This window comes from Protopterus annectens, chromosome 1.part1, assembly GCF_019279795.1.
Source record: "Protopterus annectens isolate FY-2018-M chromosome 1.part1, PAN1.0, whole genome shotgun sequence".
Lineage (NCBI taxonomy): Eukaryota > Metazoa > Chordata > Ceratodontiformes > Protopteridae > Protopterus > Protopterus annectens.
The window spans coordinates 1,533,958,918-1,534,031,006 of NC_056726.1; positions in this window are offsets into that span (position 1 = coordinate 1,533,958,918).

The following is a 72,089-nucleotide window of genomic DNA, read 5'->3' on the forward strand; positions in this document are numbered from 1 at the left end:
GTAAGGGCGCTGAACTATTTGGCACATGTCATTAGGATGCAGCGAGATCTTATTAAGGAATACGCTGCATCCCCAGTCCATTTCGGAGGAGGACAGAGTTCTGCACTCCACCCGTATGGCCACTCTTAGGTCAGTTACAAATACTTCTGCGGCTACTCTCCCATGCACGGAAGGCGCCGCTAGAGCTGCGGGACAGGACTGGTCACTGGGCGTCAGGCCTGGCTCCGTCACTGCGATTTTTCTGAGCCCTTCAAAGCGTCGTTGACGCCCCTTTGATGGTTCTGCTCTGTTTGGCAAGACCATTCGCGACGTTGACCCAGAGCGAAAGGACGGAAGACGCTGTCTGCCGTCGGAATCCGCTTCTCTGCACCCCAGAGGCCCTATTCTAGGAACCAAAAGGGTCAGAAGAAGATGTGGTTCCGGAAGTCGCAGCAGTCCCAGCCTGCTCCGGACAACCAGTCCTTCCGTGGCAGAGGAGGACAGGGAGGACGCCGCCCTAGAGGCAGAGGGGCTCCCAGAAACTTCGGGTCCAGGGAACCTTTCTCTGAACGGCCGCGCAGCAACCCTGAGGGTTGCCCGACTGCTCTACTCTGGAGGCAGTCGGGGGACGTTTTTCGGGGCACCTAGCGGCATGGGAGTCCATAACATCGGACCGCTGGGTTCTCCAAATCATATCCAGGGATATCGCATTCCTTTCCTGCACCTTGCAAAGTTGAAGTCCCGCGCAGACGTCCCACCCGGTCGGCGGGAGGCCGCTTTGGCAGAAATTGGCCATCTGGTAAAGAAAAGAGCCATCCAGCCCGTTCCCCTGACCAGATCGGATCAGGGTTCTACTCCAGATTCTTTTAGTGCCAAAAAGACGGGGAACTAAGACCAATCCTAGACCTCTCTCTCTTGAATCTGGCAGTCCCCAAAGAAAAATTCGGATGGTCACTCTACAATCTATTCTCCCCCTTCTGGGAGAAAATCACTGGATGTGCTCGATAGACCTCAAGGACGCGTACTACCACATCCTGATGGACAGGCGCTCCAGGAGGTTTCTCCGCTTCGGCTGGGAGCCAGTCACTACCAGTTCGGGTCCTTCCCTTTGGTCTCACCACAGCCCCAGGGTGTTCACCAAAGTATTAGCAGTGGTAGCGGCCCACCTGAGGCTTCAGGGGGTGCAGGTCTTTCCCTACCTGGACGACTGGCTTCTTACCGCCCCAACAAGGCATCTACTTCTATTGGGACGAGACTCCTTTCTCCATCTTGCTCCCTTTCTGGGCATCACAATAAATACAAAGAAATCCAACCTGGCGCCCACACAGCTCTTAGATTTTATAGGGGCCAGGCTAGACACAAGGAGTTTACGAGCCTTCCTCACTGCGGACAGAGTTCTAAATCTGCAGCTCCAGGTGCGGGCCATTCTCCATTCAAGTTCTGTTCCAGCGGAGTTGGTCCTGAGGGCTCTAGGGTCCATGGCATCGGCGATAGCACTTCTTCCTCTTGCCAGGCTCAATATGCGCATTCTACAGTGGACGCTCTTAGTACAGTGGTCATACCTTGCTCTGCCCATGCATCATCCCATAGCGATCAGCAAGGCTTGCAAGCGGTCCCTCTTGTGGTGGCTCCACTCCCCGGATCTCCACAAAGGCCGCCCATTTTGTGCTTCTCCCCCTCTCACCACGGTGACCACGGACGCCTCCCGCCTCGGGTGGGGGCACTTTTGGGCGGACCGTCCAAGGCACGTGGAGCGATTCAGAGACCTTACTGCATATCAATGTTCTAGAGATGAGAGCAGTGCTCTTAGCGTTGCTAGCACTTCAGGACTTTCTTCCCTTGGGAACAATTGCGATTCAATCGGACAACATGTCTGTTGTCTGGTACATCAACAAGCAAGGGGGAACAAGGTCTTACCCTCTTTGTCGAGAGGCCATGAGAGTTTGGGAATGGGCAATCTCCACCAATCGCTTTCTAATAGCAATGCACATTCCGGGTCGGTCCAACATCCTAGCGGACAAGCTCAGTCGCACCATTCTGACCCCTTACGAGTGGTCTCTCAATTGTCAAGTAGCGAACGCATATTCGCACGGTGGGGAACCCTTCATGCGATCTTTTGCTTCTCCCTCAAACACCAAGTGCGACAGTTTTTCGCTCTAATACCTCCTCCGGGAGGTACCCCAAGAGACGCTCTGGTGCATGCTTGGCCACCCGGTCTTCTGTATGCCTATCCACCCTTGCCTCTGATGCTCCAAGTTCTTCAGAAAGCCTCTCGGGTGGGTTGCAGAATGATTCTCATTGCTCCATTCTGGCCTCGACAGATCTGGTTCCCCTTCCTAAGGTCTCACTCGGTGAATCCTCCTTGGATTCTAGATCCCATCCCGGATCTGATATCCCATCCATCCTGCATTCCTCCTCCGAATCTGGACAACCTGAAGCTGACCGCTTGGCTGCTCCAGTTCCACTCTTGATAAGGACTCGGTATTTCATCACCGGTTAAGGCAATTTTGGTGGCGGCTCATAAACCATCCACTAGAAAGGTTTACCGAAGCAAGTGGAAACGTTTCTCTTTGTGGGCGGAGCGGCAAGGCCTGAATCCCTTCACGGTTCCTCTCCCTTTAGTGCTTGACTTTCTAACCACTCTCTTTAACGATGGTGCCAGCAGTTCCACAGTCAAAGTACAACTGGCGGCAATTTCTCACTATCACATTGGCCATGACTCTAATCCTCTTATGTCAGCCAAATTGTGTAAAATTTTTCTTAAAGGTACTTTTCTTCTCAGGCCCCTATAAAACAAGCAGTTCCTCCTTGGGACCTTTCTCTGGTCCTACAGGCCTTGACCGCCCCTCCTTTCGAGCCAGCGGCTACGGTGGATCTCAAATTCTTGTCCTACAAGACAGCCTTTTGGTAGCCATTACATCAGCCAAGAGAGTTTCTGAACTTCAAGCATTATCAGCTAAACCTCCTTACTTGGTATTTCATCCGGACCGTGTCTCCCTCAGGACCAACCCGTCCTTTCTTCCTAAAATCGCTTCTGAAGCAAACATCAATCAATCCATTAACCTCCCTGTTTTCTTCCTAAATATGAAAACAAAGGTGAATATAAGCTACATTCACTAGATGTTCACAGGCAACTTAGATTTTATCTGAACAGGACAGCTGGTCATAGGCAATCCGACCAGCTGTTTATTTCCTTTGCAAAATTCAATTTGGGCAAGCCAATCTCTAAAGTTTCTCTGTCCCGCTGGATTTCACAGTGCATTTTATTGGCTTATCAAGCTTCAGGAAGGCCGCACCGGAGGGTGTTCATGCCCATTCAACCCGGTCAGTATCTACCTCGGCAGCCTTCAAGGCTAGGATTCCTCTAGATGATATTTGTGCAGCAGCCACGTGGGCTTCATCTCATACGTTTATTTCCCACTATAAGTTGGATCTTGCATCTAGGGGTAGAGCATCCTTTGGCTCAGCGGTGCTCCGAATATCCTTCCATGATGGCCGCCCAAGATTCAGGTAGCTGGGGACTCTGTCCCACAGGTTGCAGACAAATGAATATCCTACTTCAGATTTAGAAGTTATGTACTCACCATAACGTTCCATCTGAGTAGGTGTATTCATTTGTCTGCAACCATCCCGCCCTCCTATCCCCCTGGCCTTTCAGTTTCCTGCATATTCTATGTTACCCTTTTTAGGGTGTTGTTGCTTTGGCAAACTCGATCTGAGGTCATGAGGGTAGAGCAGGGCATTATGGGTGAGGGGAGGAGCTGAGAGCTTGGATCCATAGCTGGAAAACCATGCCGGTTCGGATCCGATATCGGATCCATAACCCACAGGTTGCAGACAAATGAATACACCTACTCAGATGGAACGTTATGGTGAGTACATAACTTCTAATTTTGTATACCATCTTGGAGCATTGCAACATCCTTTATTAATGTTATCCAGTTCTCAGTCACCAGCATATTTATCTATAAATAGTCCATTACTAAAGTTTATGACTGTGATGAATAATCCAAAAAGAAGTGGTCCCATTACAGAGACTTTTTAGATTCCACTGTTAGCCCTCACCGGGCTAGACTGTTAATTTTCCTACACGGAGTCATTGTGTATTGTGGCTTAAGCAGAGTTTCACCCATGATTTATATATATGGCTTGAAATTTAATATTTTTAATCTGTCAGTTATTTCCTTATTTAGACTAAGTGTTGAATGCATTGGCATGGTCAAGATCTGCAGAAGGCATTGTCGTTCAGCAGGGTATGCTGTTAACATCTTTGGAGGTTTTCTTCTCGGGCCTCCACTGAAAATGGGCTTCTACCCAGTCGGACTTTCCCGGTAATCAAATGTCAGTAAATTAATAAATGAATAAATATGTCATTCAATAAATAAATATTTGAATAATGCTGCAAGATTCAAAAGGCAGATCTTTTTTCCAACAAACTTATACTATCCATGTCTAACAGAAGTATGATAACAGTATCTTTTTGCATAAACTCCATTATGACTTTTTTTTCCTAATTATGATGGTCTAAAATTGTGCAGAATGAATATGATCACGCTATTTCTGAAATTATGCCACTGCAGCCTGTCACAACTTGCCAGAGATGTGTCCACTCTTTAACATTTTGTGTGATATGAGTGAAAGGGGTTTAGTTAAGTTTTTTCTTGATTTTGTACAAGAAAACACAAAGCATGTTATCTGGTATATTTTCTAATTTAATCCAATGCAATATTTATCATGCCTGTAGTTTTATAACTGAGGTCTGCCCTTATACCTTTAACACTGTGACATATGTCATGGTGGTTCCTCTTCAGAAGATCGACTATTTTGAAAGTCAAACTTCCTATGGTTGAGACCATATGGTCGACTTTCCAAAAAGTCAAATAATTTGTATGGAGATTGTGGTACAGTGAGGATCGGGGAATTTACCCTTTTCCCCACTGTAGTCCAATCTTGGAGTTGGTAAATATAATTTGCAGGGGGTGTGGGGGTGCATGGAACATGCAGTATATTTTGTGGTTTTGTTGTTTTCAACTTTTCAGAAAATCAAACATATAGTCTTGACCATATGAAGTCTGACTTTCTGAAGATTTGATCTTGTGCTATAGATCCATTATGGCTTTCTTTTAGGTCTGCTTAATTTCTGTTTTCTACCAGTGCATTTACTATGTCCTGTGGCTGTGTGATCACTTCATTGTTTATTTATGGCATGCTACAGTCACAGATGATCTTTTTCTGATGCATTTAAGAAAAAGTATATAGTTTCATAGACAGTTACTGGCATGCAGTCAGGGAAACGACTGAGTAGCATAGTTCAGATTTCCAATTGTCTCAGAGCACTGTTGTTAAGTGGCTTGTTAAGAGTCACACTGTAGGCAGATGGAGCCTGAGGGATTTGAACCCTAGACCACAAGAAGTAGCTCTTCATCTTCTGCACTAACTGTCAGAGAACATATTTTATTAAACAAAGTAGATCACTGATCCCCAGTGACTTTCTTTAGCCTCATCCCAGGAGCATAGTCTGGTTAAGGACTTGCTGAGAATCACACAGGCAGAAAAAGGCTAATGGACTCAAAGCCTGGACCACAATATTTCACAGCCATTGCCCTCTGCATCAGTTCCTAGACCTAAAATATTGCTTTCAATATTTCAAGCCAAGCTGAGTTCACAATTAGATCTGAAAGCTCTGATAAAGAAAGTAAAGCCACCTTAACACAACATGTAATTCACAATCGCTAGGATATTCAACAATTTTCTCTATCCTTCCTGTTCATATACCTGCAAACAAGGGGGAGGTGCATTTTGTAAATGTTAATAATACTGCCGTTATATGCTGCTGTACTACATATCTATACAGATAGACAGATAGACGGATAGATAAATAGATATGTATCGATAGACGGATGATACATTCTTGCTCATTGATGCTAGATAGTTGCTGAAAAGGGTCAATAAAACAACCCACCCTCCCAGTTATCAAATAGCAATAAATAAATAAAAAAAACTAATAAATAAATACAGAAATCTATAGATAAATAAATAAACAAATAAATAAATAGTTTATATATTTAATGCTGACTTTTTTGACTTGGGTAATGTTTTTCCTCCACTACCCATCAAACCTGAGAAGGCCTGATCTGTATGTTCCACAGATGACAAAAGACAGTCACAGGGACTCTCATCCAGGCCACCACTGAGTTCTTTTCTATATTTTTTGAACCCTAGCCCCTTTCTCAATGGCTATCTTGCACAATCAGAGGTCATGGTTGCTTAATGGATATGTCATTGGTCTTGACTTCGGTATAATGGTGCTCATACTATGGGAACACAGCATGTATGCAGAAACACCATTAACATGGAACATGAAGTTTCGAGCTCCAGACAGACGTCAAAACTGACATTTTAACACATGTGAGGTGTAGTGCAATGATGTGTTTGGTTACAAAGGCATTTGGGGTAATGCCCAAGTCCATTTTCACCTGCACTTGTGATGCGTGCAATAATGGAGTCGTGATAACTACTAGACATACTGCTACACTGCATACTCTACACATATGTGTCATGTCACATTTCCTGCCATAAATCATTTCCTATTGAATGCCAGTCAATACTTATGCTTTGCATGCTATTTCTAACATTGTATGAATGTATGCATTGCAGTTACACATCTCATGTTATCTCACATTGCAGAACATCATGCAAACATGTAGTAGTGCTGCTTTTTAACATTATGTAGTAGGAAGCCATTAATTCCACTCGTGTTTGACTACACTTAGTGTATGTTGACGTGATATGTATATATATATATATATATATATATATATATATATCAGAACATATTAACTCCAAATTCTATACGTGTATGGTGACAGTACGTGTTTGCACATATTTGAACATCTTACCTCCACATTTCAGAGGTGTATGGTGACTGTACATGTGTGCATATATCTGAAGATTTTTACCTCAGAAACAAACAGTCTCCATGGCATCCCTCGAAGTCTCACAAACCCAGTATGTCAATATACTGAATCCAGCAACAAATAATGAGGAAACTTCTCTGTATGGAAGATAAGATTCCCTGGAGTTCCTTAGAGTTCAGGCACCTAATAAAAAACATACTGTCAATATCCCACCTAATAACAGGTGGTAGAAATACTTGGTTAAAAAAAATTTCCAAAGTAAAAATCCACTAATGAACGTAGGAAAGCACAAGTTACTTCAAGTCAAATCTTCTTTATTAAAAACACACAAACAAGTGATCAAAATAGTAGTTGAAAAACAGAATAAAATGTAGAAATTAACCACTCCATTTATATACCCATTTAAAACTTGTTTCTACCTCCACATAGATGTTCATAGGTTAGTACTAAGCTAACTGCCCTTGCGAGCCATTTTAAGCCTAGCCAATTATCCCTTGTGAGACTCAAACCCTGCACCTTGTGTTTGTAAGGCAAACACCTTAACCATTAGGCCACCCTCCCAACATTCCAGTGAAAAGGCAAACATAGTTGAAGATTCTTACCTTATGATGGTGACACAATGAAATAATGAAATTTAATGGCATTTTCTGAATTAAGGCACATCTACATGTGTGATTATAGGTTCATAGGTTCATAAGTGGTTACTGGGCTATTGACCCAAAGGTCTTTATAAGCCTAGCCATGTGTGCTCAATGTAAAGGATGTTGCCTAAACTCAAGATCTTAGTTAGAAAAGACTGCTCATATCTAAGAGGGTCTTTGGTAAAATCCCCAGCAGGAATTTACAGTTTCCCATCCAGGTATTAAGGTTACACTTAAACAGGGTCATAGAGAGGCTTTGTTTGATGTGAACTGGTAGCCTATTCCAGAGGAGTGGCAAAATCCGAGTGACATACCTGTCTCTCCAGCAGAACCTATTTATGTCGCAGACCAGGTTACCTGGAGTGAGTGACCCTTGTCCCATTTGACTTGCAGATGTGCAGCATTTCCATTAAGTTTGGAGTGCAGATTGCTCTGTAGGCCAGGCACAAGTACCCTATAAGTAGTTTGTACGCTACTGAGTACAGTAACAGTGGCCTCAGTCTGTCAATGTTTTACATTATGGACGGTGCAGAGTGGTGCAGTGGTAGCATTGTCACCTCACAGCAAGAGGTTCTCCAGTTCGATTCTCAACTGGGGTGCCTTCTGTGTGGAGTCTGCATGTCTTCCCTGCATTCATGTGGGTTTTCTCCAGGTGCTCCGGTTTCTTCCCATGGTACAAAGACATGTGTCTGGAGTGTTTCTCCCTGGGCATCTGCTGAAAATTGGCTTTGTTCCAAGTCGGGCTTTCCTGGTAAATAAATCTGCTGAAGACCCTGAATTTTCTTGGTTAGAAATCTCTGAAGTCTCTCAAGTTACTGCAGGTACCTGATAAGGTACTACCAAAGGGAGCACTGTACTCAATTATTGGTCTGATGAGGGTCAAGTACAGGGGTGTTCTGACTTCTTTCACTTTTGAGGCAATGCCTTTGCTAATGATGTATGCAACATAGAATGTCTTCCTTACCACAGTAGACACATGGTGGTCAAAGTTTAGGCTACAGTCAGTTCAATGATTGCACCTAATTTATAGTCAACAGCAGACTTAGCCACAGCCCTTTTGCTTTGGCCCGAATGTCTGAGAAGTATATTCCAAACAACAGGGGGCCATCACTGACTCCTGTGGAACCCCACTGGTGACAGGTCTGCTGGTTGTGGTAAAGTACATTAGGGCTGATATTTTACTGTGAGAGCTAATCAATGGTGCCCTAATGTGGGATTGTGTTGAAGGCTTTGGTTAAGTCAAGGTAGGCTGCATGCACAGATTTACCTTTGTCTATAGCTCTGGTGACATTTTTGACGAAGTCCACCAGGTTTAACTGGCATGACATGCCTTTGACAAAACCAAACTGTGTCGTATCAAGAGTTTGGAGATCACCTATATCCTTATTTATAAGGTCCACGATGATTTGTTCCATGGCCTTACAGCTAAGGCTGGTTAAGCTTATGGGTCTGTAGTTCCCAGCGTCTGTTGCTGTACCCCCTTTATGAAAGGGGATGACGGTTGCTGTTTTCCATTCAGCAAGGACAAAACCAGTACTCATGCTGTGGTTGAAGAGAGTACCTAACGGAATTGATAACTCATGTTTTAGACCATTTAAAACACAACCTGGGATTCCATCCAGTCCCATATAGGTTGTGTTTTTGGTCTTGGAAAAAGCCTTAATGACTTGTTCTTTAGAGATGCAAGGTGTGGGAGATGTAGAGGGAATGCTTTGTCGAATGTTTGGAGGAGACAGAAGGTGAAATTTATTGCCAAATCTGTCAGCTAATAGGTTAGCTATTTTCACAGATTTAATGTGTGTGATGCCATCCACAGCTAGTTCAGCACTCATCTGGATCCTGCCTTTTAGGTTATGGATATAGATGAAGAATGCCTTATTATTATCCTTAGCTATGGTTGCTAATTTTTTTTTCGAAGTTGCCCTTAGAGGAGTTTACAAATTGTCATATTCGTTTGTTCAAGCAGAGGGGGGTGTTCTTCCAAATGCTGGGACTTCTCTTTTTTATTCTTAGACAGCAACTTCTTCCACTTGTATAGGTGTTTGTACAGGGCATTATTACAACCTTATTATAGTTGTCAATTCCATCTGTGGGAACAGGAGCTTGGAAATTATTTATGCCATCCCTTAAGAGGGTATAATTAGCTGTTATGACAGTTTTTAGCCTGCTTCCACCAAAGAGAGGTTCAGGTATTATAGCTACTTCAAATGTGACTGATTTGTGATCAGATTTAACCTGTGAGGGTTCTATACTTGTGATGGTGCAATGGTCACCCATGTTGATGAGGACCAGGTTGAAAATATTTGAGCACCTTGTGTGGTTGCATACTATTTGTTCCAGGGCATTAGTGTTAACAAAGTCCAGGAACCTTTGTGCATGTATTTTGGCACTCCTATAAGTTTAACAGTCAATGCAGGGATAGTTAAAATTACCCATGACTAGAGTGTTTGGTTGTAATTTGATTGAAATCAAGTAGTTCCAAATAAACAGTGTGGGTATCTTGGTTCATTGAAGGGGGCTTATAGCTAACAATGACTTGAAGGGGGGGTCTTACCTACAGTTAGTTGAACTTGGAGTAACTTCATGGAATTTTTCTGTTTAACTAGTTTAGAGGTGCATTTATCTTTGATGAAGATAGATATCCCTCCTCCTTTAGATCTCACACATTTTGTGGACTGAAAGAGTGGAAGGCATTGTAGCCTTCTTAGCCTAGGAGACTCTGTGCGGCCCTGAACCATGTTTCTGTGACTGCATAGATGCCAACATCCTCCAGGGAGATGAGTGCTTCTGGATTATGTAGTTTCTGATTTAAACTGCTAGTGTTTAGCACCTTTAATTTATTTGTGAGTGATATTTTCACATCAGAAATTTTGTTCTTAGCCAGTAACCAAAAGCCTAGAGGTGACAGGTGAAGACCATCTCTGGCAAAGCAGCAGTAACCAAAAGCCTAGAGGTGACAGGTGAAGACCATCTCTGGCAAAGCAGTGTGGTCTATCAACCATGTCATCCCAGACTGACAGAAACTGGATCACCTTAGAATAACACCAGAAACTAAGCCAATTATTGAAGTCAATCATTTTTTGTTGATATTGTGGTATCATTCAAGGCAAGGGTAGAATACTGCTTAGGGCTATGGACATACATGCCTGGGACACACATTTATAGAGCTCAATCATGTCTCTCTTCATATAGTTCAGTAAGGTACATCTCAGGCCATTCACACCAACTTGGACTATGACGGAGTCATAGCGGTACTTCTTGTTGAGAGACATGAGTGCTTGTGTGAGCTGACGGATTCTGGCACCTGATAGACAGCTGACTGTAACCTTCTCCTTATCCAATCTGGTGAGTGAGACATCTTGTGTGTCTCACAATGCAGTCACCTATGACTAAAAAGTTTGATTTAGATGTGCCCTTTTGGAACTTATTTGGTGAGACACTGGCACCTGTGTTTTTATGTGTTTTGAGTGCTGTAGGTGCTGTATTAGGTGTAGCATGTTTGTGTTTGGAAGGTCTCTGGTGTTCATGTAGGTTTCTGGTGAGTACCTCCACGTATGATGGTTTATGTGTTGAACACATGGTTTGCGTAGGAGATATAGTATTTGAGCTGACAAACTGTTTAGTGTTACTGTTCTGTGCACGAGAGAACAAGGATTCCAAATTCTTAGTTTAGATGCAGATTAATGTCATTATTTATTTATCGTTTAATGCACCATGGTTTTCACATAAGTGATCACTCACAGCACCATGGTTTTCACATAAGTGATCACTCACACTAGGGTTTACAGAGCACCTGTCTTTTGATGTAAAGACAAATATATTCCAGAACATCCGGGAAAGTTGAGAGTTATACATATGAATACACTGCATACATGTGTCAAAATACATTATTGAATATTAATCTGACATTGCAAAGGTTCTGTATGCATATCTTCAGTTAGTTAGTTACACATAGAGATGGTGCCATTATCATCGCAGTTAATGCTGGATCTGTTTACAAAGCCAGATCATGCTCAAATGGGAACCTAGGATGACTAATGAACCAGGCCCATACAACTAAATTGATATCCAATTACTTGGCTGTGTCTCCTTAATTACCATGAAACACTCTACACTCCTGTCCCTTTGCATACTATATATATATTTGTTTTACATTTGCAATGATTATAGAGATTGGATTTCATTTAAAGCTATTATTTGAAATCTTACATCAAAAACACTGACAACATTTGCTGAATAAAATAACTTAATGCTGAAAACAGATAGCATGAGCAACAGTAAACTTATCTAACCTTAAAACTGCATCTGGTATCCTATTAAATGATAATACACATGCTGGTGCTCATAGTCAAAAAGTATATAGTGAAACACTAATAAGCATCTATGTGAAAAGTGCAGGGATTCAAACAACAAATGTGAAATGCATTTGTTAACATCTTAGGACAGTCCACTGGATGCAAGTGTCTCTTTCTTTTTTTGGAAGCAGCCCAGGAGCAATGTTTGTTGAAGTGACTTGGTCAGAGTTACACAGTAGACAAATGAAGACTGATGGATTCAAACCCTGTAATACAGAAGCAGGCCATTACCTTACTCATTAGCACTGAGTAACAGACTGTTGTAACCCAACACAGTGCATTTCCCACCAGAATGCCTGCAAAAAAGAGGGCTTAATTAAAAATGACTTCACAGTTAAGATATTACATTAAACATTTAGATGTCATGCTGTCCAGTTTATTAACAGAGAAATAATAAATGACTGTCAGCCATCAGCAAAACAAGATGGCCATACGACAATACTCCTATTTACTACAACAGATTCCTTCCTTTACACTATAATTGATGTAGGTGCAGAAACCAAGTATTTATACACACACACACACACACGCACACACACACACACACACACACACACACACACACACACACACACACACACACACACAATCAAAACCCATCATTCACAACCACTTGCATGACTGTACACCTTAGATAATTCCTTGATAACAAGTGAATGAATGGCTCCCTAATGAATGCCAGCACTCTGACAAACAAAGGGCCAAAAACCTAGGAAAAGAGCAAATCTGGAAGATCATTGTCCTTTAAACTTCTGTTTTTGCAGGGAAACGAGCACTCCTTCACCCCTCCCCACATCCCCTGAACTTATATATTCCAAATCCGAGATTACCATACCACAGAGAAAAAAGAATATTCTAAGAAATGGCCATCTCAGACTTAATATATGTAAGTCTGTTTTTCAGCCAATTACTGTCTGGGTTTCAAGACCCGCTCTAGTGAGTCCTGACATTTCAAATGGTTATCAAATTAATAAATTCATTTTATGAATAATTTACCAGAAATGTATCTCAGCTCACTGTTGTCAAAACCATACAGTGGAACCAATTGTGCCCCTCTCCCAACCCTCTCAACTTCTTAGGTCAACAATCGGAGACAAGGGACCTAAAAATCAGTAACAACTTTCAAGTGTTTCTTTTATATAGTTAGAAAGTTCATAAAATAAAAAGCTTTGCATTAGCAAGCATTTTCTGAGGGATAAAAAGCCTGAAACATTGACTACAATCAATAATAATTTGACAAGTCACTTAACCAAACAGTTCTCCCTAAGAAATAGAAAAAAGGGATAGGTACTTTGTGAAAAAAAGGCAATAATAAATATGAAACTTTAATGAGTGGTATTACTGTAATCCCAGTGATTTACCTTAAGCAGTATATTTAGGATAATAGAGGATCATTTTACAGGAAGGAGAAATGGAGGTTTTCAACATAAGTAAATGGAAAAAAAACCTTGCAGATTCACCCTGCTGGAAATGGAAATGGAAGTTTTTTCATGTAGAAGTAACGTGCACACGTGCAGACACACATGAACCCACACATTTACACACACGTGTTTAAGCGCTGTCGCAAACACATCACATCACTACCCAGTCTCTAATAGCAACACTGTTTAATCCTAAATGCAAAAGATTGCTATACTCCACAGGGCAGCTAAATCTTCTTGGCAGTTTTGTTATTTCAGCAGCTTTGAAAAAGATCCATGCCGCTTCTCTCTTCTCTCTCTTTGGCTCAGTTGGAACCATTGAAAGAGGCTGTCTCTTGCTTCTTCACATTTTTTTTAATAGCCAGAAAAGCTGAGCAGATAGTTTTCCTTTTTTTATCTTGGCCAGACCAGGCCCCTTAGCCACCACTGGGCCACAGGCATAGCAGTCACACTGTATGCTACTGCTCTGGATGTAATATGAGCTGTGCTTACTTGCACATGCATGCAGGACCACGTATACCTGATTGTTCCACACTGAAGTGATGCATTTGATATCACACACGCATGTGCATGTGCATGTGGTTGCTCTGCGGTACCATGTATAACATGGGTATGTGCATTATACACATATATTTAATGCATAATTGATGTTATAATTAACAACACAGATGGTATATTTATATATGTATATATATGTATATTTCTATGGCATTACTGTATCAGATTATTTATTTATTTATCATTTGTGTACTGTGAAAGTCTGACTGGGACAGAGCCCATTTTCAGTGGAGGCCCAGGGAGAAAAGCTCCATAGGAAAATTACATGGTATTACACACACATTAGAACATTCAAATGAACAAAATCAGATTCATTGGATAGCACTGAGTATAATAGGTCATAATATGTGTTTGATATTAGATAGACATCATAAAAATCAGAAAATTGCAGCCTTGACTGCCATGAGGTATGCAATACAGTTATATACAAAACAGTCATATACAATAATCATGTTTCAGTTGTGAAGTAGTTTATATACAATCACTTTTTTTAACTTAGATGAAGAGAAGAGTTAGTAGAATCTAAGGATGGTGGATATGGTAGTGGTGGAAACATAGTGTTGTAACATTATATAATGCAAAGCCATATATAATATGTTACAGAGGAACCATTATTTGTGAGTCCCTCAATAGAGTGAAAAAGACAATGTCGGACTCAACCCGCAAGGGAAGAGAATGTGTCTGAAGAGGAAGGACCAGCTGCTGCTGAGGAACTTGAACTGGCTACACTGTACATGATCATTCTGTCTCGATAACACCCACCTGTTGTGCAGATGAGGGAAGCTGACAGTGAAGTTTTTAAAGGTTTGATGCAGGGCATGACACACCAATTGATGATATGGCCCACATCATGCATGAGTCATTCACAGAGATTGTGACCAAACACATTTGTGAACTTTGACCCTGAGATGAAGTGCCTACGACATATGAGTTAGGTCTATGTGGTCCTTCAGTGTTTATGTGGCCAGTATGTGACTGCCACATAGTTGTGCAGTACACATGTTATGACAGATATTTGTGCATCTCCTGTCATATGACTGTCATGCTCTCCATGTAATACATTGCTTTAGTATCACAAGATTGACTGTCATGCTCTCCCTTGCCTTGTGACCTGCTGGTCAACATACTACTTGCTTCTCCTTGCTTGTGGTCTACCTACCTTGTGTCTACTTAAACACATGTAACAGTGTTACTCCACTTGCTGAACACAATTTATGTGCTGGTCAGCACATTCTTATGGACAGAACCTGCCTTAGGTAAACTTTCACAGTAGATAAAAAGGTCCAGAACCCCCTGTAGCCCCCCCCCCCACACACACACACATACTGCCCATCACATCCTGGCGTACACATTGTCTAGATTACATTTAATTTTTGTCTTCCTTTTTCTCACAGTTTGTCATACTCTTCATTATTTTCCTGCACTCATTCATTCATTCATTCATTCATTCATTCATTCATTCATTCATTCAATCATGCATTCATTCATTCAATCATTCATTCCTTCAATCATGCATTCATTCATTCAATCATTCATTCCTTCAATCATGCATTCATTCATTCATTCATTCATTCATTCATTCATTCATTCAATCATTCATTCATTCATTCATTCATGCATTCATTCATTCATTCACTCATTCACTCATTCATTCATTCATTCATTCAATCATGCATTCATTCATTCATTCATTCATTCATTTATTCATTCATTCATTCATTCATTCATTCAATCATGCATTCATTCATTCAATCATTCATTCATTCAATCATGCATTCATTCATTCATTCATTCATTCATTCATTCATTCATTCATTCAGTCATTCACTCATTCATTCAATCATGCATTTAACATGGTCATTCCAACCAAAACTGCACTCTGATAACTGTGGATGAAACAACTGCATTAAGCCAGGGAACTGGGGGTCACAAGGCCTCCAAAAAACACGGGGGTTCTAGATGCTCAGAGGTACATTTTAGAGTTTTGAAACAATCTTTTTGTCCAGTGATGCCTTTAAACAAAAGCCATGATCAAAGAAAGAAATGTAGTCATACTCTTCAACTTTGTTTTTTTTTTCTGCATCCTTTCAGCACATCCTAACTAGCCAAGACAATACCATAATAACTGCAGTGGAAATAACTCCATTGATCTGTGACTCTAGAGGCTGATAAGCCGTCAGAAGCCATGATGTTTCTAGATGGTCTGAGACTGATTTTTGAGTTTTTAAGCAACCTTTTTTCACCAGTGATTTCTTGAACAAGAAACATGATCAAATGAAGAAATTTAGAATTACTCTTCAATATTCTTTCCTGCATTGTTTACCCACATCCAAGCTGTCCAGGACTAAACTGTAAGAACTGCAGTGGTAATAACTGTATTAACACAGTGGGCAGCGGAGGGGGGATGCTAAGCCTCTAGATGCCAGGAAGTTTCTAGCTACCTTAAGGATGCATTTTAGAGTTTTTTTTAAACAACCTTTTTATTCAAAGATGGCCTGCACAAAATCCATGATTAAGGATAGAGATTTAGTCTTAGTATGCAGCTTTGCTTTTTCTTGCATCCTTTCAAAACACCTTAACTGCCCAAAACTACTTTGTAATAATTAAATTATGCTGGGGGGTCTTGGGGCTGCTAGACATCTAAACACCATGGAGAATTAGATGCTCTGAGGTGCACTTTAGAGCATTTGTCCAACATTTTGATAAAATGATGGCCTGAAAAAATGCACAAAGATGACCAAACACAAACCCACAATAAACTGAGAAGACAAATGCCTATGAGGATACATATACCACATCTTGATATAGTGCATGCCCCCTTACCCACACCTCAAAATAGTCATTTTCTGTGTATCCCCTCCAGTGCTGAATTGTTCTAGTCATGTTTCAAGCTGCTGCTGTCATATTTATATGCGGTATTCATCCTCATCCACTGTTCCCAAAAGATACTCACCTTTGGTGTACCCTTCTGATGTCAAACTGGAGAAAAAATAATAATAAAAAAACAGAATATAACATATTTGCCATCAGGCATATATAAACAGCATGCATATTTGCTTTCCCCAAAAGATAGCCACTTATATAACCATCAGATGTTTGACTATGAGGACACTGAAAACTTATTTATATAATTATTGCAATAATGTTCCCAACTTGTTACTTCTTAAGACACTGCAGTGATCCTGTACAAGCTATAGTGACCCTCTGAGGTTTGAGAGGAATGTTAAAGAAAGAATGATAATGTTACCATCACACTGTACACAAGTACAGTGACCTTCTGCATATACCCTATGAACGTCACACTGTACACAAGTACAGCGACCTTCTGTGTGCACCCTATGACCATCACACTGTACACAAGTACATTGACCTTCTGTGTGCACCCTATGACCATCACACTGTACACAAGTACAGTGGCCTTCTGTGTGCACCCCATGACCATCACACTGTACACAGGTACAATGACCTTCTGTGTGCACCCTATGACCATCACACTGTGCGCAGGTACAGTGACCTTCTGTGTGTGCCCTATGACCATCACACTGTACACAGGTACAGTGACCTTCTGTGTGCACCCTATGACCATTACACTGTACACAGGTACCGTGATGACCTTCTGTGTGCACCCTATGACCATCACACTGTACATATGTACAGTGACCTTCTGTGTGCACCCTATGACCATCACACTGCACAAAAGTACAGTGACCTTCCGTGTGCACCCTATGACCATCACACTGTACATAAGTACAGTGACCTTCTGTGTGCACCCTATGACCATCACTGTGTACACAAGTACAGTGACCTTCTGTGTGCACCCTATGAGCAGAGCTGGATTTAGGCTATGTGAGGCTCATAGCAGAGGCAATTACTAAGCCCATGTCAAAAGCCGCTCATATAGCCACAGTGTGTGGGGGCCATCAGCCCCCTGATGTTCTGGAGGTCTGGATATTCTATAATGCCTTTATCCCTAATTTGTCGAGAGATGACTGTTAAACTGAGCAAGTGACAGCAGCTCCAGATACTGTCATACAGCCAACCCCCCCCCCCCACCAAGCAGTTGTAATCACTTCTATGTACAACTCAGACCTCTATCTGTGATGAAAAGAGGATAAATGTGCAATGTATTCACCATTGTTCCAAACAGTTGCAACACATTAAAATGTTGCATGTCACTTCAGATAATCAAATTAGTCCTGCAAAACCAAAATAGTAAGTAGACAGTAAAAGGTATCTAGTCGTTTTCTTTCACAGAAGAGAGCCATGACAATTATACCTCCTATGTCTACGCATATGAAGACAAGAAGGTCAGTTACATTCATTCTGCCAGACAAATAGCCACCCAACAGGTACAGCCACAGTTTACTATTGAAATTCTGAAACTGCATCAGTCGACTGGTCAGAATGTTGACCTGAAATGCTGAATTCGGAAATTTGAAACAACAGCCATGGTGAAAATGAATAAATCGGCATTCGTAGTTTGATGTATTCGACATAGGAGGAGGTAACGTCATTCACCCATAATATGCACATTAACGTACCATTACACTCTACAGTCAATGGTATGTTAATTGTACTATTTTTAATGGGGGGCTATGTCTCCATCCCCATGTGGATGGCTGCGCTCCTCATACCCCCTGCAAATTAAGTATACCAATTCTGAGATCGCACAACAGTGAGAAAATGGACAAATTCCGTGTTCCTCACTGAACAGAGATCTCCCTGCACAATGCCGAACTCAGGAACTCGAACTACACTACCCATTTGCTGTAGTGTAGTTGATGTATTTTAGTTCGACATTCTGCCCATTTGAAAAGTGCCTTTTGACCACATGCCGGTCGAACACAGACACTTTAGAAATCTAATAGTAAACCACAGCCACAATGTCTGATGGGTATATAATATTGTTTCACCTCCACAGTCCATATAAACAATTTGCTATTCATTAACGTATTCTAATTCAAGTTGCACCATGCAGATCACAAAGCCAGAAAAATATTGCTAGAAGTATCTGGTTGACCACTGCTCAGCATTAATGTAAAACATGTAATAGGTTCATAGGTTCATAGGTAGCTACTAGGCTATTGGCCCTCGGGCCTATATAAGCCTAACCAAAAAGGTACCCTGGTTTTTGCCACCCAAGAAAATTATTTTCCTGTGCCACTGTCGAGCAGAGCCACAGAAGTGATCCCCGGGATGAATTTCCTATCTTCCATCCAATCATCAAGATTTTTTTGAAGAGTGCTAATGAGGAGCTTTGTTTGATATATATAGGTAGTTTGTTCCAGAGTATGGGAAGTCTCTGGAACAGGAATCTAACCCCCAGCATGTTCGGTTTATTGTGGTGACAAGGTTTAGGTCCCTAAAGTGGGTAGCCCATAATGATGCCATTCCCCTCATCCCAACAGTATACACAAATCACAAAGCTAGAAATGTTGCACCAAATATCTGGTAGATCATTGCCAGCATTATAGAAAAACACTAATAATAATGATTCACACCTCACAATTCCCCTCAGCCAAATTGCCCAAATAAATCACAAAGCCAAAAATATTGCCCAAAATATTTGGTTGATCACTGCTTCAATACTGTAAAATTGGTCATACTACTTATCTCTCCATGCTATTCTCCTCATTCTGCCTCCCCACACAAACCGCAAAGCCAGAAAAACTGCAAAAATATTTGGTTGCTCACTGCCAGCAGCATTATTGTAGCTGTATTATAATAAATCCACTCATTTCAGTAATTTCACATTATTCCTTTCTATCCAGAATTCTACATTGCAGAATGCCCCTAACTTTCACCTCTGTAATGGTCATTAAATTGATCATTCTTATTAAAAATACAGTCTGTCAAGTGACTTCACACCTATATTTTTGCACTATGCTATGTCTCCTCCAGTGAGCTCACAATGTTTAAGCTGAGATGATGTGACTTGAACATCAAGTGAAGTGGAGCACTGCCCCCTTGGATGACCCAGTGTTCTGCAGGCACATTTTCTTCTGTTAGATGCACTTTTCAATGTATGTATTTATTTCCTTGTTAGAGAAAAAAAATCATTACTACAAATATAAACAAATAAATAAATAAATGAGTAGATAAGTAAATAAATAAATAATTAGAGCATGAGCAACCTCTACAGGTACTTTGCATAAAGCTGGCCCTACTCGTGGAGAAGCATTACTGATTACATTTGTTAGCATCAGCACTTACAGTATATGACACCATAAGGTATAGTTTCATGGCTGCAGCAGTGGTTTCCATTTATTTATGCTGTGATACTGTTTTACCAGTTACGCATGCCTCTTCTTCACATTTGTCTGGATGGTTAGCAGGGCCTTTGATGGCACTGCAACAACATATCCACCATGGATCATTGTCTGATTGAAGATCACATGTAAGGCACTTGTAGCACTAGCAGTAGGAATTTTGCCCATGCAATGGCAATGTTGCCAAGGTGTGGTCTGCTTCTGCAGTGCCTTTAACTGTGCAAACTACCCAATTGAGTCACATCTCACCTCCATTCTCATACAATTGTATCTACCTGTGACAGTGTCAATGGTTAACATGAAAATGTTTTCCTCCGTGTTTGGAGTGAATCTGTATGGTTGCTCACTTATACATCAGGAAAACACCTTACTGATTTGTTCCTTAGATGTTTCTGTGTGATACTGGCAAGATGAGCATTTACTTCAATTTTTTCTGCACCCCTATGGTGGTACTGCATGTATGCACATTGTCTAAATTTGCTGGTGTGTGCATCATTGCACTTTGACATATACCACACATATGAGCATTTATGCATTCCAGACAGTGCCATGTAGCAAGTACATGTTTTGCACATGTGATAGTGCGCAGGTGTGTGTGTGTGTGTGTGTGTGTGTGTGTGTGTGTGTGTATCTGGTGACCACTCTTGGGTTTTACTTTTACAATTTTTCACAGTTGAACACTATATATATATATATATATATATATATATATATATATATATATATATATATATATAGGTCTATTTGAAAACACTGACATGCCAAAACACCGACGACGAGAACACCGAGACCAGAAGATCAACAACTGAGATGACCGACAGTTTAAAAGTCCGACGCTGAGAACACCGACATGTTAAGGTAAGTGTGTGATAGTGACAGACTTTAGGGTTAGGGGCAGGTTAAGTGAGTTAGGGTTAGGGCGCGGGTTAGGTGAGTGTGTGATTGTGACGGACCTTAGGGTTAGGGTTTGGGTTAAGGTTAGTGCATAGATAATTGTATATGTAAGGTTTAGTATAGGTTTGGTTTTTGGTGTGCTTGTGTTGTGTGTGTGTTTTTCGGAAAAGGTATTTGTTTTGTTTTGTTGATTGTCAGGATTGGGGTTTGTCGGGCATGTGAAGTTTCATGCTTTTAAACTGTCGGTCATCTCAGTTGTCGATCTTCTGGTCTTGGTATTCTCGTCATCGGTGTTTTGGCATGTTGGTGTTTTGAAGTAGACCTATATATACATATAAATATATATATATATATATATATATATACACACACACACACACACACACACACACACACACACACACACACACACACACACACATATACACACATATCACCCTTAGAAATCTTGATCGCGAAAGGTCAACAAACTGAATATTAATACGTTATCATGCATGAGCTGAGAAAGAACCTCAGTGCTTGCAATTTTCACATAATAGAAATTCCCAAATAGTATTGTTTTTGCTTGGGGCCAAGCTCCCCTGCTCCCCCTTCTAATTACATATGCTAACTCTGATATTGCACAGTCCCCTGGAAATGAATTATTCCTCTGCCTAAGGTTTGTCAGTCTCACACACCTGTCAGTCTTCTGCATATATCGACCAAATGCAGTGGATTAAATAGGTATAGATAAACAAGCATTTAGACCAAATGAAGGACTTCCACTAAAAAACAAAAATGTAAAAAAATAAACATATATATATAGATCGCACTACACTGGGGAAAGGGCAAATACTTCAGTCTTCACTGTACTGCGATCCCACAGCCCACATCTCAACTTCCTGGATTTTTGCTCATTAGAGCGATCGATGATAAGAACTTTCATTCATATAATATAGACCCTATGCATGATATAAACAATTAAATGTGTGTGTGTTTGTGTGTGGGGGGGATGAGGCAATTGCATATGTAATAGCATAGATTTGGACATAATACACCAAAATAAGGCATTACACGAGCAAGTGTTTTTCATGTCAATGTCATACTATGTTGCAAATGCCCCACTGTCACTTTGTCATGTTACTTTGCATCTCTACACATCCCAGTCATTGAGGCCCTTCCAACTTGTACAGAAATGCTGTGCCACACCTTTGCAGTCTTAAAATGTGTAACAGTGTGCTTGCATGACTTTACCTATGCATAGATCAGTGTTTTTGTTGCAAGTTATGATGCTCATGTGCTTATGACATGTGTTGTGTACTGGACTTACACAACTTTGGGGCACATTTTATGTAAATCACACCCGATACAGACTCCTACTATTCTGAAGCAAAAGTCCTATTCAGTACTTTATCCATTTTTTTCAGGATGTGCTTTTACACACATGCAGATAGATATGTATGTCACATACCTGCAGTATTCCCCTTGGCTATTCTTCTCCTTCTCTGTTCACATGCTTCATGATGGTATTTGTGTGTACATGTGCTACACACTGGCAGTTATATTCTTATATCAACATCACTTGTTCCACATATTTACCACAATTTAGTGACATATGTGTGCATACAACTGTGATGTGTGACAATGTAGCAACATATGTGTGCATACATGTGTGATATGTGACAATATAGTGACATATGTGTGCATACATATGTGATGTGTGGCAATGTAGTGACATATTTGTGCATACAAGTGTGATGTGTGACAATATAATGTGTCCATACATGGGTGATGTGTGACAATGTAGTGACTTGTGTGCATACAAGTGTGATATGTGACAATGTATTGACATATGTGTTCATACATGTGTGATGTGTGGCTGCATATATTTGTTACTGTTCAATATGGTAAAAGTAATGCCATTTTCCATTGTCTACTTAGTCGCTACATGTTAGCTTTGTACCCTGCACTTATCAAACTATGCTTCTGTTATATTGTGACCTCATTGTGCATGCACATGGGACGTATGACCTTTTTGCATGTATGGCTAGTTTCACATAAGTGAGACCTCACAGTATTACTCTATATGTATCTTTTTCTAGGCACAGTATGCCAACACCAGCATAATACTGTACAGTGACACATTACTGTAAGAAAACACCATTGTAAATGTTGGGTACTTCACATTTGCTGTAATATAGCAATAATAATGCAAATATATACTTATGGTATACATGCATCTGGGCTGTTTAATACATAAAGATGGTCTGTGATCTTCTTACATTTTGTAGCATTTTGTTTCACTTGAATGTGCTCATGCAATGGTTACCCTCTGTTGTTCCAAATGCATTCTGTTGCTGCCTTACCAGAACACTGATATATACTTCCCTTACTGTTATTATCATTGAGGCTGGAATATGTCACTGGATCATTGACAGGTATAGCATGCACCATCTGTGCAAATGGTTATGGACATCTACATATGACATATCTACAGTTCCACGTGTCTTTTGCTTTGCTGCTATCATTCCTTGAAAGGCAGTGCTCTTAGTATCACGCCATCTGTCATTCCGGGTCTCCCAAACCCCCAAATCAGATGTGCACTGGAACAGTTTACAATATGAGAACAATACTGTTGTTTACTTTGGTGCATTATTTTGACATTTCTGGCATGGTGGCCCATGTACTGGTTGTAGCTCTACCTTTATTGTCCTTGTCAGAGCTGTCCCATGTCCCTTTCTGTATTATCTGCCAGCATACTTTGTATGCATCACCCTGTACCTGTGTTGTCTGCTGTCTATGTTTTGTGCTTCTTCTCAGTCCAATTATCCTCTGCCATTTAACAACTCACTAATCCTTCTTCAATCCATAAATGAAAAAAGGAACCAAGAAAAAAAATGAAAATAACCAGATCCCTCTCACCCTCCCTCTGACTTTACTTTCCCTTCCTTCCTATGTCATCCCTTTTTTACCCATGCCCCTCTGATTCTTTCCTTTCTCCCCCACACCTTGGGGTGAGTGTATTGTGTGTGTTATCCACACATGCCCAACTCCCCACAATAAGTTTTATATTAATGCTTAATGAGCTGCTGATGAGGAGGCATGATATGCCACATTTTTTCTTAACCTACTCTGTAGATTACACAGCATTCTGATATTCTACAAAGTGCAGGTCCATACATTCTCAGTATTTATTTATTTAACATTTGTTGACCGGGAAAGTCTGACTAGGACAGAGCCCATTTTCAGCGGAGGCCTGGGAAGAAACGCTCCAGACGCATGTTTTTAGAATTCTCAGTATACAGGTACTTACTTAATGTCCTGGTAAATATAAGTGTGGAACACTACCTGCATGTACTCTTCAGTGGGAGAGTTTATCACAGTTCTATAACAAACATATACACACTTCTCCAATATATGTCACATACGCTTGTGCTGTATTGAATAAATGTGACATTCCCTGTCAGATATACTCCTCTTATCTATAGTGCTACCTTGTGACCACTAATCTTATTATTTGGATGTTTTTATCTGCACTGCTTGCAACAATCTTCTGATGAACCCTTTCATTTATGGTGGAATGCACTTGCCTGTATTCTGTTTGCAGTTTATTTAGTCTATGGATTTGATTACATTGCTTGACAGATGCTGTCCACTTCATTCTGCAATTCTGCACTTTTTATTTTAATTTTTAATGTGTCCCATAGCTTTTCTAGTCATAACATACGCCTGTGAGAGTTGGTCTATAAGTAAGGCTGTGGACTGGAATATCTATGCATTTGAACTGGGGTGATGTAAAAACTTGTAAGAATTTTGTGGACTGCAAGAAGGCCAAATTAGTTAGTACTTAAGGAAATAAACCAGACTGGTTATTGTAGGAATTCAAAGTAAAACTAAAATTCAGATACTTTAGCCACATAACGTGAAGACAAGTTTCATAAAAGAGTACTGGTGAAACATTGAAGACCAAAGAAGAAGTGGGTGGCATCAGACAGAAATGAGAGACAGAATCACTGAAGTAATGAATATTAATTTTCAAAAACCTGAAGCAGTTGCTGAAAGAGGTATGTTGTACTAAAGTCCTTGAGTTCATGAAGAGGTGGAGTATCTACGTGGCTACACAATAACAGATGAGGTAAGCTGTAACATCATTATAAGGTACTGCAGGCCCCTTTGTCTCTCTCTCTCTCTCACACACACACACACACACACACACACACACACACACACACACACACACACACACACACACACACACACACACATACACAACACACACACACAGACACACACACACACACACTCACACACACGTGTGTGTGTGTGTGTGTGTGTGTGTGTGTGTGTGTGTGTGTGTGTGTGTGTTTGTGTTATTAGACCTGGTCCACTAACAACAATGACTAAGCAAATGTAGGCCTGTGGGTAAGTTCTATGCACCCAAACTCTCTAGGAGAAGGCCAGTGTCCTAAGTTCTGCCTCTGTTTTACTTGTTGGCTTATACAGCATGTCATTCTCTGTATGCCAATCAGTGGTACTATAGGAGGTCATGTTGCTGGTGAAGTACATAATTATACTTTAACTGCTACTATTATCATGTTAGGGACATCTTGGCTATTGCATATATTGTGAGCTAACAAGAGGCATTAAAATGCAGATGGCATGGTCTATTCTAGGGGCAATATTTTCGCATGCATTATGGACGTATGCTATCTGTCACTGGTATGGTTGTAGACGATACACATGGTGTATCTAGACTGACTAACAATGAGCCTTTTGTCCACATTGAGGAGTGAGTACATATTGTGCTGTACCTGCTCTCTTGATGTTGTTTGATTGAGGCAAAGAAACATATGCTGAGCTACCTGTACATGTTGCAGCTACTTTGGTGTGCATGTTTTGAGTATCTGTGTGTCTGGTACTGGTGGCTGGCTGTGGTTGCCTCACTACTGGTTGCATTTACCTGTTGTGGTATTTTGCCAGTGACAGCAGTATCTGTATCCATGGTAAGGATATCCACTTACACTTTCTTGCTTTATGATGCTTCCTATTTGTTGACTTTTTTGATAATCTGCATACGTCTGCAACCCTTTTCACCTGCTAATGATGGCAGTTCTGTTCACTGATAGGGAGGAGTTATGGAAGGTCTCTGCACAGCATCTGAACCACATGATGTAGGGTGGAGTTATGGAATGTCTCTGCACAGCATCTGAACAACGTGATGTAGCAGCTTCTAGAAGATGCTGCCAGTAGAATGGAATAGTGATTTTATAAGCCAGTGCATGGAGTTACAACTGAACTCCTCCAGGTTAACAATCATGTTTCATCTTTAATGTATTTTGCATGACAGGATTGGATAGAGAGTGCACTGCATGATGCTGTGCTATGTCACAGATGCCAATCAAGTAAAGGTGACACTTGTAGTCGATGTTCCTCATGTTGTTCTAAATGACCTTGACTGCCAACATACAGACATTGAAAATAGGTAGAGAAGAAGATACATCCTGCCAAGAATCTGGACATTTAATTGGCATAAAATATGAATACCAAATGACACATTACTCTTATGCTTCCAGTAGGGGTGTGGGATACTACTCAGAAACACATATTTAAAAGTCAGAGGGTGGCAAACGATGGAAAAATACAATCACATTATCTAAGAGACGGCACAAAATCTATAAACTCTAATGAAATGTATTGCAAAATTCCACCACACAAGGTAATTTATTTTTGCTTATGAAAAAGGAAGATGCAAGATGATGGCCTCTTTCTTTAAATTATTATTACCAATAGTATGTTCATCGTATAGGGTGGTTTCTGAGACAGCTTCAAAATATCACATGAGATAACAGGGATTGTGAGAATCATGTGAAGGGGAAAATTAGGCCTGGAAGTAGATGCATTCCTATGGTTTAACAAGGATAAGCAGACTTTGGGCAGAGAGGGGTCATGTGGGGCTTCCCATTCCACAAAGAAGAAGATGAACATGAAGATGAAGATGAAGATGAATCGGGTTAAAGTGTGATATTCCATTTGAGTCAGCCCTCCTGTGTTGTGCCTCTCAACATGTACATGAGATGTTTTATGTTTCTATTTTCTTGTTTGCTATTTACATACCTACCCTCCTCCCTGATCTACAACTGCCCTTCTTAATGCTCTTTGTAATGCATTAGTTGTTTGTTCCAAAATAAGGAATAAAAGGGACCACAAACCTCAAAAATATGCCATCTACTGCCTTCAGTCCTGTTCATTGTCCAGACCAATCTTCCAGGCATATTGTATCTGCCTTTTTCATGCTGATTCCTGTACAAATGGCTCTGTAGTCTCCTTATGTCATCATTAGAGCATGCTCAGTATGTGCCAGGTGTCTGCTCTCTGTCCTTTCAGTCATATTGCAACATTCCTATTTGTTATACTTGTGTATGTGCAAGTAAGTGTTTAAAGACTCAGGCACTCTACCCACATGTTGTCTCACCTAGAACACACTACACGCTGTGGTTTATATACATTGTGTTCCCATTTGCGCTAGTATGGAGTTTACTATACGTAAATATTACTAGTGTATTCTGATACACCAATATGGAGGTTGCAGAATGCATTATTGTCTCCAGTAAAATTCACATCAGGCAACATGAGGTAAACCATATTGGTCCTGCAGGCTGTATTACTGACTGTGCACAGTCTTAATTGCTCTGGACTGGAATGCAACAACTGACCCATCTGCTGCTATTCCCCCATCATTGTGTTGCCCTTTACATTGTGTTTGGCAATGCAATGTTACACATGTTGCAGCATTGTTAGCCTAACTATTTTCTGTATTCTTTGCCCTGTGTACATCCATATAACTGTAACTTAAAACACTAAAATTTGTCTGTGTGTGTATATTTGTATGAGTGTGCCTTTATGTTGTTAGTCTGTGTAGTAGAATTGATTATGTGTACATGTATTTGTGTGGATGCATATGTGTCTGGATAGGCATGTGTGCTTTTATATGTGTGCACTTGGTTGTGTTCTTGTGTACTCTGTGTATATCTGTGTGCATGTGTGTTGGTGTGCATTTTTCTGTACCTGTATGTGTGGTGTGTGTGTGTGTGTGTGTGTGTGTGTGTGTGTGTGTGTGTGTGTGTGTGTGTGTGTGTGTGTGTGTGTGTGTACATTTGTGTATGTGCAGTTGTGTGTGGGTGTGTGCTCACATGTGATCTGCTTCTTTCATTGTTACATAACAGAAACATGCTTGGGCTACACTTTCAGCTTCAGCATCCTTTCTGCAAGGTATGTTGCTTGTCATACTATTAACTAGATAAACCCAAGTGAAAAGTCAAGCAAGTCTAAAGCACAAACATTGCCTGTTACAATTCTAATGACAAATAGTTTAGCGGTCAGGTATAAAAGAACAACATGACAAAAATGCAAACATAATTTGTGAGCAATGTTGGTAAAATGTTACTATTATGGCAAGCTGGCTTCTTAAAAACTCGTATGCTTGAGATCCTAAATTTATATTAAAAATGCATACAGAACAGTGTTAATGCACATCACTGACAAATTAATCTTGTTATAGGCAATCTGCACTGCATGCTACTTTGATTTAGGGTTATCTTTAAGGATTTGGTGTTGGTTGTACTTGTCTGTACATGACTTGAATCCATGTCAGCTGAAAGAGTTAGTGATGCTTTATACTGCAACTAGGGTTCTGTGCTCAAGCAGGTGCAATTTACTACCTTAGTGGTTTCATCACTCAGTGGAATTTACCACCCCAGTGGCTACATGGATGTCCATCACTGGCTGACTTCTATAGTAAAGGTCATCTTCTTGATCTTATACATGAAGGGATGCAAACATATATAATGGCTGGTGTTCCAGTACTTTATTATGTCAAAATTATTATTTTTTTACTTACGCTTTGTTGATCAGGTTAATCCCATAGGCTATCAGCCTCTTTTCAGGGGAGACCCCAGGTGGTATTTTTACTACTAGGGGAAATTTGGCCAGGGTCTTGAGAGCTTCCCCTACTCTTTTCAATAGGTGTCATGAGATTTTTTTTTATAACCACTGGAGATGCTACCAAATAAAGCAGATGGGATCTCAGTAAAATACCTTATCCAATGGATGGCACACTGGCACACTGGCACACTCAGAGATTTTTTTTTATATCCACTGGAGATGCTACCAAATAAAGCAGATGGGATCTCAGTTAAATACCTTATCCAAAGGATGGCACACTGGCACACTCAGAAGTGAAGCCCACCCCATGGTATACTACTACAGTTTCAGCCATCCATTCACCTGGAGTAGGAATAAAACCCTTAGCCTTCTGATCTTTCAGCATCAAATATGAGGGAGCTACTTGATGAGCCACTGACACTGACATAATTTTTTTATGTATTTTGTTGTTTTTTACTACAAGTTTCCTTTTATTTTGTAGATGGTATTTTGGTGAAAAAGACCTAAATGAGATTGAAGTTGTTGATGAAAACAGCAAGTGCACTGAATGCAAAAAGATAAATTAAAAAAATTACATCAAGGATATTTAAGTTCAGTCACTTATAAGGAAGCAGAAGAAGCCCATACACTGCACTGCACACTTAAAATGCAGACGTAACACTGTTATGAGACATTTTGTGTCTCACTGATGCAGCACACTTTGCCTGGTTTTCTAGTTTTGGCAATTATACTAAGTAACCAACTTTCTCTATTTTGCAATAACTTTATATGTAGTCACACATATGCAGCACAAAACAGAAAACGAAGTTGTTTGGTGATGCATTTCTTTACTATAAAATGTATTTCGTTTTTATATGATTTCTATTGAAACTTTTTGTTTCTAATAGTGATTTATACTGCTTTCTTATTTTATTTTTCTTTTTTGGTCCTTTTTTCCCTTTGCAGTAGATTCATGCATTTATCATGTCTTTTGTTACAGAAGAATCTTCTTTTTCTTTCAGCTGTTCCCGTTAGGGGTCACCACAGCGGATCATCTGTTTCCATTTCTTCCTGTCCTCTGCATCTTGCTCTGTCACACCAACCAACTGCATGTCCTCTCTCACCACATCCATAAACCTTATCTTAGGCCTTCCTCTTTTCCTGTTACCTGGCAGCTTCATCCTTAGCATCCTTTTCCCAATATACCCAGTATCTCTCCTCAGCACATGTCCAAACCAACGCAATCTCGCCTCTCTGGCTTTGTCTCCAAACCGTCCAACCTGAGCTGACCCTCTAATATACTTATTCCTAATCCTGTCTACCCTCATCACACCCAGTGCAAATCTTAACATCTTTAACTCTGCCACATCCAGCTCTGACTCCTGCCTTTTTGTCAATGTCACCGTCTCCAACCCATACAACATAGCTGGTCTCACTACCCTCTAGCAGACCTTCCCTTTTACTCTTACTGGTACCCGTCTGTCACAAATCACTCCTAACACTCTTCTCCACCCATTCCACCCTGCCTGTACTCTCTTCTTCGCTTCTCTTCCACACTCATCATTACTCTGAACTGTTGATCCCAAGTACTTAAACTCATCCACCTTTACCAACTCTACTCCCTGCATCCTCACCATTCCTCTACCCTCCCTCTCATTTACACACATATATTCTGTTATAGCCCTGCTGACCTTCATTCCTCTCCTCTCTAAAGCATATCTCCACCTCTCCAGGGTCTCCTCAACCTGGTCCCTACTCTCACTACAGATCACAATGTCAACTGCAAACATCATAGTCCACGGGGCCTCCTGTCTGATCTCATCTGTCAACCTGTCCATCACCACTGCAAATAAGAAAGGGCTCAGAGCTGATCCTTGATGTAATCCCACCTCCACCTTAAATGTATCTGTCACTCCCACTGCAGTCCTCACCAATGTCACACTACCCTCATACATATCCTGTACCACTCTTACATACTTCTCTGCCACTCCCGACTTCCTCATACAATACCACAACTCCTCTCTAGGCACCCTGTCATATGCTTTTTCTAAGTCCACAAAGACACAATGCAACTCTTTCTGATGTTCTCTGTATTTCTCCAACAACACTCTCAGAGCAAACATTACATCTGTAGTGCTCTTTCCTGGCATGAAACCATACTGCTGATCACTAATCATCACCTCCCTTCTTAACCTAGCTTCCACTATTCTTTCCCATAACTTCAAGCTGTGACTGATGAATTTTATCCCTCTGTAGTTACTGCAGCTCTGTACATCACCCTTATTCTTAAAGATAGGTACCAAAACACTTTTTCTCCACTCCTCAGGCATCCTCTGACTTTCCAAAATTTCATTAAACAATCTGGTTAAAAATTTCACTGCCATTTCTCCTAAGCACCTCCATGCTTCCACTGGTATGTCATCTGGGCCAACAGCCTCTCCATTCTTCATCCTCTTCATAGCTGTCCTTACTTCCTCCTTGCTAATCTGTTTCACTTCCTGATTCACTATCCCCACATCATCCAACCTTCTCTCTCTCTCATTTTATTCATTCATCAGTCCCTCAAAGTACTCTTTCCATCTACTCAACACACTCTCCTTGCTTGTGAGTGTGTTTCCCTCACTATCCTTTATGACCCTTACCTGCTGCACATCTTTCCCAGCTCTGTCCCTCTGTCTAGCCAATCGGTAATGGTCCTTTTCTCCCTCGTTAGTGTCCAGTCTCTCATACAACTCTCCATATGCCTTATCCTTAACCTTCGCCACCTCTCTCTTTGCTATGCTCCTCATCTCCTTATACTCATGTCTACTTTCGTCATCTCTTTGATAATCCCACTTCTTCTTCACCAGCCTCTTCCTCTGTATACTCTCCTGTAGGCAAGACATCCCTCATTCCACCACCAGGTCTCCTTGTCTTCCTTCCTCTGTCCAGATGTCACACCAAGCACCTTTCTAGCAGTCTCCTTACTAGCTCTGCTGTAGTTACCCAGCTATTCGGTAACTCTTCACTGCCTCCCAGTGCCTGTCTTAACTCTTCTCTGAACTCCACCTCACAAATCACCCTTTTTTAACTTCCACCATTTAATCCTTGGCACTGCTTTCACACTCCTCCTCCTCTTCTTGATCACCAACGTCATCCTACAGACCACCATTCTATGCTGCTTAATTACACTTTCCCCTGTCATGACTTTACAGTCTCCAATCTCCTTCAGACTGGCCCTCCTACATAGGATATAATCCACCTTTGTGCCTCTTCCTCCACTCTTGTATGTCACCCTATGCTCCTCCCTCTTCTTAAAATACGTATTCACCACAGCCATGTCCATCCTTTTCACAAAATCCACAATCATCTGACCTTCTGCATTCCTCGCCTTAACACCATACTTACCCATCATCCCCTCTGTTCACTTCACCAACATGCCCATTGAAGTCTGCTCCAATCACTAGTTGCTCACCCTTGGGTACACTCACCACCATCCAACTCACTCCAAAATTTTTCTTTCTCATTCATCGTACACCCAACTTGTGGAGCATATGCACTAACAACATTCATCATTACACCATCAATTTCAAGCTTCATAAACATCACTCTATCAGACACTCTCTTCACCTCCAAAACACTCTTGGCATACTGTTCCTTTAGGATAACCCCTACCCCATTTCTCCTGCCACCCACACCATGATAGAACAATTTGAACCCACCTCCTATACACCTGGCCTTACTTCCCTTCCATCTGGTCTCTTGCACGCACAATATATCAACCTTCCTTCTCTCCATCATATCAGCTAGCTCTCTCCCTATACCAGTCATACTGCCAACATTCAAAGTTCCTACCCTCACTACTACATTCCTAACCTTCCTCCTCTCTTCCTGCCTTTGGGCATGCCTTCCCCCTCCTCTTCTCCTTCGGCCAACAGTAGCCCAATTTCTGCCAGCACCCTGTTGGCTAACAGTACTGGTGGCAGTCATTGTTAACCCGGGCCTCAACGGATCCGGTATGGAAATATGAAATGTTGTCCACATAAGTCATTTGGCAGAGGTTTTACGCCGGATGCCCTTCCTGACATAACCCTCCCCATTTATCTGGGCTTGGGACCGGCACAAAGAAATGCACTGGCTTGTGCATCCCCAGTGGCTGGGTTGCTTTTGTTACAGAAGAATCAAGGTAAGAAATAAAACAGCTACCGTACACTCCATCAGACTGTAACGATGTAAACCATAATCGAGCAAATCAGTTAAGGCGAAGATATAAATGACATAAGCCATAGAGAATGATGCATGCTTCCATGAGAGCAGGTGTAGTGAGGACAGGGAAAGTACTGAGCAATAATGTCTTAAAGGAGAAACAAATCAAGCACATGGGTGTCAGAAAGAATGGAGGCAGCCTCTAGGTGGGCACACCAGAAAAGCCATGAGGGCAGCAATCACAATCTGTTGTGCAACAAAATGTATGTTTGCATGCAGATTTACTTCCTAAAAATGAGTTTTGTGTTGATATACTAGACATATAAACAAATGATTGTGGCATTTGCCTAATTCCACAACACCAGCATAGAAATGTCAGAAGGCACAGCTAATATCCATTGTGTTCACAGAACTATAAACTGTCGCACAGAATCTAACCACAGGATAACATGATCTATCTGTGTTTTACCAAGGGAATTGCTCTTCCATTAACTAAATGTGAAACATTTTGTGAATTTTACCTTATACCTTCAAGCTCTGAACAAGACCCTATAGATGTTGTGAGTTTCTGTATTGTTTCTTTGTATTGGCAATATCCAGTACAGTGTTGCATTGTGTGTGCTATCTCATTCTGCAAGGTGATGCAGAATGAACAGAGAAGATGGATTTATGCAACTTATCAATGATATGATAGACATATAAACAAATGATTGTGGCATTTACCTAATTCCACAACACCAGCATAGAAATTCTCCCTATCTGCACCGTACAGCACTGTTGAAAGTCTATCTTCGAACACTCAAAATTTTGAACGTTTGGTCTCAACCATGTAACGTTCGAAATTTTGAGCGTTCAAAGATTTGTCAGGTACGCTTGATAACATATCTAAATAAGACTAAATTATTTTTTATGAGACCTATTGCTCCTACTGTTGTTGGAACTATCCGGGTATCCTTCCTCCACATTGACCTCTTTCTACCTTCATATCCTGGTATTTTGTGACTTTGCATCTTTCTGAATATAAGACTCTGTAATAAATGGTACTTTTGTCCTGTTTACATGGACTACTATATCTGTTTTTGACCTGTTAGTAATGGGTGATCCCATGTAATATAAACTTCATCATTCTCTATAATGTTTCATGGCTTATGTTTACAATGCTTCTCAGCCACTTTGATAGTATAATGTTTGCACAATCCCCAATGGAACAGTCTTGCCACATTATTATGCCTTTCAGTATCAGACCTTCTGCCATTAGTGATTAACACCTAGCAACAAAATGTATGACTGTTTCCAGTTCTGCTTTACAGAACCTGCATTTATCTGTTTCTCCCACATGTTCAATGGACTTTGTAAACCAATGTGTACACAGTCAACTATCCTGGGCTATTAATATTAACCTTTTATTTTTTGGTTTCAATTCACCTCTCCTTACCCACTCCTGCATCAGATCCTGATTGACATGAGGTTGTTCCAGGAGTTTTCTGTACTTACAACTATATTTATGCATTTTCCACATGTCTTGCCTTCTCATGTGATCCTTCACCTTATATTCATTCTTTTTTTTTTCTTTTTTTTTGGCACATTCACTTGCTGCCTGATTTTGTCTACTTCTGGTTTAGTTTCCATTCCCTCTTGACACCAATATGCTTCTGCTAAACTAAGCAGGAATCTTAGATTTGTTCTCTTCATGTTTCAATATTTTGACTATGTTTGTATCTGATGAGGACAGCAGAAATGTATGGAGTCCCACGATTGCAGATCTATATATGTAATCAATTTCAAGGAGGCCCATACCTCCTTCAGAACAAGGAATACATAATCTTGGTAAGAACTGATTTTATATATCATTTGACAAGGACAATGCATTTTTCTTGTGTTCCTGTCCAACTGATCCAGTACCTTTTGGGACAAGTCAGTTACTCCAAAACTGTAAGTTAGAACAGGAAGAGCAAATTGGTTTATAGCTTAGACTTTGTTCCTAGACATTAGTGCTGTTTTTAATATTAATTTAAGCCTTCTAAAGTATTCCTTACTGAGTTTTATTTGCATTTGTTCATGTTTTATTATTGATCCTTCATCAAATCCTAAATATTTATACAATCCCTTTTGCTCAAGTTCTTTTTATATCACATATCTGTCTCAAACCGATGTTTTCTTGGTGCTGCAGCTTTCCTGCTTTAAAGGTTGCTTTTGCACATTTATCAAGACCAAATGGCATTCTTATAACATCTGAGAAAGATTTAATCACTTGTAGCTGTGCTTTCAGCTCCTCATCTGATGAACTATATGTTTTTAATCATCCACAAAAAGGAGATGAGAAGTCCTTACACTTTGTTGTTTTTTGGAAGCCAAGTTGCAGCCATGGCCTAATCTGTTAAGCAGACAGCTTAATGTGTTACGGGCAAGACAAAAGAGCAGCTGTGACAGTCACCCTGGAATATCCCCCTTTGAATTTTTATCTCTGGGATAATAAGTTGTCCTTTATCATGGCTTAGCTGCAGGGTAGTTTGACCCTGTTCCATGGTCTCTGTAATACTGTTGATCAATGTAAAGTGTATCTTATACACTTGTAAGCAGTCCTTTATCCATGAATATGGGCTGCTGTCACATGCTTTTTTGTAATCTATCCATGCTATAGTTAGATTCTTCCCCTTTTTACAATTCTCCATTATGACTTTAACAACAAATGCTCTTTGTTCCACAAGACTTCCTTTTGTTACTCTTTTGTTCTATTGTCATGGTAGAATTTTCGTCAAAATGCCTATAAACTCTGTCTCCATCAATTTCAGTATACAGTTTGTATCATCAGAAGGAAGGTTATTGTCTATAGTTTTAGGATGGTTGACAGTTTAGAGAATATTATTTTTACTGTTGTTAACCAGGTTGGTGTCTGTGCAGGATGTCTATATAAGTAGTTCTTACTCAGGGCTAAATGGGGATTTCAATACCAGTTAAATTAACCATCACAAAAATGAAGTAGATCCTTCATAGGTGAATACTAGGCTAACTGCCCTTCAGGCCATTTTAAGGTTAGCCAATAACCCAAGGTCAGAATCAAACCCTATACCCTGTGTCTATGAGGTGAAACACTTAACCAGTATGCCAAATCCTCCTAAATCTTTGGCTACAGATATTAATACTTTTAGCCTGAAGTTAGGTACTGCATCTGGGCCTGGTGTATTCCATTTACGAACTTTTCTTAATTTTGTTTCAGTTGTCTGTCCACTACTTCATTCGTTTTCACATCCTGTACATTTGAACTTCTTACTGATTCTTTTACTTCTTCTCTCCATTCAGCATCGTTGTTATGTCCTACAGGGTCTTCATAGATATTTCACCAAAATGTGTCTATTACTTCTTTTTTGGTGGTGCTTCTATTCCTTTTGCTTTGCTTCCCAGTTCTCTTCAACACTTTTTTGTGTCATCAGTGAACTGATTATTTTGTACTATTTCTTTATATTTATCGCATATCTTCTAAGTTTTTCTGCCTGTGCTGATATCTTTAGTTTATTATTTGTAATAGCGTACAATAAATCCTGGTGTGTTCTAATACTTCATATTGATTTTAATATATATCTGTCTATGTATTTTTTGTTGATCTGTTCCCTCTTCTGTACTCTTCTAACAGTGACACTTCTTGTCTTAATTGCTTTATTGTTTTCTCTTTTCGATACTTCCATGATGGCATTTGATTTCTCCCCTTCCTTTCCCTCATTAGCCTGTCTTTTTGTGGTAAGACTTTATCTGTTATTAATTTAGCTGCACAGTAATATATCCTATTTACGTCTGTTATATCACATGAATTTGTGTTAACAGTCTTGATTACTTTGGTCTTTTGTTTTATCCAGCTTCTAACATTTTGTTTCTTATTGACTTTTTGTAATCTCTTTCTTTCATAAATCTTAATATATTTATCCATCACTATTAAATCAAGCAACCCTTCCCTTAGATCCTTTTCTTCTAAACTGGGGGCACATTCTTTATTCTCCATTTCCTGTGGGCATTCTACAGAAAGTTCCAGAACATCTTCATGTGACATATTTTCTTCAGCTGCTTCCTGCATCTTCCGTTGCCCTTTCGTATGCAAACTCACTGGTGTATCACTCCACGACATTGACTGTGTCAGAGTTCTAACATTTCTTACGTTGCCCTTTCGTATGCAAACTCACTGGTGTATCACTCCACAACATTGACTGTGTCAGAGTTCTAACATTTTCTGCTCATTTCTTGCTGTGCACCTCCAATTGAACTTTTGTACTGGTTTCCTACTAAAGGTTCCAGAGTATCTTCATGTAACAACTGATCAGATGCTTCCCGTTCCACCTGTTTCTCCTTAATTTGGGAACTCATTGTTCTATCATGCTGTAATGTTACCAGAGTTGGATTTTGTACACTAAATTCTGCTCTTGGCAGGTAATCCTTAACTTCAGTTTGTATTTCTTTAACTTCTCCATCCTACCATTAACTAAAACTCAGCTCTGTCTTCTCTGACCCAGTCCTTAACCTCTATCTCTACTCCAAATAATCAAGAGACACATGTATGTTCTCCCTCTGCACCAGATACTCCTTTCCATATGCTCAGAATATCACACGCCCCTTGCACCCTCAGACTGAATATCACATGCCCCGTGCACCCTCAGATTGCTCCACCACATATGTAAGTTGCCTTCTTCATATTCGTGTTGACTCACCAAAAAAACTTACAGCTTGTGACATGAAAGTGAAATGGAATCTCTGAGAGCCACCAGCAAACCTCAAAGGTCTTCATGTGGGGCATACCCTGACACACTCAAACTGATATCTATATCAACTGTTCAAAAATGGGAAGGAGAACTACGAATTCCATTAGCAAAGAAAGTGTTTTTCAGTGAAATTGCTTCATAGAATCAGCACTTATTGAGGCAGTGGTATTAGAGCTAGACGCAACACTGGGCAACCTAAGTAGTTGCCTAGGGCCTGTTTTGGCTTGTGGGGATCAATAAAAAAATAAAATTGTTTACCCTCCTTCAGAACGAGGAATATATAATCTTGGTATACACTTGTTTGTTTGTGTCTTTCGGCTTTTCCCGGTTAGGGGTCGCCACAGCGGAACTCCGGTCCGCTAATGATTGGTAGTTGATTTTTACGTGCCGAGTTACCAGCCCTGACGCACAACCTTCAATGAAGGTACACCCATTCACGCATGTCTCCACACAGAAGACGCTCTAGCTGTAAATCGAACCAGACAGCGTCTTACTGTGAGGCGACAATGCTACAACGCTACTGCAGCACCACCACCACGGTAGCACACTGATTTTTATAAACCATTTAGTGAGCATGAAGCATCCTTCTTGTTTTAATATCTAATCTATCCAACACTTTTTGGGGCCAGTCAATCACTCCAAAACTATATGTTAGAACAGGAAAAGCAAATTGATTTATAGCTTGGATCTTGTCCCTAAATGTCAACGCTGTTCTCAGGACTGATTTAAGTCTTCTAAAGTGCTCCTTACTGAGCTTTATTCACATTTGTTCATGTTTTATTGCTGATCCTTCATCAGTTCCCAAGTATTTCTACACTCCCTCTTGTTTTCCTGGTGCTACAGTTTTTCTTTTTTAAAGGTTGCTTTTGCACATTTATCAAGACCAAATGACATAGGTTCATAGGTTCATAGCTTCATACTAGGCTATTTGCCCTAGGGCATTTATAAGCCTAGCCAGAGTGCGTTTGGCTTTCGCCACTCATTTTAAATTAATTTTGCTATGCCCTTTTTCGAGGTTAGTATACTGTGCCTCTGTCTAACAGTGACACAGAAGTGATACCCGGGGTAAATCTACGATCTCCCATCCACTCATTAAGATTCCTCTTGAAGAGAGTCAATGAGGGACTCTGCCTAACCTGGACTGGGATTTTATTCCAGAGTGAAGGGAGCCTCTGGGTTATGAATCTGTCCCTCCAGCATGTCCTATTTATTTCAGTGTTGAGGTTCAAGTCTCTCGAGCGCGTAGCTCGATGGGATTTGGATTTTCTGAGGTGCAGCATGTCCATTAATTCCGGGTTGGACATGGCTTTATACGTCAGGCAGAGATCGCCTCTGAGCAGGCGATATGCCACTGAGTAGAGCTGGAGTTTCTTTAACCGGGCAGCATATGGCATCTGTTTGAGCCCTTTGATCCTCTTGGTGAGGTACTTTTGGGGTCTTTCCAGTTGCTGCAGGTGTCTGGTAAGGTACATCTCAAAAGGGGCATTGTACTCAATTATGGGCCTGATGAGGGATGAGTAAAGAGGCATGATGACCTCCCCTGATCTAGATGTGAATCCCTTCATGATTAGGTGGGCTATATAAAATGTTTTTCTAACCACTTTGACCACATGGTTGTCAAATGAGAGATTGCTATCAACTTGGGTCCCCAGGTCCCTAATTATTTCTTCTGTACTTAATGGATTACCACCTATGTGGTAATTTGTGGGCACTTTGTTTTTGCCAAAGGGGATGACTATACAATTTTAGGCATTTAGCTTGAGGCCATGGCTCTGGCACCAGTTGTCTGTTTCTATGAGGCCCTTTTGGAGGATGCTTGTGTCGGCTGGAGAGTCGATTATGGTGCCCAGTTTGCAGTCATCTGCGAACTTGGTCAGCCACAGTCCTTCCGTGTTGGCCTGTACCTCCGAGAAATATATACCGAACAAGACAGGTCCCAGGACTGAGCCTTGTGGGATGCCACTTGTAACTGGTTTGGAGTCTGACATGGCTCCAGCAATTCTAACCATGTGAGTTCTGTCCTTGAGCCAGTTTGCAACCCATCTAGTGACATAGGGGTTTATATTTAAGCTGGTGAGCTTATCTATAATGCCCGAGTGGGGTATTGTATCAAAGGTGTTTGCGAGGTCCAGGTAGGCTGTGTGGACCACCTTCCCCTCGTCAATGGCCTTGGTGACTGTTTCAAAGAAATTGACCAGGTTTAAGAGGCAGGATCTGCCCTTAACAACGCTAAACTGGGTAGGATCCAGTGTCTGTAGGTCCCCAATATCTTTATTTATGAGGTCCATGATGATCCTTTCCATAGCTTTGCAGACCAAGCTAGTCAGGCTTATGGGGCAATAGTTTCCAGGATCCGTTGAGGCACCACCTTTGTGGAGAGGGACCACTGTTGCTGTACACCACTCTTTGGGTACATATCCTATAGTAAGGCTGAGATTGAACAGTAGTTTTATGTTTGAGTTTAGCTCTTCTTGGAGTTCATGTAGGATGCAGCCTGGGACACCTTCTGGTCCCATTGATGCTGTGTTTTTTGCTTTGGAGAGGGCGGCTCTTACCTGAGCATCTGAGATGTCAGGAGGGCAGCACTCTGCTGGGATAGATATTTGCCCTTTTGGTGGTGAGGGGGTGGGAGAAGTTTGCTCTGAACCTGTCAGCTAGGATGTTGGCAATATCTGTGGGTTTGGTGTATTTTTTGTCATTTTGGACTAATTCTGAGCATATCTGGAGTTCCTAACATAACTAAAGAAAGCCTTGTGATTATCCTTAGTGTCCTGTGCAATTTTTCTCTCGAAGCTGGCCTTAGACGATTTTATGAGTGCCCATAGTTTTATGCTAATACTGATCAGAGATGCCTTCCCTTTTTGGGATTTTGCTTTATCATGTAGTAGCTTCGTCCTTCTATTGTATAGTTTGTTTATGGCTGGGGTCCACCAGACAGGACGTCTGCATTTGGAGGATTGGGTCTTGGTTTTATTTGGGATTGCATGATCCATGCATTCCTGAAGGTGTTCATAGAATGTGTTTATAAAGGATTCTGCGGTCTGGGCCATATTTTCCACAGGCCCGGGGGCTTGAAGGATTCCACCTCGGTTTTGAGGAGTGTGAAATTTGCTTTAGAGAAGTTTTTCACTCTGGTTTTCTGGGCAGGAGGTGGGGTCTGGATGTGAATATCCAGTGAGATTAGTTTATGGTCTGATCTTACCAGTGAGGGATACACTTCTGGTCTGGAGCATAGAGTCCCCATGTTGGTGATGATCAGGTCCAGTATGTTTTCCCCTCTTGTGGGAGTGGTAACAAGTTGTTCCATTGCATTTGAGTTTATAAATTCTAGGAACCTTTGTGCTAGGGTGTTGGAGCTAGAGTAATGCTCCCAGTCTATGTTTGGGTAGTTGAAGTCACCCAATATAATGGTGTTTGCAGAGTCCTTCGTATTTTCCAGTGTTCTCAGGAAGGCCAAGTGGGGTTCCTGGGTTTGGGAGGGTGATCTGTAGCAGGCTATAAACTGGAAGGCAGTTTTACCCACTGTTAGTTGCACATGGATAGTCTCGGATGCTTCATGCTGTGCCACCAACCTAGAGGTGTGGGTATCTTTGACGAATATTGATACTCCCCCTCCTTTTGTGGTTTGGTCCAAGTTTTGGGGCCAAAAAGCATGGTATGAGGTATAACCTGGTAGTGCTGGGGTGCTCTCAGGAGCCTTGAACCAGGTTCCTGTTACCGCACAGATATCAATGTTCTCCATGCTAAGGAGAGTTTCGAGTGCGTGCATCTTGAGTTTTAGACTTCTGGCATTGAGTAGCATTACTCTTAGTTTCTTATCCCTTGTGATACCTATGGAGGTGGGTTTGTCTTTTGAGCCTTGCCTAAAAAAGGCACTATGGGGGTAGCAAGAGCCTTTGCCAATATCCGAAAGCCCAGGTGTGACAGGTGCAAGCTGTCCCTAGCGAAGCATCGTGGCTTGTCGAGCATATCATCCCAGGCTGACAGGCATTGGATCCCCTTTGAATGACACCAATACTTAAGCCAATTGTTGAAATTGATCATCTTGTCTTCATATTGTGGCATCATTCTTGGTGAGGGTAAGATGCTACTCAAGGTCAGGGTCATATCAGCCTGGGCTACATGCTCAGAGAGCTCCTCTATGTCTCTTTTCATGTAGTCCAGGGAGGTACATCTCAGGTCATTCACACCAGCATGGACAATGACTGAGTCATATTTGTACTTGCCTTGGAGTGACCTGATTGCTTGTGTTATGTGGCAGATCCTAGCGCCCAACAGGCAGCTCACCATGACCTTCTCCTTGTTCAGCCTGGTGAGAGGGACGTCAGTGTGCCTGACGATAGAGTTACCTATTACAAGTGTATCAGGTGTGTTGTTTAGCCTTAAGGGCTGTGACTGTTCGGCACACTGGCTTTGTGAGCTATGTGTTGCACGTGTTTTGTTTTGGGGTAGTGGTTGCTTGGGTGTCTGCTTTGGAGGTCTCTGCTGCTTAGGCATATTTTTATTTAGAGCCTCCGAGTATGTTTTTGTGTGTTTATGTGTTTGGTTTGCTGTCGTGGTAGGTCTATGTGAGACTGGAATTGTAGTGAGTGTGGTTTCCTTCTCCTCCTGACTGGTTACGCCAGTACTGAGTTGAGAGAGATTAGCCTCCAGTTTGGCTATATCGTTGCATCTCTCACATGTGTTGGAATTTGTTGGGAGGAGGAGAGGGTTGTCTGTGTACATGAGGCAGTTGTAACATTGCCTCAAGATTCCCAGATTCACCAGCTGGACCAGAGAGGAGATTGACAACTGACCTTTGGACATGCTAGAATAGTATTGGAAATTCCTTTATAACTGAAAAAAAGGGCCAATGGGGAACAAGGTACTCAAGGGGAGTTTGTGAGGGTGTAGTGCTTTTAATTTTTTAGTGCTGACTTATATAATTGCTTTAGTGAGCAAGTGCCAGGTAACTTAAATGCAATGTGTTACAGGTAACTTAAATGCAAAAACGACAAACAGTAACTTTCTTTCAAGTGAAACAAGGAAATAAGTACAGTAAGCAATGCAGATATCACTAGGGATCCACAGAAGCGCTGAAAAGCCGCATTTTAGGTGGAATTAGAGTTTCAGGGAAATAAGCAAACAAACAACAAGCACACAAACAAAGCTAGATTATTTATTTTATTTTATTTTACATTTGTTGACCGGGCTAGTCCAGCTGGATATATGTCCATTTTCAGTGGAGGCCCGGGGAGAAAAGCTCCATAATACAATAATATTAGCAAAATAGGACAAGACATGTATTTCAAGTAGACATTGGTACATTACAAAACTTTTATGATATCTTACATGAGTAGGAATTTTATATTCTGTATCCAGTAGGAACAAAAGCTTGATGTAAAAAAGAGCTCGGTATCATAATAGTTTGAAATAATATTGGAAATTATAACTAAGATGCTGTATTTACTTTGGTCACACAAGAAGTCAAAAGATAAACACTAGTTTGAATGGATAGAGTGTACAAAAGGAAATAGCGGGATACAATAATCTTGTTTAGTCTCACCAGAGTTGAGGTGTGATAAACCTGCTAGGAAATACCACAGTATATACATATTTACATGAGGAAAGAATCCTCAGAAAGGTCAAGCACACTGCTATTAGAGAGTAAACACAAGCTAGGAAATACCACAGTAAATACATATTTATATGAGGAAAGAATCCTCAAGTAAGGTCAAGCGCACTGCTATTAGAGAGTTAACACAAGGTAACATTCAAAAGAGGCTGGGAATCATGGGAGTCTTGAAGGGGGGTATGGTGTTTAGTCTGGGTTATCACAGGGGCATAGCCAGTGTGATTTGAGGTAGTGTTTGAGCTTGCTTTTAAATAGGTTAACAGAGGATACTGAGGTTAGCTGATTTGGAAGGTTGTTCCAGGCCTTGCCTACTGTATTAGAGAACAGGGTGTCACCAGCTGAATTGTTGGATTTGGATATTTGTACAAGTAGTTTGTTAGATGAGCGCAAGGTTTTGTGATTATTATAGGGGATGACTAGGGATGTGAGTATGGGTGTATTCTGAGGTAGATACAGGATCTTATGGGCTACTGTTAGCTGATTGAAAAGTATTAGATTTGGCAGTTCTAGCCATCTGAGTTTATTCAAGTTGATACAATGATGAGTTCTATAGGAGGATTCTGCTGCGAATCTGGCTATATTGTTGTAGGAGGATGCCAGTTTATTCAGGCTACTCTTGCATATTTTGGTATAGATATGTGAGGCATAGAGGAGGGTAGAGATAAGGTGTGTGCGAGCAATAGTGGCCCTGGCTAGAGGAGTTAGAAAGGGTTTGATTCTATAGAGGGAACCTAGTTTCTTATTAACTGTTTTTATGGTGTTATTAATGTGAGGTTCAAAAGACAAGTGATTATCTATTAGTACTCCGAGTAGTTTGGTGGTTGTTTCTGGGGATATTATAGTTCCCTTATTTGAGGTAATAGTAAAGTTAAGTGGAGAGGTTCTGCGAGTGGGGTTGAATAGTAGCATTTTTGTTTTGTTAGGGTTTAAGATAAGACATCTTTGTAGGAACCAGTTTTCAACTGTGTGAAAGGTCTTTTGGGTTAGTAACTGAAGTTCTGATTGGTTAGTAGCAGAGCATATGAGTGTGGAGTCATCTGCATATTGAATACAGTCAGCTTGTGGAATTACAGAATGGAGGTCATTTGTAAAGATGGAGAAGAGTAAAGGACCCAGTATGGATCCTTGAGGGACTCCTAATGTTACTGGGAGGTGGGAAGATAAATTGTTTTCCCAAAGAACAGCCTGCTGTCTGTTATTTAGGTATGATTGGAACCACTGTATGGTAAGGGCATCCACTGATAAGTTTTTGAGTGTGTCTAGGAGAAGGTGGTGGTTAACGATGTCAAATGCTTTAGACAGGTCAATAAAAAGGGCTGAGGATGGGGTATCATTATTACGATTACTATTAATGTGGTTAGTAAAGGATAGGAGAGTGGAGGTGGTGCTATGATGTGGTCTAAAGCCATGTTGACAAGGTGCTAATAGATTGTTTTCAAGTAGGTAGGGTAACAGTTGTAGATGAATACATTTCTCCATTATTTTAGCCAGAGGAGACAGTATGGCTATGGGCCTGTAATTGGTGAATTCCTTGGAGTTACCGCCTTTGTGAAGGGGGATGATGTGAGAGACTTTCCAGATTAAGGGGATAGTTCCTTCAGAGATGATTCTATTAATGAGGATGGAAATGGGGTAGGCTATGACCTTAGCAGCTTTTTGGAGGTATTCTGCAGGTAGTAGATCTGCAGAGAGTGTGGTGGGTTTCAGTTTATGGATGAGGTTAAAGATGAGGGATGTGGGCACTGGCTGAAAGTGAAATAGAGTAGGATTGTTGGTAGAGGTTATGTTAGAGCGTGGGTTGCTAGTGGAGAGCTGTTTAGCTAGGGATTGTATTGTTTCAGTGAAAAATATGTTAAAGGAGTCAGCTATTTGGATGGGATTGTTGTGATCAGAGCCATTGGGAGTAGGAGTGCTTGAGCGTCCTGGGTGTAGGAGGTTATTGATGCCTAGCCAGAATTTTTGAGGATTGTTTTGGTGAGTTTGTTGAAGCTGATGGTAGTAGTTTCTTTTATCGGCTAATATGGCTTTTTTTGTTTCGTTTCTTAGCTGTCTGAATTGTAAGTGATCTGAGGGGCTTTTTGTTGTGTGCCATTTGGCCCATAGTTTATTTCTTTGCAAGATTTTTTGTTTGGTAGTTTAGGTGAGCCATGGTGCAGGTTTAGTTCTGATTCTAACTTTGTGTAATGGGGCATGGCAATCTAAAATGGAAGGGAATTTTGAATTAAAGTATTCAACTGCATTATCTAATGGCAGGTGTTTAAGTGGTGTCCAGTTACAGGCTCTTAGTTCAGTTTGAAACTGATCAGGGTTAAAATTTTTGTTAGTATGAATTGTTTTGCAGATGGAAGAGTTTGGGAGTTCTATTTTAGATCTGATGAGATAGGTAAACAAATGGTCACTTATGTCCTCTGGGAGGGTGCCTGTTTTATAATTTTGTTGCGGAGTATTAGTAAGTATCCATTCGAGGGTACTTTCTTTGTTGTTAAGTTTATTGGTTCAGGTAGGGGATGTTATAGTTTGAGTAAAGCCAAATAGGTTGATATGAGTAGAAGGTTGCTCAGATATGCAGGAATTCCAGTTTATGTTAAAGTCTCCAAGTATAATGGTTTCTTGGGGGTAGTTGCTTGAGAGCCAGCTAAGGATGGCCTCTAATGTGTTGATGTTATTGCCTGGTGGAAGATAGACACAGATAAGATATATGGCTTTACTTTTATTCAGCTGCATCTTAGTTAGAAGAATTTCTGCATTGTTGGAAAGTGGAGGTTTGGAGTCTAGCAAGGTAACTTGTAATCCATTCTTATAAAGTATGGCTACACCTCCACCTTTCTTATTATTACGGTCACATCTCAGGATGTTATAGCCAGGGGGTAAAACTGTACTGTCTTGTACTAATGGATTAAGCCATGTTTCAGACAGACACAATATGTCAAAAGAGTGTGCATCTGTAAGAGCATGCAGATGAGCAACTTTATTATTGATGCTATGAATGTTAAGATGAGTTATCAGGAGAGAGTTGGCCTGCTTAGACGGTTTGTTTGTAGTAGTATGAGTTGGTGTATTAGGCTGTGTAGCTATGACTGTGGTTGGACCAGGGTTTGGGTGTATATCACCATGTATAAGGGAGTGGTGCTGTATTTTTAGGATGAGTTGTAAGAGTTTAAATATTAGGTTCTTGATTTTTCCTAGGTGTAGGGTTAGCTTGAGAGAAGTGATTGCGTCTATGAAACTTGGCAGCTGAGTACTTAGCTAGGTATTAGTAGTTGCCAAGACTGTGTGGAGAGATAATAGTAGGGCTGGATGTTTGCCCTTTGTGGGTGTGGAGTCCTGGATATGTGCGGTATTCATAGAGAGTGAGTAGATAGGGTATAATTAGTATAGTTAGGAGTATTAATAAAGGTAAGGGTTTGTGGTATGCTTGGGCCATTATTGTAGGTATAGGAGGTGGATTGTAGGGATGCTAGGAGATAGAGTGGTGAGGTAATAGATAATGTGAGATGAGTGATAGTGCTTTATTGGGGGAGGAGTTAGGGGTTAGTGTTAATGTGTAGGGGTGTGGCTATTTAGGTATAAATGTAGGAGCACTGGGGGCAGGTGGGAATTGGGGGCAGGGTAGGGGAGCAGAGTGAGCACGGAGGGCGAATGGAGTGGGATGAGCCACTGAGGAGTTCACCCAAGATTCAGCAGGCCTGGATCTAGTCTATGCTACAGCAAACCTTTTTCGAGATTAGTATACTGTGCCTCTGTCTAACAGTGACACAGAAGTGATACCCTTCTACAGCCTAATACACCAACTCATACTACTACAAACAAACTGTCTAAGCAGGCCAACTCTCTCCTGATAGCTCATCTTAACATTCGTAGCATCAATAATAAAGTTGCTCATCTGCATGCTCTTACAGATGCACACTCTTTTGACATATTGTGTCTGTCTGAAACATGGCTTAATCCATCAGTACAAGACAATACAGTTTTACCCCCTGGCTATAACATCCTGAGATGTGACCGTAATAATAAGAAAGGTGGCGGTGTAGCCATACTTTATAAGAATGGATTACATACCAGACACCTGCAGCAACTGGAAAGACCCCAAAATTACCTCACCAAGAGGATCAAAGGGCTCAAACAGATGCCATATGCTGCCCGGTTAAAGAAACTCCAGCTCTACTCAGTGGCATACCGCCTGTTCAGAGGCGATCTGTGCCTGACGTATAAAGCCATGTCCAACCCGGAATTAATGGACATGCTGCACCTCAGAAAATCCAAATCCCATCGAGCTACGTGCTCGAGAGACTTGAACCTCAGCACTGAAATAAATAAGACATGCTAGAGGGACAGATTCATAACCCAGAGGCTCCCTTCACTCTGGAATAAAATCCCAGTCTAGGTTAGGCAGAGTCCCTCATTGACTCTCTTCAAGAGGAATCTTGATGAGTGGATGGGAGATCGTAGGTTTACCCCGGGTATCACTTCTGTGTCACTGTTAGACAGAGGCACAGTATACTAACCTCGAAAAAGGGCATAGCAAAATAAATTTAAAATGGGTGGCGAAAGCCAAACACATTCTGGCTAGGCTTATAAATGCCCTAGGGAAGATAGCCTAGTATGAACCTATGAAACAAGGTGTACCAATTTCAGTAAGAAACAGTTCAAATATGCAGGCACTGTAAGCCTTTAACCAGAAATTCCCAGCTCAGAAGGGCAGAGTCCAGCCTCTCCTCCCACAAGAGTGCAGACCACGAACCTTCTTAATGTAAAATAACTGGCCTGAAGTCCAAGTGCTTAAACCAGAACTAATACACTTTTAGAATAACAGACAATGAGCCCTCAATCAGCAGTTCCCAACTTAGAAGGATGTAAGCTACCTGTCCTGCCACCATAGTGCCGGCCACAAACCTTCCTAATGTAAAACAATTGGTCTGAAGCCCAAGTGCTTAATCCAAAAGACTTAGAATGATATCTACACTTTAATCAAGTTACTACCAAGCAGTAATAAATACAATTGAATACTTTAAAGAATGCCTGGATTAGTGCTCAAGTTATACAAACAAAGCTAGATTCAGCAGGCCTGGATATAGTCTATGCTACAGCAAACAAGGTGTACCAATTTCAGTAAGAAGCAGTTCAAATATGCAGGCACTATAAGCCTTTAACCAGAAATTCCCAGCTCAAAAGGGCAGAGTCCAGCCTCTCCTCCCTCAAGAGTGCAGACCACGAACCCTCTTAATGTAAAATAACTGGCCTGAAGCTCAAGTGCTTAAACCAGAATTAATACACTTTTAGAATAACAGACACTGAGCCCTCAATCAGCAGTTCCCAACTTGGAAGGATGTAAGCTACCTGTTCTGCCACTACAGTGCAGACCACAAACCTTCTTAATTTAAAACAACTGGTCTGAAGCCCAAGTGCTTAAACTAAAAGGCTTAGAATGAGTTACACCAAGCAGTAATAAATACAACTGAGTACTTTTAAGATGACGCAAAAGCAAAATAAAGTAGGAAGAAAAACAAATACAGTAAAAGCAGATACATTTTTTTTTGTTTGTTTGTTTTTTTGTTTAGTGGAAAGAGAGAAAGGAAAGAGAGAAAGGAGTAGCAGAAACTAAGCTGATTGGCCTTCTCAAATGTTCTCCCTGTACTGGGTAGAATGAGGTAATGACACTAGACTGGGAGGAGGGTCCCAGATCAAATTTACACTAGGGGCGGGCAACTGCAAAGCCACCAACTATAAAAACACTATACCAACAGATGCTTAATAAAAGTGGACAATTTCCAGTTAATACCTCACACACGGTGAAACTAGCTAGAAAAATACACAGTACACAAAGTGCTATAAATAACAAAGAAATAAAGAACAAAATAAACAAAAAACAGGATATTTAATGTTATATATTATATTATAGCTCTGAGTTTCCTCAGTGCCCTTCCTTGGATCAGCTCAGTGTGAAATGGCAGAACACTCGCAACTGAACTTCTTAGGTAACAGAAAGTTGAAACCTGAGACAGCTTTTAAGGAAGAAATCTCAGAAGAACCAATGAGGTGCTTAGTCTAAGCTGTAGTCCAGGTGACCTCAGTTAGCCAATGACCTCAAACAATTCTCTCTCACTGAAATGCCTGATGGCTTTGGCTAAACCAAGATGTCCCTGAATATGTGCTCAGACACACAGCTTCCACAAACACTAGGCCCAAATACAAGCCTGGATATGGAAATGCTACAAATATCCCCACTACTTAGAGCAACTGCAAAAATGTTTCTCACAGCTGAAAAGCAGCAGTGAGCCTTTAAATGAAAGTTTTAAACAGCTAAAGGAGCCTCTAGAAAAAAGAGTTTAACTGCAACAAGTTATCAGAAACAAACACCCCAACAGATGCTTAATAAAAGTGGACAATTTCCAGTTAATACCTCACACACAGTGAAACTAGCTAGAAAAATACACAGTACACAAAGTGCTATAAATAACAAAGAAATAAAGAACAAAATAAACAAAAAACAGGATATTTAATGTTATATATTATATTATAGCTCTGAGTTTCCTCAGTGTCCTTAATATCATCTGAAAAAGTTTAGACAACCTGCAGCTGTGCTTTCAGTTCCACATCTGATGAACTAGACAGTTTTAAGTCATCGACAAGGAGACGATGAGAAGTCATTAGTATTTGTTGTTTTCTAGGAGCCAAATTGTAGCCATGGCCTAAACTGTTAAGTAAACAGCTTAATGGATTAATGGCAAGGCAGAATAGCAACGGTGACAGAGAGTCACCCTGGAATATCCCCTTTTGAATTTTAATCCCTGGGATAATAATCTGTCCTTTATCATGGCTTAATTGCAAAGTGATCTGCCATTGTTTCATGGTTACTGTCATGTTACACATGCTTGTGTATTTGCTGTTCAGCTAAGACATTGCCTTTCTTGTATTTTGTCCTAGCTGTTCTCCTGTAGCCTAGATCTGTTAGTTAACTCCTCCCTTCTCCCCCATTTTGTTTCGTTGTGTGTTATACTCCATTGCAGCCACATGTCTAGTGCTGGAGTGTGTCAAAGTATCATTATTTGACCTATTTGGAATGATTTCTTGTATTAAGATCTGCACAGTTTGGAAAATTAAACTATTTAACAGTCTCCACAGATGTCATTTTGATTGAGTCACTGTTTGCTAACACTATCTGTGGTGGTGAGTAAACTTCTCAATTCATCTTGCTACAGATTGGGAGATTACACTTGCTATGCACAGCAAGGGGAGGCAGAACAGTCAAATAATGTATTGAACACTTTGGAATATTCAGTGGGGTTCTGTAGATGGACTTTAAAAGTGCAACTTGAGAATACGTTTGCATCCTGTACCTATACAGTTTTTTGTTGCATAAAGAGCTTGCTTATTCATAAATTACAAATTGTGGATATGTTTGGCAGGTTATGGAAGTTTCAGAACAGTCCCAGAGCACAGGGCAGCTACTGAAAGATTTTCTAATGCCTTTAAGTTTAGAGAGTGGGCCTGTTTCCTAAGGATTTGTTTGCTCACTTGGGCCTGTACATGCCAGCAAGATACTCTCTGCATAGCATAATTCTTTGGTGAGTCAGCAATTCAGCAAATTCAGCAGTGATTGTTTGCAAGGATTGTATTTATATATATATATATATATATATATATATATATATATTGTGGGCACTGCATATATCTTCAGAGAAACTGTTTTATTCTTCCCCGAGGCATGCTTGCAGCATTGTGCAACTGAAAGTGACATTTTCTGCACTGCCTAGCTTCTTGCATACCAATGCCCTGCAAACCCAGCTAGCTCAGAATTGATACATTGTTGATACTTTTTTTTCCATCCCAGAAAAGACTTTAGCATTAACTGTTTTATTGCCAGCACAATGTCTCAGCAAAGCACTACACTTTCAGCAAAGGCTGATACACAGCAAGGTGCAGAATTTCTTGCAGACCAAGATCAAATCCCTGATCCAAGTGTAACAGCAAAATGCTTCTCTAAGCATACATGGAAGGCAAAACAGAATTATGAGACTGACAGAAAAGAATTGTTATCCATTCTTGCTGACTCATGGACTAAGACTGTTAACTGTATTTCTGCCCTCTCTCAACCTGCTTATGATGCACTGCAGTCAGAGGGTGCACTGCAATCAGAGGGAGCACTCAAGCAATTTATTGCTACCTATCAAAGCTATCAGAGACTATGCATAAAATATGCCAATTTATTACAGAGATATAACACTAAGGAAGGACAAGAAGAACTAAAGAGGTTTGATCAGCTTAATCTTGACAGGGATAGCTTGGCATTACAAATAAAGACTAAGGCAGAAGTTAGAATTACACAACTCCATGAATCCAGATCCCATCGCTCTGCATCTACCAGACACTCCACCAGATCTAGTAGGTCTTTACAGTCTAGATCTTCCACACTGAGCGAACAACTTATCAAAGCCCGTGTTGATGCAGAAGCTGCTAAGATTGAGGCAGCCTTCGCAGAAAGGAAGGCTCAGTTGGAGGCAGAAACTTCCCACAGAGAAGCAGAAGCTGCATGCAGAGAAGGAGAAAGAGAGGCCAAAGCTGCACACAGAAAATCAGAAAAAGAGGCAGAAGCTGCACACAGAAAGAAGAGAGGCAGAAAGGCAGGCTGAAGCTATCCAGAAAAAAGGCTGAGATAGAGGCCTTAGAAAAACAGTGTGAACATGCCACAGCTATGGCAAGGTTAAGAGTTCTAGAGCAGGCTGCTAGTGGGAGTGACAGAGACAGCATAGGTCCAGTGGACACAGCGAGTTATCTTAAATACACTACAGACTATGTGTTCAGCCAAAGCAACAAGCATTCCATTTTATCTGATGCTCCTGAAGCCAGAGACACTTCCTCAGAACTATTACTCACAGTGACTACTACTGCAGTACCTCTCAACGAAGGTCAGTACAACACACCTAGCCCTGCTCAAACTAACTTACCATATTATGGAGGTAGTCACCGACCTTCTGTCAACCGAGCCTCTGCACCATTGCAAGCTCCTGCACTTATGAACTCTCAACCAGTTCCTCAACTTGATGCCCTTGCACCACCGTACGTCCCAATGTCATTCAGCAATGGTGCCACTGTTAATGTGACCATCACTGTCAAACCAACAGCTCCAAACTTAACGTCTGAAGACACAGAAGTGTCACAGGTTGTAAAGTACATGCTTCACAAAGATCTTATCAAAACTGGACTCACACAGTTTGACGACAGACCTGAGAACTACAGAGGCTGGAAATCCACCTTTAAGTCTGCAGTTGGTGATCTGGACATTACAGCTATTGGAAAACTAGATTTACTCATCAGGTGGCTTGGTCCCAACTCCTCTGAACATATAAGCATCTCAAGGCAGTTCACATTGCTAACCCCAGCTGTGGGTCTTAATGCTGCCTGGGATAGACTGGAACATAGTTTTGGCAGCCCTGAAGTCATTGATGATGCTTTATTCAAGAGGCTGCAAAGTTTCCCAAAGATATCTGTCAAGGACAATCTAAAGTTTCAAGAGCTTAGTGACCTCCTTTCCGAACTTCAGCTAGCCAAGGAAGACACATACCTTTCAGGCCTCAGTTATCTGGACTCTGCTTGTGGGGTTAACCTGATAGTTTCAAAGCTCCCATATGATATCCAAAGAAAATGGACAAAAGTTGGATCAAAGTACAAGGAAGCAAATAGAGTCTCCTTTCCCCAATTTCCTTCTTCTGAGAATTCATCAGGAAAATTGCAGAGACAAAGAATGGCCCACGCTTCTCCTTTGGAGAGTCTCACACTTCAGGTTCACCCTCTCCTAAGCCTACAAACTTGTGCAGCTTGTACAGAGATCACAGATGTCTGGTCTCAGTTAAATGGACTGATGTCTTACCTACACCTTCTACAGTTCCCAACAAGGGTGATCAAAGCAAGAAAATTGAAAACCCAAATCACCAATGCCCCATACATAACAAACCACACCCACTCAGAAAATGCATTGGCTTTAGAAAAAAAGCCCTGCAAGAATGCAAGGAACTTCTTAAGAAATTTGGGGTATGTTTTAAATGCTGTGCTTCCACCTAGCATGTTGCTAAGGACTGTAAAGCCGTTATCAAATGCATACAGTGTGACAGTGATGACCATGTACAAGCACTTCATCCATTTCAGCATACTTCTACCCCCATCCACAATTAACCCTCCTGAGGCAAAGCAAGGCAGGGGGAGGATGTAGAACAAACGGGTCTATATTAGAACATCGAGGTTTCAAACCTTCGAATGTTCTAATATCAAACCCTATGCAGCGAAAGCTTAAAATATCAAAGCAACAGAAACCCAAATTTTTTCCTAGGGAAATAATTTGGCTGTCCATTTCTGTTGCTTCGGTGCACTGTGGTGGAAAGTTACGGGTCGGGTTCAGGTAAGTTTGCGATTGTGTGGATGTGAGGGTTAGAGTAAGTTAGGTGAGTTAGGGTTAGGGCACGGGTTAGGTATGTGTGCAATTGTGTGGACGTGAGGGTTAGGGCGGGTTAGGCGAGTCAGGGTTAGGGAGCAGGTGAGGTGAGTGTGCGATAGTGATGGACCTTAGGGTAAGGGTTTGGGTTAAGGTAAGTGGATAGTTAGTGGTGTGTGTATAGTTTAGTGTAGGGTTTAGGTGTAAGATTTGAGGTGTATGTGCGTGGATTGCTGTTTGGTGTACTTTTGTTGTGTGTATGTGTTTTGGAACAGCAATTTTTTTCCCTAGGAAAAAAATCGCTGTTTTGATAGTTCAAGATTGTAAGCTTTCACTTACATAGGGTCGATTAATTACCATTCACTTTTTTAAGCAGTTGGTGATCTAATATAGACCCAAACAAACAGTGGCTCCTATTCCAGTTGCTGCCTGATGTACTGAAGTCTGTGGAGAAGGACTCAATGATAAATCTTGTGTAAAAATATGCTTGGTCCATGTATACCCCAAGGGTCATCCTGAAAAAGCCGTAAGACTGTACACTATTCTCAACGAGCAAAGAAATCGATCTCTTGCAAGATCAGAGTTCTTTGACCTGCTCAAAATAACAGGGGATGCCTTGCCTTACACTCTGGGCACAGAGGAAGAAGTGATCAATCTCCTTGCCAGAACTCAAGATATGCTGGCTGTATCTAATCTCAGACATCACAAGCGTCAAGGTAAATGGAGCCTTTCATTCTGAGGATCATGCTGACAGTCTAAAGAACTTTGAACTAGGGTTTAATATAAAACTCATGCAATGCAGCCTCAGGCTGCTTTGGAATGTCAAGCAAGACTCATTCATATTTCAAATGTCAGCTTGTGACAAGCCCTTCATAAACATGGAGTTTTGTCTGTAGTAAACAGCATTTACGATCCACTGGGCTTCATAGCACCCTTTACCATCCAGGGCAAGATACTATTAAGGCAGCTCACTTCTGAAAATTTGGACTGGCGTACTCCTCTCCCAAGAGAAAAACAATGAAGATAGGAAACCTGGAAAGATTCTGCTACCTGAACTTTGATCTGTTCCCATTTCTTCTTGCCCAGGTCTTCAGAGGTGTCGGCAACAGCAAGAATTCATTATATTTGCATTTATCCTCTCGTTCTCCCCTCCCTCTTGTTTTTCATGTTCCAGAAGATAAAGAGGTTCCAAATATATTGTGGACTTAATGCTTATTGTTATTGTTATTTGGTGAAATCTAAAGATTTTAGGCAGGGAGTGTCATGTTACATATGCTTGTGTATTTGCTGTTCAGTTAAGAAATTGCCTTTTTTGTATTTTGTCCTAGCTGTTCCCCTGTGGCCTAGCTCTGTTAGTTAACTCCTCCCTTCACCCTCATTTTCTTCAGTTGTGTGTTAGACTCCATTGCAGCCACACATCATTTGCTAAAGTGTGTCAAAGCATCATTATTTGACCTACTTGGAATGATTTCTTGTATTAAGATCTGCCCAGTTTGGAAATTAAACTATTTAACTGTCTCCATAGGTGTCATTTCGATTGAGTCACTGTCTGCTAACACTATTGTGGTGGTGAGTAAACTTCTCATTGCTACAGATTAGGAGATTACACTTGCTATGCCCATCCAGGGGAGGCAGAACAGTTACTGTAATGTAGTCAATCAGTGTAAGGTGTATTTTATACATTTTTAAGCACTCTTTTATCCATGAATGTGGGATGCTATCAAATGTTTTTTTTTGTACTCAATCCATGCCATACTTAGATTCATACCTTTTTTACAGTTTTCCACTATAACCTTATTTAACAACAAATTATCCTTTGTTCCATATCACTTTCTTTTATTGCCTTTTTGTTCTACTGCCATAATTGAGTTTTCTTCTAAATTACTATAAACTCTGTCAGTGTCAATTCCCATGTATAGTTTATAAGTTGTCGGAAGGCAACTTACTGGTCTATAATTTTTAGGGTAGCTTGCAGGGTCACTCTTAAGTAAGAGCATTGTTTTGCCTGTTGTTAACCAGTGTGGTGTCTGTTCAGGGTGCGCATATATATAGTTTTTACTCATGGCTAAATCCTCGTGCAAAGATGTTAATACTTTTAACCAAACATTAGGTACTGCATCTGGGCCTGGGGTTTTCCAGTTAGAGGCTTTTCTTAACTGTGTTTCAATCTCGCTGGCTGTTATTTCATCCCATTTCATATCCTGTACTTTTAAACTTCTTATTCTTTCTTTTACTTCTTCTATCCATTGAGCATCTTTGTTATGTTCCACAGGATCTTCATAGATATTTCTCCAAAATGTATCTACTTCCTCTTTTTTTTGGCAGTCTTTCAATTCCTTTTAACTTATTTCCCAATTCTCTGTAAAACATTTTTGGGTCATCAGTAAATTTGCTTATTTTGTACTTTTCCCTTATATTTATTTGTGTATCTTCTAAGTTTTTCCACCTGTGCTGAAATTTTTAGTTTATTTGCAATAGTGCATGATAGATCCTGGTCTGTTCTAATACTGTGCATTGCTTTAATCACATCTATATTTCTTAGTATTTTTGTTGATCTGTTCCCTCTTCTATAGTCTTCTAACAGTGACACTTCTTGTCTTAATTGCTTTATAGTTTTCTCTATTTGATACTTCCATGATGGTATTCGATTTCTCCCGTTTCTTTACCCTCACTACCCTGTGAGCTTGTGGTAGAACTTTATCAGTTATTAATTTAGCAGCACATTACTATATCCTGTTCACTTCTGTTATATCACATGGAGCTCTATGGACAACCTAATTACTGCATTTGTTTTATCAGACTTCTTGCTTTTTGGGTTTTATTGACCTCTGCAGTCTATTTCTGTCATTGATGTTAATATATCTATCCATGTCCGTTAAATCAAGTAACTCTTCTCTTAGCTCATTTTCTTCCAAACTAAGAGCAAAACCCTTGTTTTCCATTTCCTGCGGGCATTCTATAGAAAGTTCTATAGCATCTTCCTGTGGCACATTCTCTTCAATTTCATCCTGTGTCATCTGTTGCTCTGTCATATGGGAACTCACTGGCCTATCATTCCTCAACATTGACTGCATCAGAGTTACCACAGTTTCCTGTTCCTTCCTTTGCTGTCTAGCTTCAAATGAACATTTATATTGGTTTCCTGTGGAAGGCTCCAAAATATCTTTATATGACACCTGACCTGTTGCTTCCTGTTCCACTGGTTTCCCCTTAATTTGGATATCCATTGCTCTATCCTGTTGTGGTGCTCTCTGCATTCGATTTTCTACACTGAATCCTTCTCTTTGCAGCTGCTTCATAACCTGAATTTCTATTTCTTTGACTTCTCCATTACTAATCTCTTTTCTACTTTTCCTCTTAATCTTGTTATTTTTGTATTGTAAAGTTTTCCATATCTGGATTCTTTTGCCTGTATTTGTCTTCAAATATCTTTGGTGCTGCTCTTTTTGTATTGGTTAGTTTTGCTTTCTCCTTTGCATAAATATCACACCATATTAAATCTCTTTTCCTTTCCCATGTTCATATTTCTTCTTCACGTCTCCTGATCTTCTTGCTTTTCCTTATTCTGGGGACTCACTCCATCATGCTGTGTGCTGTGATATAGTCTGTGTTAGACCTTCTACATGAAATCCTTCACTTCGCAGGCACTTCATAACTTCAACTTCTATTTCTTTAACTTATGCTTTACTAATCTTCTTTTCCACATTACATCTTTGTGATATTAATTTTTTTATTGTAAAATTTTCCATATCTGGGTGCCCTTGTCTGTATTTCTCTTTGAATATATTTGAGACTGCCTTCTCTATATTAGTTAACTTGGCTTTCTCCTTTGCATAAATATTGCACCATATCAAAGCTCTCTTTCTTTCCCATGTCCATATTTCTTTTTTATATTTTCCAAATATCTCTAGGTTTTGTTGTTTATATTTTTGCACTTCTTCATATGATTCTTTTTCCAAACAGATGAAAGTTTATTTTGATCTATATACAGTTTTTCAAAAATCTGTTATATTAACGAACATACATTTTTATTTGAAGCTTCTGACAGTTTTTCTTGCGGAAGTATTTTTCTTTCATCTAATTTCTCTCTTAATAATTTTGTATAACTTCTATCTCGAAATTCTGGGCTATTTACATAATAGTAACAATACATAATTTTCTTTCTTATCCTCAATAGTCCACTCTGTCATCTTTATGGCTCTTCTTTGGCCAATCAGTTTTTGTGATTTTTGTGGACTGCTACTTCCTTCTACAACAAGGGGGGCCATCCTCATCCTGGGCCTGGCCTGGCCCCATTATAGCAATGTTTTCATATTTTGAGGATTCTACACTGTCATTTTTTCCATTCCTGGTACCAGTGTGCCTACCAGAATTGGGCATTTTTTTTATCCTGGGTCTTGTGCATCCAGATGTCTTTTTTTGTTTTTGACTTACTTCTGTCCATGATATATGCAATATAAAAAAGTCTATATATTAGTGTCGCCTTGATGAGATTTTGTAAAAAACAGGGCCCACCTTGAGAAGATATTCACCAGGACTTGAGGATGAATTTAATTTCAACACTGCTACTGTTCTTTGCTTGCTGACTTTTCAGCTCTCCATTAGGACCCCTTTCATCTCTCCATAAGGACCTTCAGAGAGGGATATTTGATGACCATCCAGCACAGAGTGAGCCTGCTGGAACAGTAAGTGCAACTGGTATAACTAGTATCACGGACTATGTGTGTGTGTGTGTGTGTGTGTGTGTGTGTGTGTGTGTGTGTGTGTGTGTGTGTGTGTGTATGTATTGGTGTCTGTGTGTGAAATGTCCCAGTTAGGGAAAGCAGATTGGTTAACTTATTTAGGCTCAAACCCCATACCTTGATTACAGAAGACTAGAGCCTGAATCCTGTACACCAAATAAGCAGATGCATTTTCAAAGACTGTTGAATTTCAGTGCATTTTCAAAGAATGTTGAGTTTTTGTGAATTTTCAAGGAATGGTGAGTTTCTGGGTAAGAGATGTTCTCTTTTACTCATGCTAAGTCTGTTTTCGATGGTTAACTGTTTTGTTTAGCAAATAGCCTTTGGTGGGCAAGGCTCTTCTCCCACACCATACAGACCGAGTGTTAATATTGCAATGCCCCCTTCAAAGGGGGATGTGAGTGCCTTTGGATGAGATGCCTAGTAACTATAAACCTGTTGCCGGTTTAACAGCCATTCCTAATTGCATTATTACCAGCTTAACATTTTTTTTAAATGTAATTAAATTAATTATTAATTTATTCTTCAAGGGCAGCAGGCACTGATTTTGTGCACAAAACACTAAAAGGTAATATTGTTTGCCAGCAACATGTCTTAGTTAGTTTAGAACTCTTTAGTATGGAATTATTCAGATGACTTTTTACTTCTGCATAGATTATGTATATTGACTGATACCGTTGGATTGTAATAACAAAAGTTTGAGTGGCCTATTGTGGTTGAAATGTTCTGCAATGGGTAGTTTTGTCATTGGTTCATACATTTTGTTTCATTGCTTACTGTAAAATTGTTCAAACCTACACATTTAAAACACACTCTAGCAAGTGGTGTATTATTCAAGGAATATAATTTAATAAGATCAGGATGGTGCATCAAAGAGCACATGCATCAAGGGGCCTATTGTTTGAAAACAGCTAAAAGATAAACTTAATCCACAATGGACCAGATGCATTTTCTTTGAATGTGGGTTTCAATACTGTTTCAAGGAGAGATAAGCCTACTGTTCATGCTAAGTCCATGTTCATAGTGAGACTGTGTTGTTTTGATTGCAAATGGCTATCAGAGTTTGTGCTGCAAAATTTGTAAATAAAAGTTTTACATATCTCTAATCATTGTAAATTATGCACACTAACAGGTTTAAACAGTATTTATGGTAACTGAGGAGAAATAGCCAAGTAATGGGACACTAGAATGGCTGCGGGGGGGCTGCTGGGTAGGGCTGCTGTGGGGGGTACTGATCCATTACCCTGCCTAGGGCCCCATTTGACCATGATCCAGCTCTGGTAGTCACAGAGCACTCCAACTGTCTTTTTTCCTTTTTCCCATAATACCAAAAAGTCACTTTCTTTCTGACCAGCATTCTCCCTTTATTTTTTTTTGGGGGGGGGCTATATCACTGATGCAACATCATTTGTAAATTGAATATTGGTCTTATCAGTCTTACACCCCCTACCACCTACTGTACTCCTCCCAAACTTCATCCCTCACCCAATCCTCATGTTCTTTAGTATACTTCATCCTCTTCCAGTTCTTTTCTTTTTTCCTTTCTCAAATCTCATTGGATCAAACCTGTATCAAACCATTTCTCCCCTTTTATACAGAAAGCCAAATCCTATACTGTCACAGCACTGGCCGCCATTTTGTATAATAGTTAATCCTCTACCAGTTAATCTTACTTTTGTTTAAGAAACACAAATTGAAGGAAAGTCCTTCCATCCTCATACAATAAATGTACAGTGCTCCAAAGCCTTTTACTTCCCCACATTTGTACACAGCCCCACCAACATGATGTGCCCCTAATGCAAATTCCCTACTATCTCCTGCAGCTATCTTGCATCCCAGATGTTAGCCACCTGTCCATTTGTACATCCTTCACCCTCCAAATCAAATCTAATTCCATCCTGTTATCAAAGCTTTCCAAATACACCATCACAAATGACTGTCTTCAATGCCCTTAACGTGAGGTTCACATTAACAGCTGCCACATGCTATCAAAGATCTCTCGTACCAAAGGCACATCACTTCCTACTCATCTTCATTCTCCCTTTCACTTCCCCTCATTTGCCCTTCTTAACAAACCACCTCTAAGGCTAGTCCTGATTGGATGGATGCACATAAATTTACACAAAGGTTATCGTGTAAAGTCCAGCTTGATTTGGGTAGTTGGTACTATTAACTACTCTTTTAGGGTGGCAAGAACATATATATGGCTGGGCTTGTTAAGGACCCTGTGATTGCATACCTATTATTGTCCCTATGTTCCAAAAAACCCTGTGTCTCTGCTACTTACCTGTCATATGTCTTAAACACTACATCAGATATAAAACAAGTTGCAGCACCACAACCTGCACTGTCTCTATTGACCCTTCCATTGAAGTCACCCTACCTATCATTTCTTAAACGATCTTTCCATCTGTCCTCTTAATTCCTCCCTGTTCATCACCATCACCTTCTTAACTGATGTATATACCTCTGCATCCAGAATATTTATTTATTTATTTTATTTTATTGCATTTGTTTACTTGGAAAGTCCACTGGACCTAAAAGATCCCGTTTTCACTGGAGGCCTGAGGAGAAAAGCTCTGACAAGAACACAGATACAGAAAAAAATTAAAAAATAATTGGTACAGAAATAGAAACAGTGTTACACATAGTGATTACAGTAATATATACATAATATATACATAAAAGCAAGAATCCAGTTGGTTTGATTATAGTACTATATACAGAATATATACATAAAAGCAGGAATTTAGTTGGTTGCAAGATGAATTCAATCAGAGAGGTATCAACAGAGATATATTAATCAGCATTGTTGAACCAGTATCAACAAGTGATGAAAAAATAATAAATATGTAGAAAATATCATCAGTCAGCAGCAGCAAAAAACTTAAAGCTTTATTTATGATATAAGGAAAAGGAAGAGGTTAGGTTATAGAGTAGGAACATAGCCAGGAAAAGTCGAGATGATTTTTCAGTATTTGTTTGAAGGTGGTGGTGCTGCCTGTATTTCTTATAGAAGGTGAAAGCGAGTTCCATAGTTTGGCAATGGTGAAGGTGTAAAAGACTTGACCTGCAGGTAAGGTGGGCTTTTCTACTTTTAGAAGTAAGCCGTTCAATGAAACAATATGACCAATGAACAGAAATCAAAGAACGCCAGTTCATTTAGTATCTTGGGAACCTGTTCACCAACCAGCTATGATAAAAATCCTTGAAAAATCTTTACAGAACGCTAGGCAGCCAACTTGCAATAAAAACTCTGTTTAATTGACATCAAAGTTAAGCGCTTTCACTTACATCACACTAAGCTTCATTAGAACAACAAAAAGCGAACTGACACACATTCAAATAACATTTTTGGCGCCAAAAAAGCAACAGGAAAACAGTCACTTAAAGTGATACAATCAAACAGGTCTAAGTCTATGTTTAAACAAAACTAAACCAATAATAATCTATACAATCTTAAAATAAATAAAACATCTCAAAAATTATTTTAAAAATCTACTGACTAGATGATATCAAGTCAATGCTAACAAAGGTTTAATAGGTAAAAAATCATTAAGTCCAGGTGGGGTAGAGGCATCAGTAAATATTTGCCAAAATAATTCCTTGTAAGACAATAGTCCCTTAAAATTACCCCCCTTAGGATCTATAACAACACTGTCCAATATTGCAAATTTGAAAAAATGCCCTTCACCACACTTGTTGATATGTCTATATAAGGCATTCTTACCATCCTTAGTTTTAATACTATAAAGATGCGAGTAAATACATTTATTTAATTTTCTTTCTGTTTTACCTATGTAATATCCTGAACAAGCCATACATTTAGCAATATATATAACCATTTTAGTTTGATAATTTCCATACTTAGGTCTAATTTCTGTGTGGGTAACATTCTCTAAAATAATCTTTTCAACCTCATATATAGTGCTACACTGTTTACATGCACCACATCTTGTTGTGTGTTGGTATTGTCAGCTCTAAACCAATGTCCTCTCTCTAAATAGTTCTTAATATTTCTTCCCACTTTGTTAACAAACTGGGGGCCACTGCCCAACACTAAGGCAATATCATGATCTGCAAGAATGATATTCCAATTGTTTTTAAATATATTCATAATTTTACCTAGGAATGGGCCATACTCCAAGATATATACTCTCCTGAAAGTGGTATCATTCTTTGTTATGATGTCATGTTTAGAAATCATTCCGTTACTATTGTTATTAATAATATTGTTAGACATCATGTTATTATATTTATAATTATAACATAATAGGGGTTTATACTTGCCACCCCATTTACTAGTAACGTATTTACTGATTTTTGACATCAAACCACTATCATAACCTCTTTCCGTAAACATCTCCAGATGTTCAGATGTCATCCTAATTGCACAAATGAGTTGCCCTTTGTATATATTAAGAAATTGTTTTTTAGGATGGTTACTAGAAAATTTTAGATAACTGTTTTAAAATGTATTGTGCTAAACACCTCGCATTTTGACTTGTTGTCCAAAGGGATGAAATGCATTCCTACTACCAAATTTAATCTAGTTGACACCATTTGCGAAACTAAGAAATATATTAGGAAGCTCAATTTGGCAATTATGTTTCAAGGTACACATAGTCCAGTAACAACGACTAATACCAACCTTGCACTACAAGGTTTGAGGAAGAAGAGTACTTTCATGCCTCCAATGCACCCTAATATTTCAATTTATGACAAAGTAGTTACGCAACAAATTTATCAGCTGCAAAATCAGATTAGTAAGTCCAGAACAAAACCTTGTGTCAATTTGTCTAAGCATGAATATAAGATGCTTCAGGAACTTAGAAAAGATAGTAGTATTAGGGTTATGAAACCCAATAAAGGGGAGGTATAATAATTTATGACAGTATGACTTACTCTTCTAAAATACATGACTTGTTATATGAATCAGGGAATTATCAGACAGTCTCACTCAATGAGATTAACATTGGTTACGAAAGGATCGATTTGTATATCGAAGAGTTTCTTATAGATAATAGGATTACAGAAGCTACTTATAAATTTATTAAAGTTGAATATCCAACTTTGGCATCTATAGTTGGAATTCCTAAAATTCATAAAGGAATGGAGGACCCCCCCCCCTTAGACCTATAATATCTGGTATTAGATCGAAAACCTTCCCCTTAGGTTCTGTCATTGATGTTTCCCTCAAACAGATTTATGACAAAATATCTCACCTTGCTAAGGATTCATGGGACCTTTTAAAAAACTATCCCATTTATTTATGTAAAGATGAGTTATTGTTTGTATCGATAGATGTCATTGACCTCTTTTCTAGCATATCCAAAGCTGAGGGACTGGATGCATTTGCTAACAGCATTAGAAAATATGGTGACATTGAATGGGACACAAATTGTCTCTTGACAGATATGATGTCTTTGGTCCTTGATTACAATTTTATTTTTTATGAAGCAGAATTTTTTAGACAAACCAGGGGCATAGCTATGGGAGCAGCCTGTGCTCCCATATACGCAAACCTGGTTATGTTAGACTGGGAAGAGACCCAGGTATTTACTAGCATATATATGAAAAATATCAAATATTATGTTAGGCACCTGGATGACATCTATATCTTATGGGATGGCGGTGAAGCAGCTTTAGAACTATTCCTGAATTACATCAATCACAGCAGTAATCATCTTAAATTTACATATTCTAAAAATTACTGTGGTGTCCCTTATCTTGACACTTTAGTTTCTAAATGTGAGAATGTATTTAAATCCAGAATATATTGGAAAAATACATGTTCAAACAGTTATCTAGAATTTTATAGTAACCTTCCTAAAAAACAATTTCTTAATATATACAAAGGGCAACTCATTTGTGCAATTAGGATGACATCTGAACATCTGGAGATGTTAGAGTAGGTATCTTATATTACATCCCTATTTACAGAAAGAGGTTGTGATAGTGGGTTGATGTCAAAAATCAGTAAATACATTACTAGTGAATGGGGTGGCAAGTATAAACCCCTATTATGTTATAATTATAAATATAATAACATGATGTCTAACAATATTATTAATAACAATAGTAACGGAATGATTTCTAAACATGACATCATAACAGAGAATGATACCACTTTCAGGAGAGTATGTATCTTGGAGTATGGCCCATTCCTAGGTAAAATTATGAATATATTTAAAAACAATTGGAATATCATTCTTGCAGATCATGATATTGCCTTAGTGTTGGGCAGTGGCCCCCAGTTTGTTAACAAAGTGGGAAGAAATATTAAGAACTATTTAAAGAGAAGACATTGGTTTAGAGCTGACAATAACAAACACACAACAAGATGTGGTGTGTGTAAACAGTGTAGCACTATATATGAGGTTGAAAAGACTATTTTAGAGAATGTTACCCACACAGAAATTAGACCTAAGTATGGAAATTGCCAAACTAAAATGGTTATATATATTGCTAAATGTATGGCTTGTTCAGGATATTATATAGGTAAAACAGAAAGAAAATTAAATAAACGTATTTACTCGCATCTTTATAGTATTAAAACTAAGGATGGTAAGGATGCCTTATATAGACATATCAACAAGTGTGGTGAAGGGCATTTCTTCAAATTTGCAATATTGGACAGTGTTGTTATAGATCCTAAGGGGGGTAATTTTAAGGGACTATTGTCTTACAAGGAATTATTTTAGCAAATATTTACTGATGCCTCTACCCCACCTGGACTTAATGATTTTTTACCTATTAAACCTTTGTTAGCATTGACTTGATATCATCTAGTCAGTAGATTTTTAAAATAATTTTTGAGATGTTTTATTTATTTTAAGATTGTATAGATTATTATTGGTTTAGTTTTGTTTAAACATAGACTTAGACCTGTTTGATTGTATCACTTTAAGTGACTGTTTTCCTGTTGCTTTTTTGGCACCAAAAAGTTATATGAATGTGTGTCAGTTCGCTTTTTGTGGTTCTGATGAAGCTTACTGTGATGTAAGTGAAAGCGCTTAACTTTGATGTCAATTAAACAGAGTTTTTATTGCAAGTTGGCTGCCTAGCATTCTGTAAAGATTTTTAAAGGATTTTTATCATAGCTGGTTGGTGAACAGGTTCCCAAGATACTGAATGAACTGGCGTTCTTTGATTTCTTTACTTTTAGAAGTAGATGATTTTCAGATCTTAATTGCCTGCTGGGTTGATATTTGGCAAGTAGAGTTGAGAGAGCAGGACAATCTGTGGGTCTGTAGATTATTTTGTGCCCTTTAGTTAGTTGGGTGAATGAGAGATAGTGGGGGGTTCCAACCAGCCTGTTTCAGTGAGATACAGTGGTGGGACGAGAATTTGGCCTTGGTGGCAAATTTGGTTATTCTGTTATAACACATATCAAGTTTGGATTTTGTAGAATTTTGGATATTAGTGAGGAGAGGGGCACCATAAAGGACAGAGGGTAATAAAAAGGTAGTTGCAAGGGTTTGTCTGGTAGAGAGGCTAAGAAAGTGTTGGTGCCTGTAGAGCATAACAAGCTTTTGGTGTGTTTTTTTGATGTTATTGTTTATGTGTAGGTCAAATGTAAGGTTTTCATCTATAATAATGCCTAGTAGTTTAGTGTGTGAGACAACTTCTATAGTGGTATTGTCTTGGGCTTGTATAGTGAACATTTTTTTATCTAGGGGAGTGGTTTTCTTAGGGGTAAAAAATTACTAGTTTAGATTTTTTTCAGATTTAGGGCAAAACGATTGTTAAGCATCCAAAATTCATTAGAGCTGAGGGCATTCTGTGTGATTTACTGGAGTTCAGAGCTGGAATTTGCAGTTCATGTTATTGTAGAGTCATCTGCAAACTGGATTACTGAGCACTGTGGGAGAGTGGAGTGAAAGTTGTTAATAAAGATGCTAAATAAGGGAGGACCAAATATGGAGCCTTGGGGGTCCCCCTGTGGAAGTATTGAGGAAGGGAGAGTAAGACTGTTGCCATTTGGTGGATTGCTGCCTATTGGAGAGATAGTTATTAAACCATTGTAGGGTAGATGGGGAAATGTAGAGGGTGGATAGTTTAGAGAGGAGGATAGTGTGGGAAATGGTATCAAAAGCTTTGAAGAGCTTGAAGTGATTATGTTACCAGAATCCTATACCCAGTTAACTGTATCAAGAAAAGAGAGGATGGAGGTAGTGGTGCTGTGTTCTGGTCTGAAACCATGCTGAGTGGGTGATAGAATTTGCTTTTCAAGCGGGTGCTTGAGGAGTTGTGCATGGATGCATTTTTCCAGTATTTTAGAGAGGGATGAGATAATCGCTATGGGTCAGAAGTCCGTAGTGTCTGTGGTGGTGCTGCCTTTGTGTAAGGAGAGAACGAATGCTTTTCTCCAGATGTCTGGGACAAAGGATTCTTTACTTGATCTGTTAATGAGTATGCTGATGGGATAAGCTATAGAGTTTACCCTAATGATTGCGTTAAGTCTTCGGCCCATTTCCAGCTGGTAAGAGTGTTGATTTCTGAGGTTGAAAGCACATTCCTTATACCTCCATTTTTCCCAAACACCCCACATATTTTCAAAACTCCCAGCAGAAAACATTCTGTAACCTCTAACAACAACATGTAGTCATTAACAAACATATCAATGCTATTAACTTCTTTAACACCCTTCCCTAAAATACACCCACACCTTCAGGACAACATCTCCATCATCAAAACAAACAAAGCCGAAAAAAGCAGACACACTTGCCTAATTCCTCTTAAGCTTAACCCTCTTCTAATGTCCTCCATAAACAGAAATTCTAACCCATGGGCCCACATAAGGTGTTTGTATCTCATTAAATAATGTTTCTTGCCTAATAACCTATCACAACATAGATAACACAAATTTCCAACTCACTAAATCAAAAGTCTTTGGTTTTCTGTAAGCACTGTTCTCAAGTTCTTATGTTTCTTCACTTCCTTTGAAGAAAAAAAATACCAGTTATAAATAGTTCACTGATTGCTACCCTATCACAAAATGTGTTTGGCCATCAATTACTCATGGTAATGTGGCTACTATTGCTCCCCCCATGCAGTCTCACGTGTGTAATGAAGTGGGAGATGGGAAGGTGATGTGAATGATCCACAAGGCTGCCCATTCCCTTGGAGATTACTTCCCTGCATGCTTCTTTCACTGAATCCACTTTCCACTATCCATCCTCCACCCCAAATCGCATTCATTAAATTTCTCATGACCCACTCAAGCTCTAATTCCACTGACTTCTAAAAAAAAATCTCAGGATTCCATTTGTCCCTTCCAACCTTCAATTATTCTAATAACCTAATTTCTGCTACCATCTTCCTCATATCTACCTGCTTCACAAAGAATTTAAATTTTCCTATAAAAATTCCCAACTCAAGTTTTAAAAAACATTCCTGTACTGTGGAACTTTACATAAAAAAAATTTATGGAGCATATACTGTTAAACTCCCAAACTCCAATTTCTGACCATGCCACACTTTTCCACACCCATCACCTTTATGACTTAATCCTACATACCTGTGTATGTTCCATTTGAGCAATGAACTCCCTCCCAGACATTGTGTTTGTGCTTTATCTAAGACTGCATACAACATTTATAGGAACTCATCTCATTTTGTGATCTGGCACGTGCTGAACAAACTGGATGTTGCACTTCACTTTCACTGAATGGTATTTTAAGCTGCAGGAGTTCAGCTAAGTAGAGACCCAAACAAATAGACTCATGGAATTATGCAGCAAATGCGTTTTACTGTGCTTTGCTTCAAGCTAGATTTCAAACAAGTACACACTGAAGCAGTTAGACATGGGGAATAGGATTACAGGAGTTATGATCTGTTTCTCTATAAGGGACCATGTATACTGTATTCTGCAAGTAAATGCCAATTAGTATTGATATAACCAATTTTTAAACTTTAATAATAAGATTTATACTTTTCCATATAGCATAATAGGTTAATTGAAGTGTATATGAAATTGATATGTGGTGATGCTTCATGGGAAATAGTAAACAGTGTAGGTAAAAATTACAGACTCGTGGATATTTGTTATGACTAAATGCATTATATCCAGATGTAAAAGTATGTGGAATGGCCACAGTAAAATCTAATATCTAGTATGATGGTGACAAGAAAAATCCCTGCAGTATTGTTAAGAAAAATGAAAGGAACTCAGTGATAGGAGGTGGTCATCTGACACCAGGAGCTGCACCAACTCTGAAAGGAGGTCAGCTGACACCAAGGACTGTACCAACTCTGAAAGGAGGTCACCTGACAACAGGAGCCATACTAGCTCTAAAAGGAGGTCACCTGACACCAGGAGCCACACCAGCTCTAAATGGAGGTCACCTGACACCAGGAGCCATACCAGCTCTGAAAGGAGGTCACCTGGCACCAGGAACTGTACCAAATCTGAAAGGAGGTCACCTGACACAAGGAGCTGAACCAGCGATGAAACATAGTGACTCACTAGAATGTATTTGGTAGTCACAGAAAAAGTTATGTGTTTCACATAATAAATGTCCAAGCAATGTTGCATCAACCTGTTTAATCCATAATTATGCTTTGATGAGGACCTATGAAGTGCTATGACTCCTTTGACCAGGAGTATTTTTCTGCCATACTCATGTTGAAAAAGAAACATTGTAATTAAAGATTATTAGATTCTAAGTTTAATGTTTTGTTCATAGGCATATCTGAGAAAAAAGATTAGCAATAGAACCAGATTTGGTGAAAGCCAGCTTGAGGAAGAATATTAAAAAACACATTCCCCCAGATTCACTATCCTTCTGTGCAAGACTAGATTAGTCCTGCATGGAAGCAGCCATTTAGGAGCAGGACGGCAGCGCACCATGCATATTAATGAAGGTGCACTGCCTGAGCTCCTAAATGGACACAGAGAATGTACGAGTGCAGGGGGCATGTCTGAGAACAGAGCTCTCAGAATATACATGCCCCTGCAATGAAGAACACCAGTGTATGAATAAGAATGAGTGATACTGCTTATAGGTGTTTGCATACCCCTAGCAACATCCCCCCAAGTTTACAAGAGCAATATCTAAAACAAGAAAGATAAAGAAGGCATTTATTTTTATAAAACAGATTAAATTTAACTGTAGTTGCACGGGTTTGCCCATCGCTTAGCTACGGTTAATGCAGCTTAAATGGCACAAGGGGATAAAAGCAAGATATATGCAACTGAAGCAGTGCAGCAATAGTGTAGTGGGCAGAGTATTTGCCTTATGAGCAGTCATTCCCGGTTTGAGTCCCACTCCATGTCAAATCACTTTATGATCAATTTATTTTGTTGCATAACCTACGACATAACATATATTTGTAAACTGGAGTACTGCATTAAATGCAGATGTGAGATGTCATTGTCATAATGTTGTAAAGTCCACATTTAATCACAAGTGCCCCATACTGTATATGCACACAGGAATCAATGATACAAATGGAAGGTAAAATGTGTAATGAATGATAAATCCATACAGTTGCCAAATCCACCACCTTTCCAAGAACCATTAGACATTACTGTCTAAATTAGTGCAGTGGTAAGCAGGAGTACTCAGTAGTAAGCAAGAGTAAGCATATTTAAGCAGTAGTAAGTGGGTTTAAGCCTGTTTGCATGAGGGTAAGCAATGCGCACACAGGTTAAGCAATACTGAAGCTAACGCTCTGTAAGCATATTTAACTGGAGGTTAGCATTGTTTACATTCTAGCAAACCCGCTTACAATTGCTTAAAAGTGCCTTATCAATCTGTATGCATCAGCCGCTGATCTGGTCAGAAACAAAATAAACAGACTTTGCAGGGCTTGAACCCAGGACCCTGTACACTATAGTCGAAGTAGTTAACTGCCAAGCCATCACAACAGTACATAAGGCTCAGGTATGATCAAACAGATCCTCACTATAGGAAATACAAACTGAATATGTGAAAGGAATCTATATTCAGTTTTATATTGTATAACCTAATACAGGACATAAATATGTGAACTGGAGTACTGCATTAAGCCCAGATGAGGTGTCATTGTAATAAAGTGTTGAAATCCCCCAATAAACACAAAGACCCCATGCAGTGTACGTACACATGAATCATGGATACCAAGCACATATATAACATGCAATAAATAATAAATCAATGCCACAATGCAAATATAATGCAACTTAAATATTAAGCAATGCTAAGCATTGCACAGCCCAGCTTAGTAGGGGTAAGCAATGTGTAGACCAGGTAACTCAGTCTGCCAATTGGTAAACCCCTTTAAGCAATGCCAACCATAGGTAAGCAGGTTTGCCCATAGCTTAGCCTTTTCAAAACTGTCCAGTCATGGCAAATTGCAGGAAACTGGCCCTATTTAAATCCAACATGTGGAAATACATCTCATAACTGGTTGTAGCTTCCCCCTTGTAGGCACTATGTCTGGAATGTGAGAGGGGGTGCACTTTTGGGTGCAGCACTGGGGCATCCAGGAGTCCAGAGTCATGGCAGGACTCCTTTTGAAAGATCAGGTCCAGAGACTGCTGCAGGGCCAGTACCAGGGTTTCCAATACAAAGCCTGGGACCATCTCGCCCATGTCCTCACCAGTGCCACTGGCATAGCCTGAACTGATGAGCAGGTCAGGCATCACTATGCTGACCTGAAGCGGAGAAAGGGGGATCTCTTGGATAATTGGATCCAAGAGGCTAAGAGGACAGGGGAGGTCACAAGTGGTGTGTACGTATAAGTACACTACCTGTTTACTAATTGCCAGCTCATGTATGTTATGGATAGGTATGGCTAAATATTCCTCTTATGTCTTTCACAGTGGCAGGTGAGCGGGCTATGAACCAGGAAGTCCATGGCTGTAGACTGCAGCCATTGTGACACTAGGCAGTTTAGTAATACTCTTGCATGTACTCTCCTAGGAAATAAATCTAAAAGTAGTAGTAAGTTAATTGCCTGTATAAAACCTGTATTGTTTAAGGCATGTACTGCATACACCAGAAAATAGGGCAGGAAGAGTCTTATATAGGTTGCATGGAAATAAAAGCATAATAGCCTGACAATTAAGGTCTAACTGCTGGACTGCATGTGTTTACTTTGGTATCATATGGTAATGTAGAGTTGCAATCACTTAATAGTACTGTTGTAGTAAGCACTGTTAGCCACACTGTGCTACATAAATAAATTGTGTGGGGATGTCTGTATATGACTGCTGTAATCCCAAGAGGTCAAATAGTACAACTGAGAGGGACTTGGACAGAAACCACTGAAACATCAGACAACAATAGCACACTCATCCATGATGTGAACTGTTGTACCTTTTGCACACACAGCCACGGTTCGAATCCTGGGAGTGGTGGTAGGCTGTATGCAGAATCATACCCCACAAGTGTACAGAAATGTCCAGAATGTCCAGTAAATCGACCCATAGCTGCTGCCTGTCACCCTGTCCCCC